At 37.5% G+C, this 72,089-nt stretch overlaps 1 protein-coding gene across 1 annotated transcript; it reads left to right on the forward strand.

The window, feature by feature from the left end:
- Window positions 1–2,138: 2,138 nt before the first annotated feature.
- On the forward strand, window positions 2,139–33,584 carry CRISP1 (cysteine rich secretory protein 1). Its single transcript, XM_007538181.2, has 7 exons — window positions 2,139–2,213; window positions 7,854–7,982; window positions 12,896–12,986; window positions 21,083–21,231; window positions 25,783–25,880; window positions 29,158–29,246; window positions 33,457–33,584. The coding sequence occupies exons 1-7, from the start codon at window positions 2,148–2,150 to the stop codon at window positions 33,582–33,584; spliced, it is 750 nt and encodes a 249-aa protein (XP_007538243.1). The 5' UTR covers window positions 2,139–2,147.
- Window positions 33,585–72,089: the final 38,505 nt, after the last annotated feature.

Below are 72,089 nucleotides of genomic sequence, written 5' to 3' on the forward strand. Positions count from 1 at the left end.
ATAGGATTTGGAGTTTACTGACTGTCATTTTCCATTCCATCAACCCTACCTTCTGGCTGTATCTCAAAGGACTATTCTATATTTTACATACTTTTATTAAATATAGAACATTTTATAATAACTGTGGGTCAACATCTTCATAAGTGCTGATTTTTCAATCCTCACTGAAAACTACTTAGTAGACTGCTGTTATTCAAGTATTAACTTATTTTCCATGTCTAGACTCAGTTGCTATAAGTGAATATGTGACTCTTACACAAACTAATTTTATTGTCTTTGTAGCCTCTGTTCTCCAAAGAGTTTTAGGTCAAATGTCCACATTCTAAAAAATCAAGACATGAACTCAAAAATCTAAAGGTTTTATGTTTTATCAGTTAAGCTTCAGCTTATTTGTCCTTCATTTTGACCTATCCTACTTCTTTAGAGAAGCCAGTCTGCTAAAATATTATTCCAGCTGACATTAACTATTCCATATCATTTTCATAAGGTCATGATAAGTTTTGTTAAATTGCTTTGCAAGAGCAATAAATACTAGCACTAAATCATCATTCATAATACTGTATAAAATACTTTGTGTATTTTATAGATAGAAACAATGAGTTCTTATTCATTTATTACAAAAATTAACATACATTTATGTAAGATCAGGTATATTATTAATATATGTAAGCTAGACACTCAAACTGCTAACCTTGCCTGCTTTCCATTCAGCAATATGAATTCAGAAATAAATGTGGCAGATTGTAAAATTAATATTCCAATCAAATTTAATAACTTATACATATTAGTACTCAAGGATTAGCAACCAAATATAAATAGAGAGGTTAATAGCTCTGATTTGCTGACTGACAAAGACAACCAGTCCTAGAAGAGTGAAAAAATATTATAGAATATTTCTAAGTACTGCACATAGATTACTAGTACCAAGACCAGACACAGACACACACACACACACACAGACACACACACACACACAGACACACACACACACACACACACCTGTAGAAGACAGATAACTAAAATCTAATCTATTATGGCTTTATACTAGTTTCCTGTTGCTACTAAAATATACCATAAACTTAGTGTCTTAAAATAACATGAATTTATTTTGGAGAAGTCAAAATGAATCTCACTGTGCAAGAACCAAAATAACACAATAGAAACTGCGAAGAGAGACTTATTTTATTTCTTTACCTTAATTTTATTTAAATTTTTATTGGGGAGTTAATGGTTCACAATACACAATAAATACAGTTAGTGGTACATGTATAAAATTTCTCAATTTTCTGCAAAATACTCTAACTCCCCACTTAGGTCTTCCTCTTCTATCGTGCACCAGAACCGTAAAGCCCTTCCTCCCCACTCACCCCCACCACACCCCACCCACCAGAATCCTCTACTTTAGTACAACACACCAAACCCAGTCCCAGTTCTGCTTTGTGTTTCCACTTCTATCTTTATTTCTCTGTCTATGAGTGATATCATCCCATACTCATCCTTCTCTTTCTGGTTTTTCTCAACATGATTCTTTCAAACTCCATGCAATATAAAGTGAAGAGGGTGAAGTCATCATTTTATTTATTTACTTTGGTTGTATAATACATTTATTTATTTATTTATTTATTTGATAAAGACAGAGATAAATCAAGAGGAAAGGGGGAAACAGAGAGGGAGAGAGAGGGATACCTGAAGTACAGCTTCTCCACTCATGAAGCTCCATCCCAGCTGAGTAATATTTCATTGTGCACATATACCACAGTCTTTTCAGCCACTCATCTGTTGTTATACATCTGGGATGTTTTCAGGTTTTGACTATTACAGATTGTGCTGCTATGAACATAGGTATACACAGATCTTTTTGGATGGTTGTTTTTGGTTCCTTAGGATATTTCCCCAGGGGAAGAATTGCAGGGTCATAAGGTAGGTCCATTTCTATCCTTCTGAGGGTTCTCCAGACTGCTTTCCACAGAAGTTGGACCAATTTACATTTCCACCTATTGAAAATATTTTTTTTCAATCCTGCAGGTGTTATTCTGTAGAAAATACAAACACCTATGAAAGTGATTAAAAATGATTATTACAAAACCTTATCCTACAAGCTGAGAGTAGTCTAAAATAACCTTAATTTTCTACCTTCTCTTTCAGGAATGAACATGAAACGCTTGTTGATTTGGGCTGTAGCTGCTGTGTTTCTTCCTCTTTTAACTAGAAGTGTATGTAAGGCTTGCATGTTTCATAATCTTAGCATATAAATGACTGCTAACCATATAACAGAACTCACATTGTTATGGGCACTATTGTGCCTATTAGTCAGCTAGTTCCATCTGTCATTATACTAGGCAAATATTATTAAAAATAAATTCATATGAATAAGTCTAGAGTTTCAAATGGCTCTGTTAAATTATGTATGAATTTGGCAACATTGCAATTAGCCCATAGAATGGTTCTGCAAGGACTTATGTAAAATGGAAAACTTTTTAGTCAGAAAGAGGGACAAGGCAATTGCCAAAAGAAAGGAAAGATAATTTTAGGCAAAAGTATCTTTCTTCAAATAAAGGGTGAATGCTATTTCTTACCTTGTAGATTATCTGATTAGCACTAACAAGTAATTCAGATTAATTGGTTTAAATTCCAAGTCAGGGAGTTGGTCAGTAGCACAGCGGGTTAAGCGAGCATGGTACAAAGCTCATGGAACAGCATAGGGATTCGGTTGCATCCCCTGGTGCCCCACCTGCGGGGGCTGGGGGTGGTCGCTTAACCGGAGGTGAAGCAGGTCTGCAAGTGTCTTTCTCTTTTTTTTCTTATTTATTTAAGAAAGGATAAATTAACAAAACCATAGGGTAGGTGTCTTTCTTTCCCCCTCTCTGTCTTCCCCTCCTCTCTCCATTTCTCTCTGTCCTATCCAACAACAATGACATCAGTAACAACAACAATAAAACAAGGGCAACAAAATGGAATAAATAAATATTTAAAAATAAATAAATAAATTCCAAGTCAATGTAGAGCTCTCTAAGGTAAAAACAAAAGAAATAAAACAGGATAATTATTAAATCTTAGTATGACCCCAAAAAGGGACAAGTTGCTTCTCATTTAAATACTATGCTTAATTCCATTACATAAAGAAATAAATCAAACCAGGGGAATTTTAAGTCAAAAGGCTAAACTCTGTATCTAGGAAGCAGCAAAGCCATAGTGTAAACCTAAGCAGTCGGTTCCTTGAGACTGTGTCTACTTCATTATTGTCTCTTTGCATAATTGAAAAAAGCTGAATATGTAAGATAGAATATTCTAATTTACAAGACCTCCATTTTCTACAGCTAACAGAGAAAAAAATATTGTATACTTTTCACTAAAATTCAACTGTTAATAATTTAATTAATAAATCAGTCAAACTAAGTCTGGTTATTGATATCACAGTTGAACTATCTGAATTTGCCAATTATTTGGGGGGTTGTAGTTTGATTTCAGTTCAGGTCCTTTGTATATTCTTTATTTAGACTGTTTATTTTTGTTATTGGGTTGTATGAGCTTCTGTTTCACTGTGAATATAACTTTTTATTAGCTACATGCTCTGAAATATTTTCTCTCATTCTGTGACTACCCTTTTCATTTTGTTACATCTTCCTTTGCTATGGAGAAACATTGTAATATGATGTAATCTCACTTTCTTGTTTTTTTTTATTATTTATACTTGCTAAAACAAATATCAAGGACTTTCATTAAGATTTGTTTATTAACAAAAGAAAGAGGAGAGAAAGAACCAGAGCATTTCTTTGGCACATTTGGTGCTGTGGATTGAACTTGAGACCTTAGGTTTTAAGGTCCAACTATATATCCACTGTACCAGCTCCTGGGCCACTCAAGGAGTTTACATCTATGTTTCCTTTCATATTCTTTTGTTTATATTTTCAGATATTATATTTAAGTACTTAATCTTTCTTAGCTTATTTATTTGTTTTTGTGGTCTACTGTAAAGGTCCAACTTTCTGGCATTAAGATTACCCCCTTTTAAATTTCACTTAAGGCATATCTGATGTTAAATATAAGAGATATGATAGCAATATTATAATACTAGTTATAATAATACAGACAAGAAGGAACTTTGGTTACTGATGGAAATATTTATGGTTTTGTTGGTGTGATGGTTTCACAGATGTCTATTATGGACTCACTGAGCTTTGTGCTTTTGATATGCATATTTTTACATTTTATATGTATTTATTTATTTGTTTTGCAGCAATGAAGCTTGTGCATATGTGATTCCATTGCTCCTAGTTGACCTTTTCAGACTTGTTTTAGGCAGATAGGGTGGGAAGCACTAGAGCTTCCTTGGTGCAATGATGCTCCCACATAGTGTTAGGGTTCAAACCTCAGGCCTTCTTACATCAAGGTACATGACCTATTATGTTAATTACCTCTTAGCTAATACTTTTTTATCATTTTGTTTTATAACAAAACAGTTATAAAAAAATTACTGTTTTACTATACTAAAAAATAAAGTGGAGGTTATATACAGGTACACTGGTAACCTAGAAAAGTGAAGTTAAAACAATTACCAGCTCTGGTAGAAGATGGGCAGAGTTATCTAGAAGAACAAGAATACTTATAATCATAAATTGTAAGGGAATTTTTTATTTCTCTTTTACTTTTTTATTTTAATGTATTTATAAAATGGAAACACTGAGAAGACCACAGGATAAGAGTACAATTCCCACCACTAGAGCTCCATATCCCATCCCCTCCCCTGATACTTTTCCTATTCTTTAACCCTCTGGGAGTATGGACCCAGGATCATTATGGGGTACAGAAGGTGGAAGGTCTGGCTTCTATATTTGTTTCCCCACTGAGCATGGGCATTGGCAGGTCAATACATACTCCCAGCCTGCCTCTCTTTCCCTAGTGGGGCAGGGCTCTGAGGAATCTGAAATCTAGGACACATTGATGGGGTCATCTGTCCAAGGAAGTCCAGTTTGCATCATGGTAGCATCTGGAATCTGCTGGCTGAAACAGAGTTAACATATATAGCCATATAAATCGATGATTAACCATGAACCTAAAGGCTGGAATATTGCAGATGAAGATTTGGGGTCTCCTTTTTGGAAACAGTTAGAAGGTCTATTTTAGGTATATTCCAAAGGCCCCAATGACTTTATTAGTTTTTTTCCTGAGCCTGGCATCTGAAATGCAGGTGAATCCAAGTTATTATCTGTGGAGGTGGTGTCATGGCTAGAAAAAGGGCTAGAAAGCAGGATCAGGTAAGAGAGTAGATCCCAAATATGGGAAAAGTATATAAATATTGTTGACTGTATGGGAGTCAGGCTGTAGCGCAGCGGGTTAAGCGAGGGTGGCGCAAAGCACAAGGAACGGCATAAGGATCCCGGTTCGAACCCCGGCTCCCCACCTGCAGGGGAGTCGCTTCACAGGCGGTGAAGCAGGTCTGCAGGTGTCTATCTTTCTCTCCTCCTCTCTGTCTTCCCCTCCTCTCTCCATTTCTCTCTGTCCTATCCAACAACGACAACAACAATAATGACTACAACAATAAAACAACAAGGGCAACAAAAGGGAATAAGTAAATAAATAAAATTAAATTTAAAAATATATATTGTTGAATGTAATTCCCATTGATTTAATCAGGGGCCCATATTCAGCATAGGAGTCTATGTAACCTCTACATCCCTGTAGGTCTGAGCTTGCGTTCTGTGGTTATGAGTAGGAACATTCTGAGTTGCACCAATTTCAGGACCCATCTTCTTCAGGTGATAGAGTATATTGTTCAGCTTCCCTTTGGAGGCTGCAACATTCTCTACCATTGTTGATCCACATTGAGTGCAAGGTCCTATGGAGGTCCCCAAAGGGGTCCATTATGTTGTTCCTGATGGAGATGACCAGTGATAATGGAGAGAGGCATCTATTCGAGTTCTAGGCTCATTGTGTTTGTGTGGGAATCCCAGGACTCCCTGACTAGGGTCCCAGTTGATGGGGTTGCCTGAGAGTGACTAAACAGTCATCATTAAAGTATGCCAGTCTCTTGCCCTTACTCAGCTTTTGTAGTGTAAGGGAACTGTGTTTTTTTGGGGGGGGTGGGGGTGGGAGTCTTCAATCTCTTCTATAGCCTAGACTATAATTATATGCAGGAGGAAATGAAAATAGCACCACATGGATTTGTGTCTGAGAAAAATGGTGTTTGCAGAAAATATCTTTAGAAGGACCTTGTGAATTTCAAATTCCTACTCCATACCCTGAGACTCTAAAAAAATAAATGACAAAACATATTTGTACATTTGACTGAAGTACTTGGCTTCATTATTTCAGAAGCTTTAGTCCTGAAGTAGTTAAGAACTAAACAGATATTATTAAAATTATGCTTCATTAGTTTCACAACAAGTTAAATATCTGTAATACATGTGACATAACCCCCAAACAAAAAGAAGTTACTCTTTGTAGTAACACTGACCTAAAATGTTAAGGTCATTTATTTTCCTTCTTAGTAAGCTGAAGAATAAATGTTATTAAAAGAAACAGGTCAAAAGCTGAATAATTCTTAAAGGTCTATTCCAAGAACTAAAACCTAACTTAACTGAAGTTTCAATCTCTTCTAAAAAAAAGGAATTCTAAATAAGTAAATCAATCTGGAAGATATTCCTTATGATATACCATAAATACTCTTAACCACCACTTCTTCTCCCAATAAAGGTGATTTTGTCTGAAGTAATGTTTCTTTTCTATTTACTAATAATCTTGACCACTTTTCTTACTACAAAGTCCTTCCAAATTTTGCACATTCTCTTAAAGAGACTTTATACTTGCTAGATGAGATGCTTTCTAATTCTGAACATTTTAAAAATTCAGTTGATTCCTGAATTTATTCATATAGTTGCTTTTGGAAAGAATAAGCTTAATTTTAGACTGTAGAGCTTGTTAAATGAATTAATCACATTTCTGGTGTGAATTAAAACATTGTGTAAAAGAAAATTCGTTAGAGTTTATTCAGAACTAAGCTGAGGCACCTAGACCTGAGGAACATTTAACAGATTTCTCTTAATGACTGATCTACCATCATAAATCTCATCTCAGTTTGTATAGATAAGAATATAGATAGGTACAATGTATAGTGGTTCATTAGAAGACAATTTGTAGCTTCTAAAATGTTCAATTAAAAAGTGAAGGATGGGAAGATGACATAGTAGTTGTGCCCAAGAACTTCATGCCTGAGATTCAAATGACCCAGGTTCAATCACCAGCAGTACCATAAACCAGAATTGAGTAGTATTTGAATCTCTCTTATTAAAATAAAATAAATCTTTTTATTTTTTAAAAATAATTTTACTTAGGCTATAATGGTTTCTACTACACATGGGTACAATTTCTCATCTCTACATGATAGATGCCTGCAAACCATCTTCACACACCCCCAACTTGGGTCTTTTCTTCTTATACCAGGATCCCAGCACCCTCTCTGTTCCCTTATCTCCTCCTCCCCCAGAGTCCTGAACTTTGTGTGCAATATATCACCCCTTGTAAATAAAGCTTCTAAAAGAACCAGTTGTATTTCTAGTATACTTAGCTAAGTGCCAAAGATGAAGTACTACACATAATTTCAAATCAATCCTTGATGTTGCAGAATTAGTTTAATCCTTGGCAGAAAAAAAAAAGAAGAATTCTGTAGGCTGACATTTAGATGTCTTCAAAACCAATAGTAGAAGGATAAAAAATTTTAAAATATTGAGATTGAAATTTTAAGATGTTTTATTTAATATAAAGTCATACTGTGTATTGGCCTGCAACTTTATATGATATTATATTGATAAATTCTACTTAAGCAAATATTGATTAATACTTTTTCTAATTAATAGACAAAACCAGCTAGAGTTGCATATGATACACTCCTCACAGAGTTGCTGACTGTCCAAGAAGAAATTGTTACTGTACATAACAAATTCAGGAGAGAAGTCCATCCAACTGCCAGCAACATGCTGAAGATGGTAAGGGTAAACAAACCATAGCATCAAAAAACAAGGGAGCTTGTGAATAGAAAACTAACACTGAAATTTATTTCCTTGACCTTTTTTAATCTGATGTGTTTAATAAAACAATTAAGATCAATGACACTTACATGCATTCTTGCATTGTGAATGTATTTAATATACATATTGACATACCATACTATGCTTATTACTGGCAGCTACTCTTCTAGAATCTAATCATATTAACTCACAGTTCTTACAATATTTCTGTGAGGAAGATACTACTCCCACTTTTCAGATAGTTATATGAACCTCAGAGACATTACCTTCTCTTACAACACTTAACCTCATTAGGACAAATGTGTTCCAAATTCTGGATCTTCCTAAAGAGAATAGATAGGAAGCAAAAAAAAAAGGGGGGGGATGGGATATAACCAATGTTTTCAGACATTTTATTATGTATAGTTAACATGAAAACATTAGGATATAATGAAATAATCAACATATTCATGTGCTGAACACCAAAGATATGAGAGACTATCATGCTGATTAATTAAATGCATTAGTAAAATTAAGTACCACTTTAAAAGAAATATGAGAGTTGTATGTTTCATAAGCAATGCATAGGGCATGCATAGAAAGGAACTGATAAAATTAAAGAATTAAACTCAATTAACTTTAGACAAAGTTTTTTCAAAATAGGAAAAAATATACAGACTTAGAACCTGGTTAAGTAGAACCACATATTAAAGAGAAAATTCACAAGTTTTGGGGAAATTATCATAAGGAGCATTTATGGTTTGTTTTTTTTAATAAAAAGAAAACATTGACAAAACCATAGGATAAGAGGGATACAACACACAATTCCCACCATCCCCTCCCCTGATAGCTTTCCTATTCTTTAACCCTCTGGGAATATGAACCCAAGGTCACTGTGTGATGCAGAAGGTTGAAGGTCTGGCTTCTGTAATTGCTTCCCCGTGAACATGAGTGTTGACAGGTAGATCCATACTCTGAGCCTGACTGTCTCTTTCCCTAGTAGGATGGGGCTCTGGGGAAGTGGAGCTCCAGGACACATTGGTGGGGTCGTCTGTCCAGGGAAGTCTGGTCTGCATCATGCTAGTAACTGAACCTGGTGGCTGAAAAGAGAGTTAAAATACAAAGCCAAACAAATTGTTGAACAATCATGAACCTAAAGGGTGGAATAGTGAAGATGAACAGTTGGGGGTACTCCATTTTTTAGATAGCTAATAAGCATATTTTAGTTATAATCCAAAGGGCCTGTGGCTATACTCATTTTTTTTTCCCTGAGCCTGAACTTTGATATGCAGGTGGATCCAAGTTATTGTCTGGGGGAGGTGATGTCATGGCTGGAAAAGGAACAGAAAGCTGAATCAGGGAAAAGAGTAGGTCCCTAATATTGGAAAGGTTTATAAATATTGTTGACTATAAACCCATTGATGTGATCTGATCTGGGGCCCATACTCAGCTTAGGAGCCTATGTGACCTCTGCATCCCTGTAGATCCAACCTCACATTCTGTGGTCATCAGTAGGAATATTCCAAGCTGACCCAATATCAGGACCCATCTTCCTCAGGTGTAGCATAGAATATGTTGTCCAGCCTCCCTTCAGAGGATGGAACATTCTCTACCATTGTTGATCCAAGCTAAAGGCAAGGTCCTATGGGGGGGAGGGGGTCCACAAAGGGGTCTGTTTTGTTGTTCCTGATAGAGATGACCAGTAACAATGGAGAGAGGGATTTATTTTTTTTTAATTTTTTTTATTTAAGAAAGGATTAATTAACAAAGCCATAGGGTAGGAGGGGTACAACTCCACACAATTCCCACCACCCAATCTCCATATCCCACCCCCTCCCCTGATAGCTTTCCCATTCTCTATCCCTCTGGAAGGGAGAGAGGGATTTATTCGAGGTCTAGGCCCATCATGTCTGTTTGGGAATCTCAGAACTCCCCGAATAGGGTCCCAGATAATGAGGTGGCCTGATAGTGACGAAAGAGTCATGTTAAAGTATGCCAGTTTCTTGCCCTTATTCAGCTATTGCAGTCCTTGCTTTAATAAAGTTGTCTTTGGAGTGAGTGAGAGAACTGAAATAGGAAGTAGGTGAGGGTATCTAAGTCTAAATAGATACTATTTCATTAGGAACTTTATACTGACTCACTGAAGACTATTATGTACTTTTGCTTTCAGGTATATATTTTGCCCTAATTTATGGATACTTGTGAACATATGCTCTATCTCATAGGACCTGGTCTATATCTAGGTTTTGGGACTTCATTAGGAAGGCAACCACCTGGAATGGAATTAGAGAATCCTATGAAAGGAAAGGTCTCACCCGAGTAATGAGGGTCAAGGGTTGGCATTCGACACCTGACGTCTCTGGACATAGTCAGAAGTGAAGCATACCGAGGTGGTACTTGTTGCATTGATTAGGTTGGGATCAGTGGATGCAATCTCATTTGGTATGAATTAAGAGAAACATGCAGGAATGTGAACCCCACCCTAGAGGTTCCAGGACTGGGGGAAATATAGGCTCTGTTGAGAAAGTGGGAGGTTCCTGCTGTCTTAGGGTTAAGTAGACAATAGATAGTTATTGCTATAATCACATTATTTAGCAATTGGGCTAACTTTGAAAAATTAAGATTTGCTGTATCATACACAACATCACCATAATTTATGTCATTTGACTATATTTGTGTATAACTGTGCTACCAGTTGCTTCTGTTCTCCCTGGTCTGGCTTTTAAGAGAGTCAACATATCAAAGACTCAGCCTATGTATTAAAAAGACTCAGTCTGTGCTTTAAAGAGTTTGAGACATACAAACAAATTTCCCCTCTCATATTAATTAGTGATTTATATGACTAAAAATTAATAGGAGTGTACATAAACACCATTCCCACCACCAAAAGACTGTGTTGCATTTACAGCTTTAAACATGGATGTATCGCATGCACACGCAAACACAACACACAGGTGTATCTAATGTTAAGAGTTAAGCAACATTAAGCAAAGATTATATCCTAGAATTCTTTTAAAAATGACTATGGATTATATATAATGAATGTTGCTAGAAGTGTATGTATATAGAAAAAGCAAACTCTCAGATGAATATTATTATGAAGGTTGTTTATTGGGGAAACAAAAAAGTCTGACCGTAATATAGTCACAAGAAAAGATTCAGCTCACTCCAGAGGAAGTGGTGTGAAATTAAAATAGAGTGGCTTCTTTTTAAAATTTTTTTATATTTGTTTATTCCCTTTTGTTGCCCTTGTTTTATTGTTGTAGTTATTATTGCTGTTATTTATGTCGTTGTTGGATAGGACAGAGTGAAATTGAGAGAGAAGGGGAAGACAGAGAGGGAGAGAGAAGAGACCCGTAGACCTGCAGGTGGGGAAACGGGGCTCAAACAGGGATCCTTCCAGTCCTTACGCTTTGCATGGCGACATGCACTTAACCCGCTGTACTACCACCGGATTCCCTAGAATGGCTTCTGAATGGTCCTGAGTTGGAGGAGACAACCCACATCTATGCCTATTAGTTTTGGAATATACTGTCTGCCCCAAGACGGGGTTTATATTCAAGGATGAGGACAATTTTTAGAAAAAGCAGACAATATTGACCTCTGGGTAAAATCCAGCTTGTTTGGAACTAAGGCCCATGTAGTACCTAAAAGTTGTTTTTTTGTTTGTTTGTTTTGTTTTTTAATCAGAGCACTGTTCTGCTCTGGTTTATACTGGTGCAGGGGATTGAACCTGGGACTATGGAGCCTCAGGCATGAATCCACTCGCATAATCATTCTGCTATCTGCCCTCATCCAAAGGTAACCATGCTTCCACCCCTAGAAGTTTGTGCAGTAAGTTATCCTCTGTGAAATAGTGGACAAACTCCAGTCTTTCAGTAGCAGAGTCATAATAATAGGATACTTTATTATTAAGTTCAACAAGAGCATTATCACTGCCAGAGACTTTATGTCCCAGTGGGATGAGTTATGTCATCTACATTCAGTTAGACATATTCATTACTAAAATGAACATTTTCTTGCATGGAAAATATATGATATTTTAAAAAATTGTGATTTTTTTTTTACTTTAAGCCTCAATTGATGAGTTATGTAATACATATAATTATCCAGTAAAGTTATCAACTTGAATCGTAATTCTAGGAAATTAAAAAGACAGCAATGTGTGTGAGTTTCTTTGATACCAAGAAAGATATTACAAATCTAAGTTCAAATAAACTTAACTCCCTGCCTTCCAAAAAAAAACTAAGTTCAAGTATTGACTATGTAAAATTCCGTAGTAACAAACAAACAAACAAAAAAAACCTACTTGACTTTTGTTGATAATTTCTTATATGCAAAATGTGGGGCATAGTTTTAAGTATATGTACATAATGTGAATGTTAAAGAGTGTTAAGGAAGGGAGGTCAGGCAGTAGTACAGCAGCGCAGGTTAAGCCCACATGGTACAAAGCACAAGGACCGGCATAAGGATCCAGGTTCCAGCCCCAGGTTCGAGTCCCAGCTCCCCACCTGCAAGGTATAAGCAGTGAAGCAGGTCTGCAGACGTCCATCTTTCTCTTCCCCTCCTCCCTCCAGTTCTCTCTGTCCTATCCAACAACAAAGGCAACAAAATGGGGAAAATGGCCTCCAGCAGTGGTGGCTTCGTGGTGCAGGAATTGAACCCCAGTGATAACCCTGGAGGCAAAAAAAAAAAAAAAAAAAGAATCTAGTAGAGTGAATTGGACGTTCTGCTTTCCTCTTCCAATATGAATATTTACAGTAGTATTGGAATTTAAATTAATGGTTTATGTAATTGAGGATATTGCTAATCTTGTATTTTTAGAAACAATAAACTGGAATCTATCATTGAAGTGTTGATAATATACTTGTATTTTTTTTCTTTTGTTATAGAATTGGAGTGAAGAAGCTGCACAAAATGCCAGAGCTTTGTCAAAAGATTGTGAATTGGTAAAGAGCAATTCACTTCACAGGAGAATTGAATGTAGGTATATGTGTATAAGATCTACCTTTAGGGAGTTGGGTGTTGGCACAGTGGGTTAAGCACACCTGGCGTGGCGCAAAGAGCAAGGACTGGAAGGATCCTTGTTCAAGCCCCTGGATCCCCACCTGGAGGGTAGTTGCTGCACAAGTGGTGAAGCCAGTCTGCAAGTGCCTATATGTTTCTCTTCTCCATCTCTGTCTTCCCCTCCTCTCTCCATTTCTCTCTATCCTATCCAACAACAGCTACAATAATAAAACAACAAGGGCAACAAAAGGGAATAAATAAATAAATAAATATTAAAAATTTACTTTTATGTTCAGAAATCCTCAGGAATTATTAAGTAAATTGGCACAGTATAATATGAGATTTGAGTCTAAACATAGTCACTTCCATATGAGTGGAGATGTTTCACTTATAACTTAAGCCAATGGCTAAATAGTTAAGACTCAGTGATTAGTTCCCATTCCCGAAACTCGGGTGATAAATTTGTCAGTGAATAAGGAGTTACTCCTTACTGGTATTTCAGTCATAATGTACTATACTGGTATATTCAAATAGTTTAATGTCACCTTTGTATTATCTATAAAATTTAGAATGTATAGTATTATCATTTAAAAACATTGTCTGGGATGTCCAATAAAGTGTAAATGCAAAAACAAAAAAATCACTAGTGTAATATAAACTGATTCTAGGAACAAGATTTATACTTGGAAAGGTGAAGTGAAAGGAGATTCTTGAAGACTAAACATGTCCTACATCACCATACTACCTACTTGTAAGAGAACTGAGCAAAACTTGGACAGTTGACAGATATGTAGGTCTCAAGGGGGAAGACTAGCATGATCCCACTGTTAAGGAAATTCACATTGCATGCCTTATGCAGTAAGGAAGAAGATAGAACTAAAAAAAAAAAAAAAAAAAAAAAAAAAAAAAGGTGAGGATACGGACACCAGCAAAAAAAAAAACTCTAGATTTAGGGTTGTGGCACTTCTCTTGCAGTGCTAGTTTTTGGAGACAGGAAGGCTATCCCTCTAGGCAGAGCAGCTGCCAAAATCTGAAGAAAGTTTCAGTAACCCAACTCTACATTTACATCTACCACATACATTTTTTAAAGTCATCACTGGGGTTTTACTGCTCCAAGGTGAATTTTTCAAATACACATTGAGGGGGAGAGAAGAGAGAGAGACAGAGAGAGAAAGGATATTAAAACTTCCCCCATGTGGTAGAGATCACACTTTAAATTAGTCTTGTTCATATTGTTGCAGGCACATTATCCAGGTGAGCTATTTTGCCAGCCCATAAATAGCAGTAAATTGTAAAATGCATCACGTAATTGCTAGGAATTTTGAATTTGATATTCCAAATTTAATATTCTAGACTCCTGTCGACAAAAGAATAAAAGTTTGCTATGTTTCAGAATATTTGGATAATACAACTATGACTAAATGAACAAATGGGTAACTAGAAGGTATCTATTCACTATGGCTTAGTTACCCATACAATCATCATGAGCACTAACTTTAACAATAAAGTACTAATAATACAAAGGACCGGGTAGTGGAGCACCTGATTGAGTTCACATGTTACAATGCACAAGGACCTGGTTCAAGCCTCTAGACCCCACCTGCAGGTGGAAAGCTTTGTGAGTGATAAAGGAGTGTTTCAGGTATCTCTCTGGCTCTCTTCCTATATGCCCATGCCTCACAACTTCTGGCTGTCTTAAATAAATAAATAATGATTATATTTTTAAAAATTAAGGAGAACTACTAATACAGTTGAAAATCTATCAATGCCCAAGTTCAGTGGGGAAGCAATTACAGAAGCCAGACCTTCCAAACCTCATAATGACCCTGAGCCCATACTCCCAGAGGGAAAAAGAATAGGAAAGCTATCAGGGAAGGAGATAGGATACAGAGTTCTAAGAGTGGGAATTGTGTGGAATTGTACCCATCTTATCCTATGGCCTTGTCAGTGTTTCCATTTTATAAATTAAAATTTTAAAAAATTTTGACTCTACTAAGCCACCCATTTTAACATTTTTAAATATTCAAAAATGAGCCCATCATATAATGTTTAAATTAAGTGGGTCACTCACTGCTAGCTTTCTGCAAAGAAATTAGTACTTTTATACAATTAAATATTAATAATATTTGTGAGATAATTGTTTATTACAAATTTTTAGATAAAAATTTCAATTTATTTATTTGTGAGAAAGAGGAGAAAAAAAGAAAACCATAGCATCACTCTGGCACATGCAATGCCAGGGTCCTGGCTTAAGAATCCAGTGTATTAGACACTATGTCAACTCCTGGGATGCAATAACTATTTTCTTTTTTTCTTTTTTTTTTTTTTTTGTCTTTCTCTCTTTTTTTTTTATTTAAGAAAGGAGACATTAACAAAACCATAGAATAAGAGGGGTACAATTCTGCAAAATTCCCGTAACCCGATCTCCATATCCCATCCCCTCCCCTGATAGCCTTCCCATTCTCTATCTCTCTGGGAGTATGGATCCAGAGTCATTGTGGGTTGCAGAAGGTGGAAGGTCTGGCTTCTGTAATTGCTTCCCCACTGAAGATGGGCATTGACTGGTCGATTCATACTCCCAGTCTCCTCTCTCTTTCCCTAGTAGGGTGGGGCTCTGAGGAAGCAGAGCTCCAATACAAATTGATGGGGTCATCTATTAGGGAAGTCTGGTCACCATCTTGCTGGCATCAGGAACCTGGTGGCTGAAAAGAGTGTTAACATACAAAGCCAAACAAATTGTTGAACAATCATGGACCTAAAAACTGGAATAGTGCAGATGAAGTGTTGGGGGGTATTCCCTGCATGCTCTTGTGTACTTCTGCTTTCAGGTATATATTTTTCCCCTAGTTTATGGGCACGGGTGAACCTATGCTCTATCTCAGGGGACCTGGACTATATCTAGGTTTGGAGACTTTATTGGGGAGTGGACCACAAGGAATGGAATGAGAGAATACTATGAAAGGAAAGGTCTCACCCTAGTAATGAAGCTGAAGGGTTGTCATTCCACACCTGAAGTCTCTGGTCACAGTCTGAAGTGAAGCATGTTGGGGTGGCACTCGTTGCGTTGATTAGGTTGCGATCCACGGATGCAATATCATTTGATTTGAATTGAGAGCAGCATGCAGAAAAGTGGGCCCCACCCTAAGGTTCCAGGACTGGGGGAAATACAGGCTCTATAGTGGAAATGTGAGATTCCTGTTGTCTTAGGGTTCAAGAAAACAATGGATAGTTATTGTTATCATCACATTACTTGGTGATAGGGTTAACTTTGGAAAGTCCCTTTGTTAGGGTTTGGGGTATAATACCCAGCATCTTGTATATCGCTGTTCTACTGGTTGCTTTTGTTCTCCCTGGTCTGGGCTTTTGGGAGAGACAACATATCAAAGACAGCCTATGTATTAAAAAGACTCAGTCTGTGTTTTAAGAAGTTCTAGACATATGATCAATTTTTACCCTCTCATATTAATTAAATAGTGGTTTATATGTTTACACTTACATAGGATTGTACATAAACACCACTCCCACCACCAAAAGACTGTGTCCCATCCCGCCGTGCCAGGAATCCCAATGGCCACCACAGGGTTATTACATTGGTACCCTGCTCTCGATTTAATAAGATCCTGCTTTTAGTTTCCCTTTCTGTTCTTCTTTCTCAACTTCTGTTGATGAATGGGAACATCCCATACTCATCTTTATCTTTCTGACTTAGCTGGCTTAACATAATTCCTTCTAGCTCTGTCCAAGATGGGTCAGATAAGGTGGGCTCATTGTTTTTAATAGCTGCATAGTATTACATTGTGTATATGTACGACAGCTTTCTCAGCCACTTATCTGCTGTTGGGCACCTGCGTTCCTTCCAGGATTTAGCTATTATAAATTGTGCTGCTATGAACATAGATGTACACACATCTTTTTGGTTGGGCATTATGGAATCCTTGGGGTATATCCCCAGGAGAGGAATTACTGGGTCATATGGAAGGTCCATGTCTAGCCTTCTGAGAGTTCTCCAGATTGCTCTCCAGAGAGGCTGGACCAGTTTACATTCCCACCAACAGTGTAGAAGGGTTCCTCTGTCCCCACAACCTCTCCAGTATTTGTTGCTGCTGTCCTTTTTGATGTATGCCATTCTTACAGGAGTGAGGTGGTATCTTAGTGTTGTCTTAATTTGCATTTCTCTGACAATCAGTGACCTAGAGCAGTTTTTCATATGTTTGTTAGCCTTTTGGATCTCCTCTGAGGTGAATGTTTTGTTCATATCCTCTGCCTATTTTTGGATGGGGTCATTTGCTTTTTTGGTGCTAAGTTTTCTGAGCTCTTTATATATTTTGGTGATTAGTTTCTTGTCTGATGTATGGCATGTGAAGATCTTCTCCCATTCTGTGAGGGGTCTCTCTGTTTGTTTAATAGTTTCTTTGGATGTACAGAAGCTTTTCAATTTGATGTACTCCCATTGGTTTGGTTCTGCTTTAGTCTTTCTTGCAATTGGGTTTATTTCATCAAATTTGTCCTTGAGGTGTAGGTGGTAAGTGTTTTACCAATGTTTTCCTCTAAGTATTTGATTGTTTCTGATCTAACATCCAGGTCTTTGATCCATTTGGAGTTGATTTTTGTTTCTGGGGAGATAAGGTGGTTCAATTTCATTCTTCTGCATGTTACAACCCAGTTTTTCCAGCACCATTTATTGAATAGAGCCTCCTTCTTCCATTTAATGCTGGACCCCTTATCAAAAATTAGATGTCCATAGGTGTGGGGATTTATTTCTGGGCTTTCAATTCTGTCCCACTGGTCTGTGTGCCTATTTTTGTTCCAGTACCAGGCTGTTTTGATGATGATGGCATTATAATATAGTTTGAGATCTGGGAGTGTGATGCCTCCGTTTCTGTTTCTTTTCCTCAAGACGCTTTCAGCAATTGTAGGTGTTTTCTGGTTCCAGATAAATGATTGTAGTGTTTCTTCTATTCTCTTAAAGAAGCTTAGTGGAACTTTGATGGGTATTTGATGGGGTATTAAAGTATTCCACTATTATTGTATTACTATTGATGTATTTTTGAAATTCTTTCAGTAGGTGCTTGATTTATTTAGATGGTCCCACATTGGGTGCATAGATGTTAATAATTATTAAGTCTTCTTGGCTGATTGATCCTCTAATCATTATGTAATGTCCTTGCCTATCTTTTATTACTTTATTTAATTTAAAATCTATTGTGTCAGAGATGAGAATGGCTGTTCCTGCCCTTTTTTGTGGTCCGTTAGCCTGTATGATAGTTTTCCATCCTTTCACTTTAAGTCTGTGTTTATCTTGTTGTGTCAGATGGGATTCTTGCAAGCAGCATACGGTTGGGTTATGTTTTCTGATCCATCCCCCCACCCTGTGCCTTTTGATGGGTGAGTTTAAGCCATTGACATTTATTGATATTATGGATTTAATGTATTGTAGTGCCATTGTTCAACAAATTTTTGTTTGCTCTGATATATTGCAAGTATTATAGTGATGTACTTGTTTATAAGAGGTCTTTTAGAACCTCTTTCAGGGCTGGTTTGGTGATGGTTGCCTCCTTTAACTGTTGTTTGTCTAAGAAGGTTTTGATCCCTCCATCTAGTTTAAATGAAAGTCTAGCAGAATATATTATCCTTGGCTGAAACCCTCTTTCATTCAGGGCTCTGTAGATATCTTGCTATTCTCTTCTGGCTTTTAGAGTTTGAGTGGAGAAGTCTGCAGATAATCTTATGGGTTTTCCCTTGTATGTGAATTTTTGTTTTTCTCTTTCAGCCTTTAGGATCCTTTCTTTATTCTTACTCCTTCTCATTGTGACTATGATGTTTCTTGATGTCTTCAGGTCTGGGTTGATTCTGTTTGGAACTCTCTGGGCCTCTTGAATCTTGATGTCCTTTCTGTTATTCAGCTCTGGGAAGTTTCCTTCTATTATTTCCTCTAGAATGTTTCCTTCCCCTTCCTCTCTTTCTTCCTCTGGCAGACCAATTATATGAATGTTACTTCTTTTGAGATTATCCCATATGCTTCTGTTGTTGTTTTCAGTGTCTCTCAATCTCTTTTTGAGCTCTTTCACCTCTTTCTTAGTTTTCTCTAATTTATACTCTGTCTGACTAATTCTGTTTTCTGCTTCTGTTAGTCTTCTTTCCCTTCTCTCAGCTTCTTTCCTCAGTTCAGTTATTCCAGCTTTCAGTTCTCTAATTGCCTCAAGATAATCAGTATTTTCCTTGGTGGTCTCAACTATTGTTTCCCTAATACTGCTATTCCTTTCCTACAATGTTGTTTTCATTTCTGTGATTAATAAGTTTATTATTGCTTGCATACTTTTCTTATCTGTGCTTACTTCTGGCTCATTTGAATTTTCTTCTGGGCTCTTGTCTTCATTCATTGTAGTAGCAGTTTTATTGGTTTTTGATCCACCCATTTTTTTTTTATTTATGTGTTTCTTATTTTTATGTTCTGTTGTTCCTCAGTTGTTGTGTTTTGAGTGCAAGCAACAATGTACTAAATACCTTTATGACAAATGCGATCACCAACCTCAGGAATTATAATAGCAACTGAAGCAAGAATTGTAGCAGTTTAATCACTACCAGTTAGCCAAACAATGTCTCCACTCTGTGAAAAAAATAGTAACCAAGTCCAAGAGTAGAAGAAAGAGAAAGGAAAGAAAGGATAGCAAGAATAGGCAATTATGCAAATATACTATCCACTGTATATTCTATAGGTAGCAGGAGGAGACCGGAAAGTAGATCAGAGATACACACATAGAGAGTCCACTCTGAGTCAGATTTCTTCCCCAAAATAATTCACAAATGAATATCATTTTTGTCTTCAGAAAGACAAAAAGAAGGAAGGAAGAAATGGAAGACAAGATAAAAAAAGAGAAACAAGAGAGAGAAAAGAAAAAAGATTTGAAAAAGAGCTATAATAAAAGAGCAGTGAAAGTAAAGTTTTTTAATTGATTAATTTATTTTTTATTTTATTTTATTTTTTATATATATATTTTTTATTTATTCCCTTTTTTGTTGCCCTTGTTGTTGTTTTTTTATTGTTGTAGTTATTATTGTTGTTGTTGTTGTTGGATAGGACAGAGAGAGATAGAAAGAGGAGGGGAAGACAGAGGGGGGAGAGAAAGATAGATACCTGCAGACCTTCTTCACCGCTTGTGAAGCGACTCCCCTGCAGGTGGGAAGCCAGGGACTCAAACCAGGGTCCTTGTTTGGGTCCTTGCACTTTGTACTATGTGCACTTAACTTGCTGTGCTACTACTTGACCACCAGCAATGAATCTCAGATAACTTCTGAATACATTTGACCATTATAAGGCGATGGCCAAGATAGCATTTATTTATATTAAGATCACTGCATGATAAATATGTCTTAGACTTTTTTTTTCAGTTTTCCTTTCCTTTCCTTTGTTTTCTTTTCTCCATTATTTTTCTACCAGGGCTTTTCTAAGGGCTTGTACCTGAGAGATTACATGCTTTTCAAGAATTCTTTCTTTCTTCCTCTCTCTCTCTCTCTCTCTCTCTCTCTCCCCTCTCCCCTTCTTTCTCATTTTCTTCCTTTTGGTAGAGGATGAGATATAAAGGGAGAGAATGAGAGACATCATAGCCCTCCACTCTTGAAACTTCCCCTTTTCATGGTACTCCCGTGTGATCAAAGGCTCACACTTGGGTGCTTGTACATGGTAAAGTGTGTGCCTTAATGAGTGAGATATCTGCTAGTCCCAAGACTGTTTTCAAATCATGGGGTCTGTGAAACTAATAGGCTGTTTTCATTGGAGAGACAACCAGCAGAGATACTGTTGAGTTCTATAAAGACATTGCTTGTGAGACCAATGAAATATTTATAAAATAAAATTGAAGGAAATATCTTATACAATATAATCTAGTCTGTTTTATTTATGATTTATTTATTTACATATCAGAGCAATGCTCAACTTCGATTTATAGTGATATCAGGGACTGAATTTGGGACCTTAAAGACTCAGGCATGAAAATGTGTTGACTAAAATACTGTGACGTTCAAGCTATTTTTTGTTTAGATTGTATAATTATTTTCCTTTTTCTTCCTTTGAGACACATTTTGTGGAGAAAATATGCATTTGACACCATATCCTATCTCATGGTCAAATGTAATTGAAGCATGGCAAAAAGAATCTCAACATTTCAAGTATGGGCAATGGATATCAACAGAAGATAGCACACAAATAGAGCATTATACTCAGGTAATCTGTATAATAGCAGCTATGGACATTGTCTCATTGACTAGAAATGTGTGGGAAATAAATGACTAGTACCATGGAAAACTATCCTTTCTTTGCTTTGTTTGCAAATTTGTACTCAACCTACTGAGTTTCTCATATTAATTATAATAGAAGGAAACGGTATTCCCTCAATAGATGACAAAGAAAGATTATATAACCTCATAGTCTGCCTTTCAATGTTTATTATTCTGGTAAGTGACAAAATTCTAAAATGTCAACCTTACTTATAAACCACATGTGTAATATATTTTAAAAACAATAATTATGCCTCATAATGTAGGAAATCTTTTCATTTTTTTCTCTTGCTTTATTTTTTAATGATTAATTTATTTATTTATGAGAGTGAAAGAGGAGAGATGGAACCATGCCATTACTCTGGCAGATGCAATGCCAGGGATTGAAATTGAGACATCATGCTTGAGAATACTGCAAGCCTTATCACTTCCTAGGTTGCTTTTAATTTTTATTAGGGTAAAACATATGCATAAATCTGTGGCATAAATATGCACATATGAGTGAATTGCTAGTATATTTTATTTAGAAATAAAATTAAAATATCATTTCTTTCACTCAGTGTTTATGAAGTTATCATTATTGTCAATTTCTAGAACTTTTCTTATTAATGAACTAAAAGTCTGTACCTATTAAATGATAATACTCATTTCTCCCTTTTCCTGATATCTGATTATTATTGTTATATTTTCTATTTATAAAGTTAGCTACTCTAGATACCTTATGTAATTGGAATCATGCCATAATCGTCTTCCTATCAATATACAATATACACCTGAATATCATTCCTTTTTTTAGACCAAATAGCTTTGGTATGTGTGTGTGTGTGTGTGTGTGTGTGTATGTGTGTGTGTGTTGGTATGTTTGTGTGCATATTATTTTATGGTATATAATCAAATGATATATAAAGTTTGTCTTGTATCCTTAAGAATCACAATATTCATTTGTGATGGGCATATATGTTCTTTCTATACTTTCACTATTGAGAATAATGTTGATAAAAAAGTGTAATACATATTCCTCTGAAATCTACATGGAACATGCTCACAGAGACATCATATTCTAGGGAACAAAGAAAGCATCAATAAATTCAGGGATATTAAAATCATTCCAAGTATATTCTCAGACCAAATTGGAATTAAACTAACATTCAGCAGCTATGGCTTATACGTGAATGGAGAACGTTAGCCAGATGCCAAGACCCTGAGATCCAATGTGCCTCTGAGTTAAGAGAAAATGACTTTAGTCACCATGTAGCTAATCTGAAAAGTCTGGAGGGACAGCACCAAGACACCTCAAGATGAGAAGATGTCAGGTGTGTCAGTGATCAGAAATCCAGACAGAGCATTTTTTGGTAAAGTCATATCACATAAAAAAAAAGGAAGGTCAAATATGCTTTTAGGTAAGCACAATTGAGAGCAATTGTCAAAACACAACTACTTTCCTTTTATTTTTTATTTTATTTTTTATTTTTTCCCTTTTTTTTCAATATTTTTTCACACCACAAATTACTTTCAAAGTGTGGGAAACACCAAGAATGTGCCAAACCTTGATTAAAATAGTCTGTCTGAATGTCATTAGTCAGGTACAATTCTCTGATGCTTCAAGAAATATTCAGGGCATACTATGCTCAAACCCCAAACCCTTTAAAGAAGGAGCCAAATGTCAAAGTTATAGATAAATGCACTTTACATTATCTCAAGGCCTGTAGGCTACTAATTTTACCTCTTGACACTTCTCCAGATCTCAGCCTTAAGGTAGAAGGAGTTGTGGCAAAAGGAGTTGTGCCTGAAGCATTTCTTACGTACAGGCCTTGTGGTAATTTTAGACAAAGGAATGAACCTGTCAACAGTCTACCAGACATGTTTTGTAAACATGGAGGCCTTACATAAAATCAATAGAATTTGTTCTTCTTTTTCTAGCGTTTGCCCTCCTTCTGTAGCCAGTCAACAGCGTCAGGTTGAGCCTGATGTAAAGTTTCGAGACCTCCTTTGAATCTGGAGAGGTGGCAGTCGTTGACTATGTGGGTCATAGTCTGTCTGTAGCCACAGGGGCAGTTCGGGTCGTCTCTGGCTCCCCAGCGATGGAACATAGCAGCGCACCAGCCATGGCCTGTTCGATAGCGATTGAGGAGGGCCCAATCATAACATGCTAGGTCAAAGCCGGGTTGACGCTTACAGGGGTCTGTGATGAGGTGTTTGTTCTTGACCTCAGCTGACTGCCAACTCTGTTTCCAAGAGTCTGGAACAGAGAAGTTCAGTGTAGGCGTAGGGGACCAGATTGGGTGACGTCTAGACGTCAAGCGTTGGACAGGATGGGCGAATATATCCGCGTATATTGGCAGGTCCGGTCGAGCGTAGACATGGGAAATGAACTTAGATGATGCCGCATCCCGACGAATATCTGGCGGGGCGATGTTGCTAAGAACTGGCAGCCGTGGAACCGGGGTGGAACGGATGGTTCCAGAAATTATCCTCATGGAGGAATATAATTTGGAATCGACCAAGTGGACATGGGGGCTACGGAACCATACTGGGGCACAGTATTCTGCAGTGGAATAGCATAATGCCAGAGATGATGATCGTAGTGTGGAAGCGCTCGCGCCCCATGAGGAGCTGGCCAGTCTTGCAATGATGTTATTCCTCGCGCCCACCTTTGCTGCAGTTTTTATGAGATGTTCGTGAAATGACAGAGTGCGATCGAATTTGTACTAACAAATATCAACATGTCTGGCATCAGAAAACTTCTTCAGGAAGTTAAAGAAAACACCAAAATATGGAAACTCAATAGTATACTACTCAACAACTATTGAGTAAAGGGAGAAATTTAAATATTCCTGGAAACTAATAAAAATAAAGACACAGTTATCATATTATTCTGGATACAACTAAAGAAATACTAAAAGGAAAATTCATCACTACACAGCACACATTAGGAAATAAGAAAAAACTCAAATAAATGACCTGACTTCTCATCTGGAGGATCTAGGAAAGCAAGAACAAAGCAACCAGAAGGAGTGAAATGACAAAAATCAACAAAATTGAAAATTTTTTTTTAAATGAAAAAATATCAGTGAAGCTGGTAGCTGGTTCACTGAAAAAGGGAGAGGATCCAACTAAATCATATTATAAGCCAAGTGTGGAAATCACAACAGATACCACGGAAATATAAAATATCATGTGAGGTTTCTGTGAATAAGTACATGCCACCAAACTGGAGAACCCACAGGAAATGGATACAGTTTTAGAAATATACATATATATATATATATATTTGGAGAAGTTGCAAAACATAAATAGATATTTACAGCCAAAGGCTAGGGTTTTGCCGAATAGCTTAATATCTATTTCATCAGAATATTAGTCTATAGTTTTCTTTATTGTTGTTGTATCTCTGTGTGATTTGGGTGTCGGTGTGATGTCATCTTCATAGAAGGTGTTGTCAGTGTCTTTGAAACTCTGAAAAGAGTTTGAAGAGTATAGGTAGCAGGTGTTGCACAATTCATTTGTAAAAGCATCTGGACCTGGACTTCTGTGTTTGTGGAGGTTTTTTATTACTGTCTCAATTTCTTTGTATTTGGTGGAATCTTAATGTGTTTATAATCTGCCTTTCTCAAATTATGAGTAAATGGAGAATTTCCTCACATGTCTGTGAGCTATGCAAATCTCTTCCTTAGACAAGTATTTCATATCTTTTGCTCACCTTTTATTAGGTTATTCTTATATGCAACCATTTACAACAATGTGATAAGTTTCAAAAAAATCTATACTAAATTCAATTTAAAATTGAAGTTGAAAGTTGACAAAGAACATCTAAAGATCATAGAAGTAATCACTTGATGTCAAAATTCTAGATAAAAACTATCAAATAGTATAATTGTTAAAGATTGAGACATATCGGTATAGAAGATAGCTCACCTGATAAAACACATACTTTGCCGTGAATGAGAACATGGTATCAAAGTCCCTACATACTTCATGGGAACACCTGCGCAAAAGAAGTTTCACAAGCAGTGGATGAGTGCTATGAGGTTTCTCCTCTTTCTCCCTCTGTACATTTCACCTTCCATCGAAAAATAAAAAATAGAGAAAGAGAGAAACTTCAGAGAATAGTAGAAACATGCAGACTCGCTAAGCCTTACCAAAAAAAAAAAAGTCTAACAGAAAAAAGGAGGAGGAGGAGGAGGAGGAGAGGAAGAAAGAAGATGAATATGTAAAAAGTTCACTCCAGAATTTTAATATAGGCACCAAGCAGCTGTCATCCATATCAATTTGATAAAAAAGGAGAATAAAAGGTAAAAAAATGATCACTGAATGCTTTACATCTGTGCACTATCTAGACAAATAAGATTCTTTCTGTTGTCAAGATCTACTCATAAGCCATGATCAAAATATTCTAAAAGCAAGTATGTTTATTTTCATTTATGGTAACAATATTTATGTTATAATAATTTGGCAAAACCAGTGAATTACTAATAAAATAATCCCTTTGTCTTTACAGATTGTTTGGGCTACTTCTTACGAAATTGGCTGTGGCATATCTCAATGCGGCAAAAAAGCATCTCATAAATATCTCTATGTTTGCCACTATTGTCATGAGTATGTATTGCATTATTTTATTGAGAAACATATCCCCCTTACATAATCTAGGTTCTCAGGAATTTTATAAAAAAACTCAAATGAACACAGGTTTATTTAATATCTTTACAAATAAAATTTTATTTAACCAATAACTAAAATGTTGCACACCCACACATTTTTCTGTATGTTATACTTTTCAGAATAAATGTATATATCATTAGCAAAACATTCAAATTCAGAACTATAATCATTAACTATGTTATTGATTTGTAAAGCTGCTAATAGTTAAGAAGATAAACTAAACAAAGGAACAATGTTTCTTCAATAATATAAGAAAGCTCCAGAAGACAAATGCAGTGGGTTATCAAGAATGAATAGAAAAGTCATGTATACCTATTTTTTTTATCTAGTATGGACATTATTAAAAGTTTCTAGACATTAAATTTATAAACTACCAAAGGTGTTAGTAATATTTCATAAAGATATCTTATTGTTTTACATTTTTCCCAACATAATTACAATAATGAAATAATTATCAATTACAGACAAGGATTATTGAGTGATCGCATCTTGGTGTTGTTCAAGTGATAACTTTCATTATTATTGTTTTTAAAATACTTTGTTTTTTAATGAGATAGATACAGAGAGATCAGAACATTACTCAGTTCTGACTTATTGTGGTCATTATGGATTGAGCTTGAGATCTCAGATCCTCAGATATGAAAGTCTTTTTCATAACCATTATGTTGTCTCTCCAGAAATATTATTGTTAGTTCGTCACCAGGATTATTGATAGGGCTTCAGTATTACTGATCCCCCATATTTTTTTCAACTTTTTGTAACTTCTTCGGGAGCTAAAACCAATTTAACATAATGTAAAATGGGTCCAGGTTGTGGCACAAACAGTAGAACACACATCTAGCCATGTATAAGGACTGTGGTTTAACTCCCCAGTCCTCATCTGCCGGGAGGAAACTTCAAAATGGTGGAGCAGTGCTACAGGTGTCTCTCTTCCCCATTACCCTTCTCTCTATCCCCTCTATTCCTCCCGGCCTCTATTATAAAAAACATGACAAACATTTCCACTGAATTGGTGGAGTCATGTGCAGCAATAATTGTAGCAAATAAATAAAACTAATAAATAAATTTACTCTTTTATTTGCCTCCAGGGTTATCTCTAGGGTTCAGAGCCTGCACTATGACTCCACTGCTCCTATTTTTTCAATTTTTTTTTTGATAAGTAAGACAGAGAAATTGAGAGGAGAGGGGAAGATTGAAAGGGAGAGAGACAGAGAGACACCTACAGATATGCTTAACCTCTTGTGAAGCGACTCTTCAGCAATTGGGAATCTGGGACTGAAACCAGAATCCTTGTGCTGGTCCTTGTGCTTTGGACTGTATGTGCTTAACCCAGTGTGTCACCGTCCAGTCCCTAATATATTTATTCTTTAAGGAATGTTGATGATTAGTCTACCTGCCTCACAAAAATTTACTCCATAATTTAAGCTCTAAGCATGGAGCTCACTACCTTCTAGTGTGCGCGCACACACACACACACACACACACACACACACACACACAAAAGATGTTCAGCATGATCCAATGAAAATGTTGGGATTGGGGGTTGGCGCACCTGGGTGAGCAAACATGTTACAGTGCACAAGGACCTGGGTTCAAGCAACCAGTCCCCACCTACAGGTGGAAAGCTTTGAGAGTGGTGAAGCAGGGCTGCAGGTGTCTCTCTGTCTCTTTCTTTCTGTATCTCCCCCTTCCCTCACAATTCATGGCTATCTCTATCTAATAAAGATAACAAATTAAAAAAATTAAAAAGAGAGTGAAAATGTTTTCCTTGAAAATAAGCTGCCACAGTCCTGCTTTAAATTAGGCCACCAAAAATAACTGTGGATTTTATAAATATAACATGTTCATATACTAGAATGTATTGAATAATTTTCTGTTCTTATTTCTTGATTTTGTAGTTAACATTTAGTCTGATTATACAATGTATAGTACTGAATACAGTAATTTTCTTTTTTTAGTAAATTTTATTTATTCATAATGCAATAATTATACTAAATAACTGCAGAGGTTGGTTGTCTCTGATAAACTTCTGACAATACATAAAGGAAAACAGAACACATAAATCTGTGATGGGCAGTATGATTTCCTGCCACAGATTACACCAAACATCTGATGAAAATCCCTTATTGACTCATTTAATAAGTTTTGTGTGAAAATTTAACAATTTAGACACAAAAAGAGAAAACTGTAAGATAGAATTGTGAATTGTGTTCCTCCTAAATATTTTCTTTCTTTTTAATTAATATTAGCCAAAAATAAGCTATAGTTTACCATATTTTCTTAATATCTACAGGTAAGAGTGTCTACTCTAAAATTTCAAATTAGCTCGGAATTGGAAAGCTTTATCCTCTCCCCAAGCCCAAATTCTAACTTTAGACTTGGAAATGCTAATAGTCTTTCAACTTTTATATACTGTTTGTGTTTCTATAAAAGACTCTGGTATGTACAGTTTCCAATGATAAAATCAGTTATGGAATTAGAAGATCTCCAAAGTTGACTCATGAACTTTTCTTTCTTTTTCTTTTTCATTTTCATCTGAGCTTCACCACTCTGGGCCAATTTTTTCAGTTAGGAAAAGTGCTGGGGGGAGTTGGGCGGTAGCACAGCGGGTTAAGCGCATTGGGTGCAAAGCGCAAGGACTGTCGTAAGAAAAAGTACCGGGAAAAGTTACTACAGCACAACAGCTTCCTCCACTATGATGAGAACTGGGTGATTCAACTGCTGAGAATTATGCTTTTTACATGACCACTTATCAAATCATTATAGGAACAAGAAAACAGTATAAATTTTTTTAAAATATTTCTAGGAACTGAGAGTTGCCAGTTCTATACCCCGTAAGTTATCATCATTTTAAGTCTAGAAATCCTGGACACTAAATTTTCATGACCTTATACAATTTTTTGTTAATTTTAGAAGTTGATTGTAAAAAACAAAAATTGGGTAAAACTAGGCATTGGCTTCAATAGCTCACTTGGAAATTTGCCTACTTTTCCATACTAGTGACCCTGATTCAAATTCAACCTCTGCCACACTATAGGAGGCATCACTGTTGTAATGTCTTATCTTTTCTTCCACTACCTCTCTCCTTCTGAAAAAAAAAAATAATAAATTGATCCAGAGCAGTGAATCTCTGGAGATGACCAAAAAAGTGAGTAATGTATGTATCCTCCAAGCATAGTTTTATTGTGTTATTTTATTTTTATTCTATTTTAAGGGGAAATGATCCCGACAAAATGAGCCAGCCTTATAATAAAGGAACTCCATGTCAAGAGTGTCCAAATCACTGTGAAGATAAACTATGTAGTAAGTATAACATTTTAATTTGCTTAATATCAACTGATCCAAAAGTACGATGTCCCTTCAATCAAACATTTAGCAATATTGCACTTTTCTATAACTATGATTTCAATATCATTAGAGGAAAGAGCAGTATTTCTAATTAGTCCTCCTCTGTCTCCAGATTTATCAACAATTATATAAAGAAATTGGTTGCTATTCCAAAATGCCTTGACCTTCCTGATCATGTAAATTCACATGTATGTTTTAATATATGTATATGTGTGTGTGTGTGTGTGTGTGTGTGTGTGTGTATTAAGCAAGTAACGATTTCAAAGGCAGTTGCTAAATGGCTTCATTTTTTTTCATCTTCCTGCGATAGGTCTCTGCACCCTACTCTCACCAACAAATCCAGGTCTTCCATGACCATTATGCATTGGATTCCCAATCTCCTCTCAAGCCCTTCCTTTGACTTTACTATAATAGACCATGTCTAATTTAAATTTCACCCTTTGTTATGCCTTTTTCTTCCTTCCTTCCTTCTTCCCTTCCTTCCTTCTTCCTTCCTTCCTTTCTCTCTTTTTTTCCTCTTTCTTGAAATTTTATTTGCTAGGACAGAAAGAAATTGAGAGGAAAGGGATAGATAGTGAGGGAGGAAGAAGTACAGACACCTGCAGACCTGCTTCACCAATTGTGAAGATCCCTCCACAGATGGGGAACTAGGGCTTGAACTCAGGTCCTTATGCATGGCAATGTGTGTTTTCAACCTGGTGTGCCATCAGCTCCCATCCCCCACATACACACACCTTATTTCTTTTTTTTAATATTTATTTATTTTATTCCCTTTTTTTTACCCTTGTTGTTTTTCACCTTATTTCTTGAGTTGCACCTAAAAGTGAGGATCAGTGTAACAGGTGTTAGTGAGAATTTAAAGAAAGATGAACTCTAGTGGGCTTCATAATGGTGCAGCCATTATAAAAGACACTACGTTTTCTTTATATATATATATAGTTGTTATAGTTATTATTGGTGTTGTTGATGATGTCATCATTGTTGGATAGAACTGAGAGAAATGGAGAGAGGAGGGGAAGACAGAGAGAGGGGAAGAGAAAGTTGCCTGTGAAGCAACTCCCTGGGGGCTGGTCCTTGCGCTTTGCGCCCCAAGCGCTCAACCCACCTGCTACCGCCCGACGCGCCTACATTTTCTTTTAAAAATGTAAAATAAAACTATTGCAACTGGTATGATGATTCTTCAGGAAGAACATCTGTTCCTGATGTATAAGGCCCTGTACTTACTCCTTGGCATTACATATGACCAAAGCATTGTTGATTCTCTTAAAATAAATAAAGCAGCTTAAAATAGGACAGACTATCACACTATTGAGCAATTCAGCCTTTATTGTTTATTTGTTTTTGTTGTCTTCACTGGTCTTCACTGGTATTTCATAGCTCTGAGCTGAGTTTTTTCAGGTAGAAGGAAACAAGCGGGGGGGGGGTGGGAGAGAGAGAGAGAGAGTAGGATATGGCAGCATTAATACTTCCTTCAGTGGGGTAGGGGCTATGCTCAAAACTGGGTCATGGGTATGACAAAGCAGGTGAGTTGCTTTCTGGCCCCTGTGTTACTTAAGGAAACAAAACTGTAACACAAATAGAAATGTTCACCTGTGTGTTCATGACAGAATTATTTAAATAGTTAAGATATGAAAATAAACTAAGTGACTAAGGAATAGATAAAGAAAATGCTATCAACATAAATAAAACTCACATAGTACAGAATACTTTTCAGCTGTATAAAAAAAAGAAAAATTTGTCATTTGAAGCAAGATACATGAAGGTTGAGGGCATAATGTCATTTGAAATGTCAAATGGAGATTAGTAAGCACTCATGTGCATGTACGAAAATTTTTAAAGAACCTTAAATATGCAGAGAAACAATTGGAAATTTTCACACTTTCTACCCAAGTGGGTGGAGACCAGAATGGTGAAAATGATAAAAATTTACAATTTTATCATTGCAAATTCTGTTAGTATGTACAGCTTAGTAACTACAGTGCCACCTCCTGGACCACTTGATAAATTATTGTATCATAAAGGTTCTCATCAGAAATAAAAAAAAGTGTAAATATGTGAGGTTCTGGATGTTTACAATTCAACAGCACATACGTATATCAAATTATTATGTTGTACACTCTAATAAAATGTTATACATCAACTATACTTCAATAGACTTGTAGAAAAGAGTAATGACAAAAAATACAAAGAAGTCAAAAAAAATCATTTTACAAATAAAAGAAAAAATATGGATACAGGAAATAGTATAATGGTAATGTAGAGCCTTATATTTGAGGCTTCTATATCCTAAGTTCAGTCCCCTACACCACAGGTCATAGCTGCACCATAGTCTGTTTAAAAAAAAAATACATCATAGTTAATATTTCTTCATGATGCTGCATAGAATGATGAGATAATTATAGAAAACTGATTTATAAAATAATGGCATGTGCTTGTGCTGTTTCATAGAGTAGAATTAAATGAGAAAAGTTGTAATACAAAAGAGAAAGACAGAAAGAGAGAAAGGAAGAAAGAAAGAAAAGAAGGAAGGAAGGAAGGAAGGAAGGAAGGAGAGAGAAAGAAAGAAAGAAAGAAAGAAAGAGAAAGAAAGAAAGAAAGAAAGGAAGGAAGGAAGGAAGGAAGAAAGAAAGAAAGAAAGAAAGAAAGAAAGAAAGAAAGAAAGAAAGAAAGAAAGAAAAAGAAGGAAGAAATGTCATAGTACTGGGGGCCAGGCTTACCAAGTCTAAGGACTCAGGTTTAAAACCTCAGTCTACATCTTCAGGGAGAAAGCTTCACAAACTGTGAAGCAGTGCTGCAGATTCTCTCTGTCTTTCCCTCTCTATCTTATCTCTCTTTCAATTTTTCTCTGTTCTATGAAATAAAATAAATACAAACAAGAGAAACCACGTTATTGTTATTCAGTATAATTATTGTATTAAGAGATTATACTTTAGGTCTGAGTGGTGGCACATTCAGTAGAATGCACATGTTACTATGCACAAAGACCAAAGTTCAAGTTTAAAGTCCTGGCCCCCATATGTGAGAAGGAGAGTTAAGGAACAATGGAGCAGAGCTACACAGGTATCTCTGCTTCTCTCTTTCCTTCTCTACCGTTCTTCCTCTCTACCACTTACCCTCTTTCAAAGGAAAAGGAAAAAAAATGATAACCAGGAACAGTGTGTGCTTTATAGTCACTGAAACCCAGTGATAACTTTGGTATTAAAAAATTAAAATTAGGCTGTATATTATCCTATGTAGATTTTACATATATGTATATTGTCTGTATAACAGAGCTTTATTAAAAACTAGAAAAAATTTAGAGAATTCACCCTTTGTAATTTCAAAAATTTATCATAAAATTACAGTAATCAAAATAATGTAGTATTTATAACAAGAGAAGTACAAAGAAGTGCAGAAATAAATCTTCCAGTTGCATGTTACTTTATTTATTTAAATGAATTTATTGACAATTCAATTAGAAAGTATTAGATAAGTGACCACAATTGGTAAATGAAACTGTTATCTGTTTATTAAATATAATGACTCACATTTCTGACTACAAGATGAGCAAAAATTGATTTCTTTTTTAATATTTATATGTAATCCTACCAAAAGTGTAGTAAAAGAAGGTTTGAGTGCACATGAACACTCATAAAAAAGTTTATGGCATAAGCTGTGATATATCCCTGGTCCAGAAAAATTGTTGTTACTTTTTAAATTTTTTTATTTTCTTTTATTTTATATTTTTAATTTTTTATTTATTATTGGGTAAATACAGAGAGAAATTGAGAAGGGAAGGGAAGATAGAGAGGGAGAGAGAGAGAGAAAAAACTGCAGCCCTGCTTCACCACTTGTGAAGCTTCCCCCCCGTAGGTGGGGACCAGGGGCTTGAACCTGGGTCCTTGCACACTGTAATGCAAGTGCTTAACCAGGTGTGCCACCACCTGGCCCCTCACCTTTTATTTTTGGACAATCATAATGCAGACATTATTTTTACATCAGATAAAATTTTAATTATCTCTTTAGTAACCACATTTAACTCATGTGCTTTCCAGATGATTTTACTAGTTCATGGTAATTATTAATCATTAATGATGCATTGTTTGTATTTTTAAGATGATCTCTTTCCTCAGTAACTGTGATTTTTGAGATAGTATTGTGTAATCATATTTTATATTTTTTCCAGCTAATCCCTGCATCTACTATGATGAGCACGATAAATGTAAATCACATAAACAAAATATTGGGTGCAACCACCTGTCAGTTAAATTAATGTGTAAAGCTAGTTGTCTGTGTGAAACTGAGATAAAATAATCCTTGTTATGTGCAATAAAGGTTTGCTACTGAGGAAATGTCTGATGGGTTTAATTCTTTATCTTACTTTGCTAGAGAAACTTTTGATCAATCTGATATCCTTTTAATAATAGTTCCTTGCACAGATGACACACACTAATAATTCTTAACTTCTTAGTTATAGTTTTGTCAGTCATTAAAACAATGCACAAAACAAAGATTGTGGTCTCTGCTTCCAGGTAAATATCACTTAGTTGAAAGTGGTTTTTTATTTATTTTTTAACTTATTTATTCCCTTTTGTTGCCCTTGTTTTATTGTTGTAGTTATTGTTGTTGGATAAGACAAAGAGAAATGGAGAGAGGAGGGGAAGACAGAGAGGGGAAGAGAAAGATATAGACATTTGCAGACCTTCTTCACCACTTGTGAAGCGACTCTCCTGCAGGTGGGGAGCCAGGGGCTCTAACCCGGACCTTTCTGCTGGTCCTTGCGCTTTGCACCACCTGCACTTAACCCACTGCACTACCACCCAACTCCCTGAAAGTGGTTTAAATGTCTCTGTTTCATTGTTGAGTCTATGTATACTTACAGAGTGGGGAGAAATTGTATATGTGTCCTTAATTTAATTAAATATGTATTATTAATTATATATATGATCCAATCCATATTTAGAAGTGTATTCCCTTTATTCCAAATAGAGATGTAAGTATTGGGGCCACTTGGTAGTGCACCTGGTTGAGTGGACATGTTACAGTGTGCAAGGACCCAGGTTCAAGCCCCTGGTCTCCACTTGCAGGGGGAAAACTTTGTGAGTGGTGAAGCAGTGTTGCAGGTGCCTCTCTCTCTCTCTCTCTTGCTCTCGCTCTCGTTCTCGCTCTAACTCTCTTTCTCTCTCCCTCTCTATTACCCCCTTCCCTCTTGATTTCTGGCTGTCTCTATTCAATAAATAAAGATAATAAGAGTTAAAAAATAAATGAAGATGTATTTGTGACTCAGACCATTTAAAGATCCTGTAAAGAACCACACAGGAAACACAATAGTTGGCACCTGGTTTATATTCCTTTGTAAAAGTTTATATAAAATAAACCCCCTGGCATTTATTTCATTTTGTCATATGTTCTATGGAAAGAATAGCAGAAAAACAAGTTTTATGTCAATAATAAGAACTGTGCACTGGAGAAATAACCTTCTTTGATAATGACCAGCTTTGCCATAGCCCAGCCTCATTACACTGAAAGAAGTTTTGGTGTAATTATCTTCTTCTTCCTCTTTCTCCTTCTTCTCCTTGTCCTTGTCCTTCTCCTTCTTCTTTTTCTCTGCCTCTCTCTCTCTCTCCATATATATGGAAAGAAAAAGAAAGAAAGGAAGGAAGGAAGAAGAGAGAAAGGAAAGAAAGAGAGAGAGAAAGGCAAAGAAAAAGATAAGGAAAACTTTGTATTACCACCACCCCCAATAAACGTAGTATGTTAAATAGCTCCGAGGAACTGTGACAAATAGTAGTATTTTTTAATGCTTTAATGCTTTTCAATGCTACAACCATCAGGAATATTTGTGGACACCATAACACACTTACTTATACATAGCTTTATATGTTCCCAGTAGCAGCTATATATATATATATAATATTATAATATATATATAATATTATATAATATTATAATAATATATATATAATATTATAATCTCAAAACTGTGTGTACTTTAACTAAAGTTGCATTGCCCCCTGAGAAGCATAGAAATTGCTTCACTTCTGCAAATGGCAGCTGCATTTACATTTGTAATCTGTGACTAAGGATCATAAAAATCATTATATCAGGACTGGGCAGTGATGCACCTAGTTGAACACACATGTTCCCATGTCCAAAACCCTAGGCTCAAGCTTACAGTCCCCACCTAGAGGGAGGTAAGAAGCTTTACTAGTGGTGTAGCTGTGCTTCTAATGTCTTTATCTATCTCTCTTTCTCTGTCTTTCACTTCCCTCTCAATTTGCCTGTTATTTATTTTTAAAAAATAAATAACTATCTCAATAATAACTGTCTAAAGGTGTTTAGAAATTTGCAGAAAGTTCAGCAAGCATTAATTTATGTATATATTAAAACAACTTTCTGAGGTAGTGATTATCATGATTCTATGATAAGTAAACTGAAATCCCCAAAATTTCCTTGAATTCCTCATGGTTACACAACCAGAAAGTAAACAGAGATTTTTTTCTCTCTAAACATTTTTTTATTTTATTTTTGAGAGAGATGCAGAGAGAGACACAGAGAGAAATACCAGATCAATGCTCAGCTCTGGCTTATGGTGGTGCAGTGGATTGAACTTCAGAGTCTTAGGCATGAGAGTCCGTTTGCATAACCATTATGCTATCTCCCCTGCCCACAGAGATCTTTTAATCAAGATATTTTTCAGATCTCAGAATAAAGTAATATACCACTAGATGGAGCAAAATGACTGTGATTCTGAAATCCACTTCTCCATTACCTAATAAAATATCTATTGGGTTCTTCTTCTTCTAGCGTTTGCCCTTCTTCCGTAGCCAGTCAACAGCATCAGGTTGAGCCTGATGTAAAGTTTCGAGACCTCCTTTGAATCTGGAGAGGTGGCAGTCGTTGACTATGTGGGTCATAGTCTGTCTATAGCCGCAGGGGCAGTTCGGGTCATCTCTGCAAGCGTCAACCCAGCTTTGACCTAGCACGTTATGATGGGCCCTCCTCAATCGCTATCGAACAGGCCATGGCCGGTGCGCCGCTATGTTCCATCACTGGGGAGCCAAAGATCTATTGGGTGATAAGCACTATTACATTAAGTTTACAGATTGCTTGAGATTTTATTTCTTTCACTGCCGTGTCATACTGTTGAGGGGCAGGAAGTATCTGGAGGGGACACAAACACTGCTGCACCACACAGGAACACATATATCCTAGGCACACTTGTGTGCCTGGAGGAAGGTAAACGGCAGCAGCCAGTTTTTCATGTTTGTTAGCCTTTTGGATCTCCTCTGAAGTGAATGTCTTGTTCATATCCTCTGTCCATTTTTGGATGGGGTCATTTGCTTTTTTGGTGCTATTTTTTCTGAGTTCTGTGTATATTTTGGTGATTAGTCTCTTGTCTGATGTTTGGCATGTGAAGATCTTCTCCCATTCTGTGAGAGGTCTGTTTGTGTGATGTCTGGGTCTCTGGCGGGGTGATCTCCGGGAGAAAGGTAACAGACCAGGTAACAGACCAGTTCTTTCTCACTCGCGCAAGGGACAACACGAAGTAAAGACACCGGGGAGACTGCCATGTGCTCAGATCTCATTTATTAGCAGGTGGACATGAGTTACATAGAAAACCAAACAAAGGGAATTATTGAAATATGTCAGAAATTACAGGTTTTTTAAAGGTCAGCTTGCCCCTATGGTAGGGCAATTGAGATATAAGACAGTTATTCTCCATGACACAAGCAACTTAATTATCCAAAGGTATTTGAGAGAAGCATAGGGGTTTAACCAGTAGGGTGAGACACAGAGACTATGAATATCAAAAGGTCATATAGTTTGGAATTTCTTTTGTCTGGGGTCTAAGGTGTATGATGTAGTGTGTGATAAGATGTGTTCTCCTCTGTGATCAGAAGGTAAGGTGAACTTTGAGTAAGTGAATCTTAAAATAAGTGAATCTTAAAGTTGGTGGCCATGTGGCCTGCAGTTAATGGGGAGAGGAATTGAGGTTTCTGTGAGCTTGAGGGTCAAGAAGGAAAGAACTAAGTCTGGGAGACAGTTTCTCCTCTTTGCTCACCTCAGTTGAGAGAGACTCACAAGAAGGCATCTTCTCAGACCTCCATCCAAGGATGGGGGGAGTTCTCCCTAAATTCTATCAAGCTTACACATAGCCCCAAAGGTGTGATAGTTTCTTTGGCTGTGCAGATGCTTTTCAATTTGATGTAGTCCCATTGGTTTGTTTCTGCTTTAGTCTTCCTTGCAATTGGGTTTGTTTCATCTGTGGTACATATACACAATGGAATACTATGCAGCTATAAAGAACAATGAGCCCACCTTATCTGACCCATCTTGGACAGAGACAGAAGGAATTATGTTAAGTGAGCTAAGTCAGAAAGATAAAGATGAGTATGGGATGTCCCCACTCATCAACAGAAGTTGAGAAAGAAGAACAGAAAGGGAAACTAAAAGCAGGATCTGATTAAATCAAGAGCAGGGCACCAATGTAAAAACCTTGTGGAGAAGGGGAGGGTGCCATTGGGCTTCCCAGCGCAGTGGGGGGGATGGTGGGAATGGTGTTTATGTATATTTCATGTACATTCCTATTACAGTGTAAACATATAAACCACTATTTAATTAATATGAGAGGGTAAAAATTGATCATATGTCTAGAACTCCCTAAAACACAGACTGAGTCTTTTTAATACAGAGGCTGTCTTTGATATGTGGACTCTCTCAAAAGCCCAGACCAGGGAGAACAGAAGCAACCGTTAGCACAGCGATATACAAGATGCTGGGTATTATACCCAAACCCTAACAAAGGGACTTTCCAAAGTTAACCCAATCACCAAATAAAGTGATGATAACAATAACTATCCATTGTCTTCTTGAACCCTAAGACAACAGGAACCTCACATTTCCACTATAGAGCCTATATTTCCCCCAGTCCTGGAGCCTTAGGTGGGGCCCACTTTTCTGCATGCTGCTCTCAATTCAAATCAAATAATACTGCATCCACGGATCGCAACCTAATCAACGCAATGAGTGCCACCCCAACATGCTTCACTTCAGACTGTGACCAGAGACTTCAGGTGTGGAATGGCAACCCTTCAGCTTCATCACTCAGGTGAGACCTTTCCTTTCATAGTATTCTCTAATTCCATTCCAGGTGTTCCATTCCTCAATAAAGTCTCCAAACCTAGATATAATCCGGGTCCTCTGAGATAGAGCATAGGCTCACACGTGCCCATAAACTAGGGAAAAATATATACCTGAAAACAAAAATACACAAGAGCATGCAGGGAATACCCCCCCCCAACACTTCATCTGCACTATTCCAGTCTTTAGGTCGATGATTGTTCAACAATTTGTTTGGCTTTGTATGTTAACTCTCTTTTCAGCCACCAGGTTCCTGATGCCAGCAAGATGCTGACCAGACTTCCCTGGACAGATGACCCCATCAATGTGTACTGGAGCTCCACCCTACTAGGGAAAGAGAGAGGCAGACTGGGAGTATGGATCGACCAGTCAATGCCCATCTTCAGTGGGGAAGCAATTACAGAAGCCAGACCTTCCACCCTCTGCAACCCACAATGACCCTGGATCCATACTCCCAGAGAAATAGAGAATGGGAAGGCTATCAGGGGATGGGACGGGATATGGTGATCAGGTTATGGGAATTGTGCAGAACTGTGCCCCTCTTATTCTATGGTTTTGTTAATGTCTCCTTTCTTAAATAAAAAAATAAAATAAGTGGGAGTGGTGAAAGATGAGGCTTGTACGGTGAAGACGGTCAGGGCTTGGTGTTATAAACTAGACCTGTGGGTGTGGTCTCTCCTCTCTCATGCTCTCTCTCTCTCTCTCCTAACTCTCTCTCTCCTAGGTGAGCTCCCATTAAATGTAAGAGCTTTGAGGCGTTTTCCTCTCTCTTTCTCTATCTTTCTCTGTTTTTCTATCTCTTGGCCTAACGTGAATATTTTCAATTTTCTTGAGTAAAGCTTAAAATTCCTGAAAATAATGCTCTCTCCTCAGTTCTTTATTGAGATTATGAGCGACAGAATTTTAAATGTTGGGGGAACAAACTTGGCTGGTCAATTCTCCACAACACAATACCTCTTATTCTCTCTCTTGTTAAATAAGTAAATACATTTTAGTCTATGGCCAAATATGGCATAGTAAAATCATTTTAAGCTATATAGCAGAGTTTTTAAGTCATTTCTCATTATTGCAACTGATTCAATTGCAACTGATTTGCATAATTCTCATAATTGCAAACTTCAACTAATTTTTCAGATTTTCCTATTTTAGTTAACTATTACAGACACATAAATTCTTATATTTCTTGTTTCAATAATATATTTCAGAATTAATCCTTTCAGTTAAAATTTTAACAAAACAGTGACTGAGCTATGAGTTTTTAAAATTAATAATAATGGGGGTGCCCGGAAGATGGCAGACTGAGAAGCTGCTAGTGGCCTGAGCTCTGACCACATCTTCTGGAAACAGTAGGATTTTCTGCCTTTAGTAGGCCGGTCAATAAGGGGTCCTAGTGCTGACACCAAGGAGGTGACTATAACTTAATTTGGGTTAAGAAATAGAGTAGAAAAAAAAGGGGGGAAATTCTTTCCTTTTAATTATTAAGCACACCCCCTTCCCATCCCCCCCCCATAACCAATCCCTGGGGACCAGCTCCTCCAGGCTCCCCTGCTGAGCTTCTGTCTTTACCAAATTCCTGTCCTGTCCCACCAGGGAGTATCATTCATTCTAAGTCTATACCCTTCTGAAACCTCTGGCCTTTTTTCTTTCTAAGTAGCCAACCCCCCCACCTCACCCCGCATAGCTAATTAAATAACTAAAAATAAATAAATAATTTTTAAAAACTCTTTCCTTTCACCGCTCTTTTATGACTGTTCTTTTTCTTATCTTTTTCTTTTTTCTCTCTTTTTTTTTCATTTTCTCATTCTTGTCACCCTTTCTTCCTTAATCCTACAGCTTCCAAAGCCACAGGCCCCAGCCCCCACACCACCAAAGAGAGTGCTTTTTTGAATTCACTGATACACATTTGGGACTTATTTTGGGGAAGAATTCTGACTCAGTGTGGACTCTCACTGTGAGTGTCTCTGCTCAACTTCCCTTCCTCCTTTAGTCACCCCTAGAATATACAGTGAATAGTAGATTTGCATAACTTTCTATTTCAGCTATCCTTGTCTAGTTCTGAGGGGTTTTTTTTCTCTCTCTCATTCTTAACAATCAGCTGCCTCTGATCACGAGGTATGAGGTAATCTGGGACAGGGTTTTGTTTTTTTTTACACTGCTCTATTTTATTATTAATATTATATAAAGGCATATATCTTCCCCCCTTTAGGTTGATCAGAATTAACTCTTAGGGTATCTTTCATTGCTAGGGTAGTGGGCATCTTATCTATTGTGGGAGGAACTTGTCTCATTACTCCTACCTCCTCTACAGACTCTCCCCTCCCTTCTCCTAGCTACTTAAAAAAATCAAATTAAATTAAATTAAAAATAAAGTAATCAAAAAAAAACAAACCTTTCCTTTCACTGCTCTTTAATTACAGCTCTTTTTCTTATCTTTTCCCTTTTCACTTGTCTCTTTTTTCTCTTTTCTTTTTCTTTTTTTTTTTTATCTTGTCATACACTTCTTCCTTCTTCTTTGCCTTTCTGAATTTGTGAATTATTTTGGGGAAGAAATCTGACTAGGAGTGGACTCTCTATGTGTGTATCTCTGCTCTAGTTCCCTTTCCCCTCTTGTTACCCCTAGAATATACAGTGGATAGTAGATTTGCATAACTGTCTATTCTTGCTATCCCTTCTTTATTTTCTCTTTCTTATTCAATGGGATTTCTTTACTATTTTTTCACGGACTGGAGAAATTGTTTCGCTAACTGGTAGTGATTAAACTGCTTCAATACTTGCTTCACTTGCTACTGTAATGCCTGACGTTGGTGACTGCAATTGTCATAAAGGTATTTAGTACAGTGTTGCTTGTACTCAAGACACAACTGAGGAACAACAGAGCATAAAAAAAGAAACACATAAATCAAAAAATGGGTAGATCAAAAACAAATAAAACTGCTACTCCAATGAATGAAGACAAGATCCCAGAAGAAACTACAAATCAGCCGGAAGTAACCATAGATAAGAAAAGTATGCAAGCAATAATAAACTTTTTAATCACAGAAATGAAAACAACATTGGAGGAAAGGAATGGCAGTATTAGGGAAACAACAGTTGAGAACCTGAAGGAAAATACTGATTATCTTGAGGCAATTAGAGAACTGAAAGCTGAAATAGCTGTAATGAAGAAAGAAGCTGAGGCAAGGGAAAGCAGACTAACAGAAGCAGAAAACAGAATTAGTCAGACAGAGGATGAGTTAAAGAAAACTAAGAAAGAGGTGAAAGAACTTAAAAAGAGATTGAGAGATACTGAAAACAACAACACAGACATATGGGATGATCTCAAAAGAAGTAACATTCACATAATTGGCCTTCCAGAGGAAGAAAGAGAGGAAGGGGAAGCAAATATTCTAGAGGAGATAATAGAAGAAAACTTCCCAGACCTGAATAACAGAAAGGACATCAAGATTCAAGAGGCCCAGAGAGTACCAAACAGAATCAACCCAGACCTGAAGACACCAAGACACATCATAGTCACAATGAGAAGAAGTAAGGAGAAAGAAAGGATCCTAAAGGCTGCAAGAGAGAAACAAAAAGTCACATACAAGGGAAAACCCATAAGATTATCTGCAGACTTCTCCACTCAAACTCTAAAAGCCAGAAGAGAATGGCAAGATGTCTATCGAGCCCTGAATGAAAAAGGGTTTCAACCAAGGATAATATATCCTGCTAGAATTTCATTCAAACTAGATGGAGGGATCAAAACCTTCTTAGACAAACAACACTTAAAGGAGGTAACCATCACCAAACCGGCCCTGAAAGAGGTTCTAAAAGACCTCTTATAAATAAGAACATCACTATAATACTGGCAATATATCAGAGCAAACAAAAAAAATTTTTTTTTGAACAATGGCACTACAATACATTAAATCCATAGTATCAATAAATGTCAATGGCTTAAACTCACCCATCAAAAGGCACAGAGTTGGGGGACGGATCAGAAAACATAATCCAACCATATGCTGCTTGCAAGAATATCATCTGTCACAACCTCCAGTCAGGGAAACTCCACCTCCAGTTAGAGCGACCACGCCTCCAGTCAGAGCAACCCCGCTTTCAGTCAGGGAGCCAGAGGTCACGTACTGTTTGTCCAAGATGTCGTAAAGGGTTTTACTGGAAGAGAGAATGTTGGTCCAAATTTCATAAAGATGGCACGCCCCTGAATGGTACAAATTTGGGGCCTGAGATTTTGTGGAACACTCCTGTTTTAGAACGAGGTCACCCTTCTATGACAGTAAAGATTGGTAATATTCCTTTTAAATTTTTTATTGACAAGGGGGCAGCAAAGACAATTTTAAGGCAAGGAGAGGTTCCCCAAGATTGGGAACTCATCCCTGGACCCAGTTTACATGGCGTAGGTGGGGTGACCCAATCATTTCGCACACGAGATTCGCTCCTGTGGGAAGACCCAGAATATCCCTGCCCAATAGGTTGGTGCTAATATTAGCTACCAAAGGGCGGAAGTGTCCGGTAGAACCTTCTGGGTCCAGTAGGAGGAGCTCCAAGACTCCTCACTGAGATAGACGCATTAGCATTCATGGTTCGCCAAGGGAGAAATAGGTCTGTGCAGGTCTTAGGGAAAGAACCAGATTTAATTATTCTGCCCTTTTCTCTCACAGATACAGAGTGGCTCATACACCATCATTCCCGCTTTGCCATAAGCTTCTTGGGGTTTCCAGGACAAATAGATAACCATTTTCCTTCTAATAAATTGATAAGTTCTTTACCTCTTTTGCCTCTACTAGCACCTAAACTTTTCTCTCGAGATCCCATTCCTTCTGATCCTACAGTCTTCACTAATGGTGGAAAAAAGGGAGCTGCTGCCCTTATATATTACCCAGACAAACAATCTCCTAAACCTCTCTTTACTGAGCTTCCTGAGAATTCCCCTCAGTACAAAGAACTTTATGCTGTTTTCCTTGCATTAAAAGCTGTACCAGAATCCTTCAACCTTTTTTCTGACAGTGTGTATATTGTTGACTTACTTCCATGGCTTGCACATTCTTATGTGAAAATTGATGAAAACCCACTTTCCCCTCTCTTGATTCAAATTGCGTCTATGCTCTGTTCTTGAACCCAACCACTATATATTCAGCACCTTCATTCCCACAGCCCTCTTCCTGGTTCCCTGTCTGAAGGGAATGCTGCAGCTGACCACCTTTCCTCCACAGGAGCTCTCCTAGTCTCTGTCTCTGATCCTGCTGACTTTCATTCCCTAACCCATGTTAATCTTAAAGGCCTTCGAGCTCGATTTCCTGATGTTCCGTTACCACAATTAAAACATATCCTAGCTACATGCTTTTCCTGTGCAAGTCTCATAAAAACACCTGCTATTCAGACTCTTGGTGTTAACCCCCGAGGCTTAAAAGCTAATGCTATTTGGCAAATTGATGTCACCCACATACCAAACTTTGGCAAACAAAAATATGTGTTTGTCTCAATTGATACCTTTTATAAATTTATGTGGGCAACAGGTCAGACAGGAGAAAGCTCTAAAAAGCTTATAAACCATATGCTCTCCTGTTTTGCTGTGATGGGCTAGTATATTTATAAGGACAAGGTTGTTTGTAGTAGTTTTTAGTTTAGCTTAGCTAGGCTTAGATTGTGCTGCGTCCTGCATGAATAAAGAGATACTGCCTACAGCTCAACCATGAGTCCCTGGTCGTCTGTTACCCGCCCATGAAGCCAGCCCGGCGAAAACAACATAGCCTGGTGAAAACAATATATGGCACTACAACATGGGACTGGACCTGCGCAACTCCCAGATAAGTGAAGACTTTGCCTACCTATGCACTATGGTCTTCTCTTCTACTTATGAAGAGGTTTGCCAAAGCCTCTACTGTTTCATCATGAGACAGTTACTCTGTCTCTGGAACATTTTGCTCTGGGCCACACTTTGTTTCCCTGACCGGGAACTTTGGTTTCTTATGACCGGGATCATAGAGCTTGGGAGATGCACTGAGATTTCTCCTTGGACTTTCTGGATTCCTTTGCTCATGTTTCCCAAGGAGAAGGACTGCATTTTGCTCTGGGCCACAATTTGGTTCTTTATGACCGTGATCATAGACCTTGGGATATGCATGGGGATTTCCACTGGGACTTTCTGGACTTCCTCTCACATGTTTCCCATGAAGAAGGACTACTCTAATTTGAGGAGTGTTCTCCAGTACCCTGGCAGTCCCCAAGAATGGAGACACGTGATTAGTTCTACTCTCCTGATTGGATTCTTTCTTCGATGGGAAGACGCTTTTAAAAGTAGACGCCTGAAGCAATCCAGCAGGAACAGTCAGAAGCACCCTAAATGGAATTTCGAGGAGCTTTTTGGACTAGGATGCCCTCCAGGGACTCATGATACTACATAGTGAGATCTGGATAATCTGGTTCAAGTTGCGTTTCATAAGAGAGTGATTTGAATGACTGAATTTTTGCTTGACATTGACTTAAAAAAAAAATGCTGAACGCAGCCATGATTTCTAGAGACATCCAGAAACAATCCAAAAAATTGTTTTTTCCCTCCTTTCATTTCTTTTTTATGTCTTGGCATAAATCTGAAACGTTTAATCCTGAAAACTGTATGAGTTATGGGTGGGGCAGATAGTGCAATGATTATGTTAATTATTCTCATCCCTGAGGCTTTTAACCATGGTTCTTCTGTTTACCTTTCCACATCTTATTGAGTTTAAACTGTTTAAACAATCTTAAAATCATACTAGAAAAAACTTCCAATTATAATAGAATTATCAATTATAGTAAACTTCTAATCTGCTACAAGTTTTGTTTGACAAGTAAGTGAATTTCAGCTGTCAAGTCTTCACATGAAAAAGCATCTACTCAAATAGAATTCCTGGAAATCCATTTGGATCCTGTTCTCTGACATCGCCCACAAGATGGAATGACTACAACACACCCCCGGAAACCAATAATGTGACATGGCACGACCTGAAAAAACAGATTCACAAACTCCAAAGATCATTCTCTACAGAAAAGCAGAATTCTGGTGGCCGACATTCCCCATCGAGACAGACATGCAGCGTTTCACCCTTGGCATTTTCTTCTGTGGTCAGCTACTTTGGACTGACACCTCCATCTGACTTACTGGTACACGCTGCTGTGTTTCTCAAAGACTAACTTCAGCCAATTGCCTTGAGACTTTATAGACCATGTACACTCGCCTGCAGGCTCTGTCCCCAGAGTCAGAAAACTCTCCCTCTTTATTAGGTTATGCCCACAGAGGCAGGAAACGCCCTTTGAGGCAAGAGATGCCCCCAGAGGCATGATGCACTCCCAGAGGCAAGAAATGCCCTTTCGCCTGCTAGGCCTTGCCCTTTGATGCAAGAAATGTATCCCTTGGCATCACACTGGTTATTGCTGCTCGCCTATTTTGTTTTCCATGTCTTATGCCAGTTCTTTTGAAAATGCCTGTACGATATAGGTTTCTGTTCACCCCACACTCCTAATACTATGGCCATTAGTTAAAAAGAAAGGGAGAATTGTTGGTATGCTTGAGACCCCTTCTGTTTCATTGGTTTCATACCCCGTGCTTAACACTGTATTCTATTTACATAACCATTGTATTCTATTTACATAACCACTGTATTCTATTTGCATAACCACTGTATTCTATTTACATAACCACTGCAGGGCATTGGTTCAATCCCCACTGGTTCATGATATGTTTTTGCCCCGCCCCCTCTACTTGTCACATTCTGATTATCACAAGTCACTTTTCTCTCCACCCTCTCTATGTCACATCCTGTTTCCACCCTACTTGACAAGTATCTATAAAGACAGCATTGTGAGTTTTAGGGGACTTTAGTTTAGTTTAGCTTAGCTGGGCTTAGATTGTGCTGCGTTCTGCATGAATAAAGAGATACTGCCTACAGCTCAACCATGAGTCCCTGGCCGTCTGTTACCCGCCCGTGAAGCCAGCCCGGCGAAAACAACATAGCCCGGTAAAAACAACAAACAACAAACAGACAATTATTAAAAGTCACAGAATTTGGAAACTAAACAACATACTCCTTAAGAACCACTGGGTCAGAGATTCACTCAAGCAGGAAATTCAAAAGTTCCTGGAAACAAATGAAAATGAAGACACAACCTATCAAAATATTTGGGACACAGCTAAAACAGTACTGAGAGGGAAACTTAAAGCCATACAATCACATATTAAACACCAAGAAGAAGCTCAAATGAACGACCTTACTGCACACCTCAAGGACTTAGAGTAAGAGGAACAAAGGAACCCTAAAGCATCCAGAAGGACAGAAATCACTAAAATTAGAGCAGAAATCAACAACATCGAAAATAAAAGAACCATACAAAAGATCAATGAAGCCAAATGTTGTTTCTTTGAAAGATTAAACAAAATTGACAAACACCTAGCCAGACTCACCAAACAAAACAGAGAGAAGACTCAAACTAATAGAATTGTAAACGATGGAGGAGATATCACAACTGATGTCACAGAAACCCAGAGAATCCTATGAAACTTCTATAAAGAACTATACGCCACCAAGCTAGAGAATCTGGAAGAAATGGAACAATTCCTAGAAGCATATGCCCTTCCAAAACTGAACAAAGAAGAACTACAAAATCTAAATGTACCAATCACAGACAAAGAAATTGAAACCGTTATCAAGAACCTTCCCAACAACAAAAGTCCGGGACCAGATGGCTTCACAAACGAATTCTACAAAACTTTCAGGAAACAGTTAGTACCCATACTTCCTAAGCTATTCCATAAGATTGAAGAAACAGGAATACTCCCTTCCACCTTCTATGAAGCCAACATCACCCTGATTCCAAAAGCTGATAAGGACAGAACAAAAAAGGAAAATTTACAGACCAATACCTCTGATGAACATAGATGCCAAAATATTAAACAAGATCTTGGCCAACCGGATACAGCAACATATCAAAAAGATTGTTCATCACGACCAAGTGGGATTCACCCCAGGAATGCAAGGCTGGTTCAACATCCGTTAGTCAATCAATGTAATTCACCACATCAATAAAGTAAAGCCAAAAATCATGTGATTATTTCAATAGATGCAGAGAAAGCCTTTGACAAAATCCAACACCCATTCATGCTCAAAACTCTACAAAAAATGGGAATAGATGGGAAATTCCTCAAGATAGTGGAGTCTATATATAGCAAACCTACAGCCAACATCATACTCAATGGACAGAAGCTGAAAGCATTCCCCCTCAGATCGGGGACTAGACAGGGCTGTCCACTGTCACCGTTACACTTCAACATAGTATTGGAAGTTCTTGCCATAGCAATCAGGCAAGAGAAAGGAATCAAAGGAATACAGATTGCAAGGGAAGAAGTCAAGCTCTCGCTATTTGTAGATGATATGATAGTATACATAGAAAAACCTAAAGAATCCAGCAGAAAACTACTGGAAGTTATTAGGCAATATAGCAAGGTATCAGGCTACAAAATCAATGTACAAAAATCAGTGGCATTTCTTTATGCAAACACTAAATCTGAAGAAGAAAACATCCAGAAATCACTCCCCTTTACTGTTTCAGCAAAATCAATCAAATACCTAGGAATAAAGTTGACCAAAGAAGTGAAGGGCTTGTAAACTGAAAACTATGAGTCGCTCCTCAAGGAAATAGAAACTGATGACACCAAGAAATGGAAAGATATCCCATGCTCATGGATTGAAAGAATAAATATCATCAAAATGAATATTCTCCCCAGAGCCATATACAAATTTAATGCAATATCCATCAAAGTTCCAGCAAGCTTCTATAAGAGAATAGAACAAACACTACAATCATTTATCTGGAACCTGAAAACACCTAGAATTGCTAAAACCATCTTAAGGAAAAGAAACAGAAATGGAGGCATCACACTCCCAGACCTTAAACTATATTCTAAAGCCATCATGATCAAAACAGCATGGTACTGGAACAAAAATAGGCACACAGACCAGTGGAACAGAATTGAAAGCCCAAAAATAAATCCCCACACCTATGGACATCTGATCTTTGATAAGGGGGCCCAAAGGATTAAGTGAAGTAAGAAGTCTCTCTTCAATAAATGGTGCTGGGAAAACTGGGTTATAACATGCAGAAGAATGAAATTGAACCATTTTATCTCACCAGAAACAAAAATCAACTCCAAATGGATCAAAGACCTAGATGTCAGATCAGAAACAATTAAATACTTAGAGGAAAACACTGGTAAAACAGTTTCCCACCTACACCTCAAGGACATCTTTGATGAATGAAACCCAATTGCAAGGAAGACTAAAGCAGAAACAAACCAATGGGACTACATCAAATTTCAAAGCTTCTGCACATCCAAAGAAACTATTAAACAAACAAAGAGACCCCTCACAGAATGGGAGAAGATCTTCACATGCCATACATCAGACAAGAAACTAATCACCAAAATATATAAAGAGCTCAGCAAACTTAGCACCAAAAAAGCAAATGACCCCATCCAAAAATGGGCAGAGGATATGAACGAAACATTCACTACAGAGGAGATCCAAAAGGCTAACAAACATATGTAAAACTGCTCTAGGTCACTGATTGTCAGAGAAATGCAAATTAAGACAACACTAAGATACCACCTCACTCCTGTAAGAATGGCATACATCAAAAAGGACAGCAGCAACAAATGCTGGAGAGGTTGTGGGGACAGAGGAACCCTTTTATATTGCTGGTGGGAATGTAAATTGGTACAGCCTCTGTGGAGAGCAGTCTGGAAAACTCTCAGAAGGCTAGACATGGACCTTCCATATGATCAAGTAATTCCTCTCCTGGGGTTATACCCCAAGAACTCCATAACACCCAACCGAAAAGAGGTGTGTACTCCTATGTTCATAGCAGCACAATTCATAATAGCTACAACCTGGAAGCAGCCCAGGTGCCCAACAACAGATGAGTGGCTGAGAAAGCTGTGGTATATATACATAATGAAATACTATGCAGCTATCAAGAACAATGAACCCACCTTCTCTGACCCATCTTGGACAGAGCTTGAAGGAATTATATTAAGTGAGCTATATCAGAAAGATAAAGATGAGTATGGGATGATCCCACTCATCAACAGAAGTTGATTAAGAAGATCTGAAAGGGAAACTAAAAGCAGGACCTGGCCAAATTGTAAGTAGGGCACCAAAGTAAAAACCCTATGGTGAGGGGTAGACATGCAGCTTCCTGGGCCAGTGGGGGGTGGGAGTGGGTGGGAGGGATGGGTTACAGTCTTTTGGTGGTGGGAATGGTTTTTATGTACACTCCTAGTAAAGTGTAGTCATATAAATCACTAGTTAATTAATACGAGAGGGGCAAAATTAATTATATGTCTCAAAGTTTTTCAAAACACAAACTGAATCTTTTCAATATATAGGCTGTGTAATTGATATGCAGACTCTCTCAAAAGCCTAGACCAAGAAGATCAGAAGCAACCAATAGCACATCTATATGCAAGATACTGGGTACTGTACAGCAAACCCTAACAAAAGGACTTTTCAAAGTTAAACCAATTACCAAATAATGTGATGATAACATTAACTGTTGATTGTCTTTTTGAACCCTAAGACAGCAGGAACCTCACATCTCCACTATAGAGCCTCTACTTCCCCCAGTCCTGGAACCATTGGATAGGGCCCACTTTCCCGTATGCCTCTCCCAATCCATATCAAATAATATTGCATCTGCCGATCACGGCCTAACCAACACAACGATTGCCACCTCAACATGCTTCACTTCAGACTGTGTCCAGAGACTTCACCCGTGAAATGACAACCCTTCAGCTTCATTACTCGGGTGAGACCTTTTCTTTCATGGTGTACTCTAATTCCATCCCAGGTGGTTCACTTTCTAACAAAGTCCCAAAACCTAGATATACACCAGTTTCTATGAGAGCATATGTTCACACGTATCCATAAACTACTGCAAAATATATACCTGAAAGCAGAAGTACACTAGAGTTTGCAGTGAGTACCCCCCTAACACTTCCTCTCCACTATTCTAAGCTTTGGGTCCATGATTGCTCAACAATTTGTTTGGCTTCGTATGTTAACTCTCTTTTCAGTCACCAGGTTCCAGATGTCATCAGGATGCCAGCCAGGCTTCCCTGGACTGAAGACCCCACCAATGTGTCCTGGAGCTCCGCTTCCCCAGAGACCCACCCTACTAGGGAAAGAGAGAGGCAGACTGTGATATGTACCGACCAGTCAATGCCCATGTTCAGCGGGGAAGCAATTACAGAAGCCAGACCTTCTACCTTCTGCAACCCACAATGACCCTGGGTCCATGCTCCCAGAGGGATAGAGAATGGGAAAGCTATCAGGGGAGGGGGTGGGAAATGGAGATTGGGTGGTGGGAATTGTGTGGAATTGTACCCCTCCTACCCTATGGTTTTGTTAATTAATCCTTTCTTAAATAAAAAAATTTTAAAATGTTGTGCTTAAATTACTAAGATTTACTAAGATTTTCTAAATTTAACTTTTTGTATGTCTTATATTGCAATATTAATAAGATAATAACTTGGTCAGTCAAAATATGAAATAATCCCTTTTCTTACATGATTTTTTTATTATCAAAATCTACAGCTTCCAGTAAGAATGAGAAAAAATGTTGATCTACCACCAACTTCCATAAAGCGTCTTCAGTTCATGATTATAATTATGCCTTATACTTTAGAGTTTTTCATAGTAGAGAACATATTTTCTCATTAAATAATCATATCTAGTCCACTACTTATCAAAATATCAAAATATTTCCTCTGTGATATTAATGTGAATTTAATTTTAATATTTTAAATATAGCACTTGCATATAAGAGGGCTAAAGATGAGGAGGACAAAGTTCATTTAATATGTAGAAAGTCTTAGTGGTCCAGGAGGTGGCGCAGTGGATAAAACATCTAACTCTCAAGCATGAAGTCCTGAGTTCAATCCCAGGCAGCACATGTACCAGAGAGATGTCTTGTTCTTTCTCTCTCCTCCTATGTTTCTCATTAATAAATAAATAAATAAAATCTTTAAAAAAAAGAAAATCTTAATAAAAGAGAATGGAAATGTTCACATTGTATCTCCAGATTTAAGTTGAGAAATGGAAGAGAGTTACTAGACAAATTCAATTAATGGGACAGAGTAATTGATTTTGATAATTTTAACAAAAATATTCCTTATATATCTATATACCTTAAATGTAAGTATAAAAATTTGAAAACTATATAATATGTGACTATAGGGCTTGGGAGGTAGCACAGCAAATATTGCATTGAACTCTGTAACATAATGTCCCCAGTTCAATTCCTGGCACTGCATACTCCAGATAGGTTCTCTGGTTCTCTCTCTTGTTAAATAAATAAATAAATTTCAAGAACAATTCATGAATACATTTCTTGACTTATTTTAATTTAATTGCATTTAAAATACTGATCTGATTTATTATGCAGATTTTACTAAAGCTTAAACATTAAAGAATATAGCTAAAGGAAAGCAACCTTGCTTTGCCAGAAATTTTCTCACTGAAATGTCTCTGAGGATGTAGAGGAAAGAAAAGCTATTTTAGAGATTAGGATGAATTTTCTAGTGTCTGCTTTTCAAGTTCTTGTATAGGATATCAATCTAGAATTATATAACAATGTACAGCAATATTACTTAATTTCTTATGCATATTTTATCCTAAAATAATGTTTTTCAAATATATACGGCAAATGAAAAGTTTTTGCTTATTTATGTGTGACTTCCATATCTAAAGATTCTTGTTGATATTATAGAAAATATTACATTTTTCTAAAAGAATTTCTAATGAAACAGTCTACCTATGAATTAAGGTACACATTAAATTGTCTGTAGATTCTGAAGCCCACTATGAAGATTGCAACTTTCTAAAAAAAAAAAAAATAGCATAATTAACTATTTTTCTAGATAGTAAGGGATTACTTCTTTTTTATAGTAAATTTATCTGACATCCAGATAAATATTCCCAATGAAAATATTGACAATTTTGTAACCTGAGAATGAAAATGATATAAGCAACTGCAAAAGACTAAAACTGATTATTCCATTTTATGAATTGTTATAGAGACCCCATTATTTCTTGATGTTGTATCGCCTGAATGATAATACCTACTACTGACTGATACAGTGGTGATTTCTCTGCTAAACTATTTTCCTACTTACTGAGAAGCTATGCATAGAACAAAAGGAATGCTGACCACCTGCAGTCACTCATGTTCTCCCTCTAACCATAAACTCTGCTTTCTGATAGGCATCTAATAAATATCTTAACTTAATGAGCTGTTTGGGTCAATAGACTCCAGGACAAAATGCCTAAAACTTCATACTGTGACAGACACCACTGCCATTTACAGACCATGGACTGCATGATGTAGACTTAATGAATAACTACTGTGTAGCCAGAAGATTGCATGACACTGCCATGGTGGTCCAGCACCAATAGTCATAATTTGTGTACCTCTGCAAAGACGCTTTTAATATTTCTCATTATATGCTCTGATATAACACCAACCTGTATAAGTAAATACTTAATTGGAGTCCTGGATGGGGTTACACATATTTAACCTAGCCCACTGCAGGATATGTGTGTGTGTGTCTGTGTGTGTGTGTGTGTGTGTGTATATACATCTCCAGACCTTTTCATTTTACAGGCAAAGGTGTCTGAAACAGAAAAGATTATTAAAAACCATATTTGTTTTCTATCTTAAAAAATAAACTTTATTTTTCAATGCTTGTTCTTATTTAATCTATAAATTGCTACAACTTCTCCTGAGAGAATGCACAAATTAATATTAATAAAATTAGAGTTTCAGGACCAACCATGTAACTTGCCTATATAGTGTGCCTACTTTGCCATGTACATGACCTATATTCAAGTCTGGCTTCTGCTGAACCAAGGGAAGTTTCAGCACTGTGGTGTTCTCTCTCTCTCTCTCTTTCTCTCTCTCTCTCCACTCTCCCTCCTTCCCTCTCTCTCTCTCTCCCTCCCTCACTCCATCACTTCCTCACTCCCTCCCTCCCTCTTTCCCTCTCTCCCTCTCTCTCTACTGCTCTCATATTTTTTCTCTGTTTATCCAGCTCTCTCTATATATATAGATCTCTTTATCTGAAAAAGTTATCTTGGAGCAGTGAACTTCTAGCAACAACAAAACAATGGTAGGAAATTAAAATCTCTGTTATTTCTCTAAAATATTACTTCATATGTAATAGCTAAGTTACATTTTGTCCATTTATACCAAAAACTACTTTTTCTTCTTGTTTGTACTTACCAAGTATAGGTATGTAAGACATATGAGTGTAGTAATTTTTAATTTTTAGTTGTCAAATGCCCACTAGCAATATATGAGTGTTTCAGCTGTTCCACACCTTCACCATCATGTAATATGATCTAGCAATTTTTTGCCATTTTAATGTTTGCATAAATGTTTCTTCATGCAGTCCTAATTTGCATTTCATGATATCTAATTATATTAAACAGGCCTTGTTTGCTTAATTGCCATACATATGCCTTCTTTTGTGGAGTATAATTTTTAAATATGGTTTTATTTTGGCTTTTTTCTTATTGAAGTTTTAAGAACTTACTATATAGTTCAGAAACATATATTTGTTATATATGATATCATACATATATTTTGCAAGAATGTCTTACTTATGTTTATTTTTAATGTGACACAGAGGATATAATGCATGTGTAATATTTCCAATCCAATTTTCTGTTCATTTGGGGACAAGAATGGAGAGAGTTGAAGGTACAAACTGACACAGCGAGAAGAAAAACATCATAGCATCATTCTACCATGGGATTCCATCCATGAAACTCTCAAGATGCCATCAATGCTGCTTTAGTGCAGTGTGATAGTTTGAACCAGGGTCTTGTACACTGTAAGGGTATAGCTTACTAGGGTAACCTCTTACACAAATATGGACATACTATTTAATTGTTAATATTTTTACAACCTTCTTTTTTTTTTCCTTACTTTTGTTTGAGGGGAAGCTTTATGGTTTGTTTATAATATAGTTGTTGACACACAGGTACAGACTCTCAATTCCGTGCAATAGGTGTCTGTGTGACACTCTTACCATCAATCTAGGTAATTTTCCATCACCATGCACCAGCCACCAGCTTCCCTCCATTTCACCCCTTTCCTCTTTCCCCAGCTTCCTTTGCTTTGGTACAATATACCATATCATGTCCAAGTTTAATCACCTTACATTTATCTTTACTGTAATTGTAAATATTTTCACATTTTTTACAATGTCAAAAAAGAAAACTTTAAAAAAATTTTTATAAAAAGGAAACATTGACAAAACCATAGGATAAGAGGGGTACAAGTCCATACAGTTCCAACCCCCAGAACTTCATATCCCATCCCTTCCCCTGATAGCTTTCCTATTCTTTATCCCTCTGGGAGTGTGGACCCAAGGTCATTATGGGTTGCAGAAAGTGGAAGTTCTGACTTCTGTAATTGCTTCCCTGATGAATATGGGCGTTGGTAGGTCGATCCATACTCCTATCCTGTCGCTCTCTGTGTCCCTACTGGGGCAGGCCTCTGGGGAAGTAAGGCTCCAGGACACATTGGTGGGGTCGTCTGCCCAGGGAGGTCTGGTTGGCATCCTAGTAGCATCTGAAACCTGGTGACTGAAAGAAGAGTTAACATATAAAGCCAAACAAATTGTTTTTTAATTTATTTATAAAATGGAAATATTGGCAAGAGTATAAGATAAAAGGGGTACAATTCCACACAACTCCCACCACCAGAGTTCCATATTCCATCCCTCTATTGAAGGCTTTTCTAGTCTTTATTCCTCTAGGCGTATGTACCCAGGATCATTACGGTGTGCAGAAGGCGGAAGGTCTGGCTTCTGTAATTGCTTCTCCACTGAACATGGACATTGGCAAGTTAATTCATACTCCAAGCCTGTCTCTCTCTTTCCTTAGTAGAACAGGGCTCTGGGGAGGCAGGGCTCTAGGACACACAGGTGAGGTAGCCTGCCCAGGGAATTCATGTTGGTGTCATGGTAGCATCTGCAACTTGGTGGCTGAAAAAGCATTAAGATATAAAGAAGAACAAATTGTTAATAATCAGGAACCTAAAGTAAAGAATATAGCAGCTGAGATTTGGGGTCTCCATTTTTGAGAGAAAACATTTTTTTTTACTTATTTTATTTTTTTAATTTCTTTATTGGGGAATTAATGTTTTACATTCGACATTAAATACAATAGTTTGTACATGCATAACATTTTCCAGTTTCCCATATAACAATACAACCCCCACTAGGTCCTCTGTCATCCTTCTTGGATATGTATTCTCCCCACCCACCCACCCCAGAGTCTTTTATTTTGGTGCAGTACGCCAATTCCAGTTCAAGTTCTACTTGTGTTTGGGAGAAAACATTTTTGAAGCTTTGGATGGCACAGTTAACAGAAATTAAAACGTATTGGAGGAAAAAAAATGACATCATTTGAAACAGAAAATTATATGCACTTAAGTGTGTTATATATAAAAGTACATATATTATTTATACATAAACATAGACATAAATACATCTAAAAGTCTTTTTATAAATGTTTATTTATTTTTCCCTTTTGTTGCCTTTATTGTTTTTCATTGTTGTTGTAGTTGTTGTTGCTATTGAGGTCATCATTGTTAGGTAGGACAGAGAGAAATGGAGAGAGGAGGGGAAAACAGAAAGAGGAAGAGAAAGACAGACACCTGCAGACCTGCTTCACTGCCTGTGAAGCAACTCCCATGCAGTTGGAGAGCCAGGGACTGGAACTGGGATCCTTAAGCCAGCCCTTGAGCTTTGTGCCATGTGCACTTAACCCGCTATGCTACCGTCCGACTCCTTAAAAGAGTCTTTTTTAAAATTGTGCCTTACTATTCTATCTATTTCTTTCTCCCTTTTTATGCTTTAAATTTCTATGGCCTGTGTTTCTGAGTCTGTTCTACTGTGTATCACCTCACTGAGAGTTATATAGCCTGTGGCCAGTTGATGGCACGCCTATAAGTGCATACATTACAGTGTACAAGGACCCAGGTTCAAGCCCCTGGTACCCACCTGCAGGGGGGGGAGTTTCACAAGTAGTTAAACATGTCTGCAGGTGTCTCTCTGTCTCACTCCCTATCAATTTCTCTGTCTCTATTAAATAAATAAATTTTTTGAATTTATTTATTTATAAAATGGAAATATTGACAAGACTATAGGATAAGAGCAGTGCAATTCTGGGAGTTAGGCGGTAGGTAGCACAGTAGCTTAAGGGCACATGGTGTGAAACGCAAGGACCGGCCTAAGGATCGGGGTTTGATCCCCTGGCTCCCCACCTGCAGGGGAGTCCCTTCACAGGCAATGAAGCAGGTCTACAGGTGTCTATTTTTCTCTCCTCCTCTCTATCTTCCTGTCCTCTTTCCATTTCTCTCTGTCCTATCTAATAATGATGACATCAATAACAACAACAATAACTATAGCAACAATTAAAATGGCAACAAAAGGGAAAATAAATTTAAAAAAAATTTAAAATAGGAGTACAATTCCACACAATTCCCACCACCAGAACTCAATATCCAATCCCCTCCCTTGATAGCTTTCCTATTCTTTATCCCGCGGGAGCATGGACCCAGGATCATTATGGGTGTACAGAAAGTGGAAGGTCTGGCTTCTGTGATTAAGAAAAGAGAGTTATATGGTTCTTATTTCTTTCTCTATGGCACTCCTTTCATAACTCTTGCAAGGCAGTTCTGATAATGGCAAACATTTTTAGGGTATTTTATTATTTTTTAGTGCCTTAATATTGATTTACAAAATTTGAAGATAATAGGGGTATGTTTCCACAACCACAGTTTTCCATCCTCCATTGGAAACTGCAGTTCTCCCAAAGTCACGGGTATAGGTTGACTTATATTTATAACTATTTATCTATCTCTTTATTTCTCCTATTTTCAAGTCAAAGGTGTTGGAATTTCATCTTCTATTTCTGATGTTCTCTACATGGATAATCCTACTCCCTTGGCTTGCTATATGACACTGAACAATCCATTGAACAACCCATTCAAAGTGTCCTTCACACTCTGTAATTGTTTTCAAGCTCTCCATTTTCCTATCAAGTGACTCTTTGAAGTTATGGATTTCTTTCATAACCATTTGGTTTATAACAAGGAAATGAGTTGTGTTAGGGGGTGTAGGTTCCTGTGACGCTTGGGAGATTGACAAGGGGAAACTGAGTCAGGAAAGTTTTTCCCACCATGCTCGACCCCTGAAAGAGGGAGACTGACAAGTGAAGTATCTTTTCACCTCCATCTTTATGATGGGAGTTCCTCTATGCTCTTACCACGCTTTCACAATTAATCCCACAGACACTCTTCTGTAATCAAGTTACATTAGCTCACTTAATTTCTCCAATAATCCTATGAGAAAGACAGTCTTATTTCCACTTTTTATAAATTATAAATTTGAACCTCAGAAAAATTAAATTTATCCACAGTCATAAGAGCAGTTTCCCAGAGACAAATAGGAGCGCCCTAGAAATCCTGCCCTTTTTCACCAACCTTACTAACCTTACTTGCAGCAAGGTTAAACTTCTTTGCTTCTAAATGATAAGATAAATGAGTCCAGGAAATGCTAAACAGATAAATGGAAAAGTGAGTCAACGTGGTATTAAATAGAATCTTTCAGAAGTTCTAATATTAGAGATTAAATTTGAGGAAACCATTAGAAAAGTGTAATGAAATTAGTTTAAGTGATAAGGTTTGGGAAAGTATGAGGCAAACAATAAGATGACAGACTGTGTGTCAGTAGAAATGGGCAACTTCAAAGGAAATATGGAGATACAGTGGTGTGATTTGGTGATAGACAGACTGTCTTGCAAGAAAGAAACCCTGGACATATAAGAAATAGCAATACATGTAAGAAGAGCAATGACAGGGGCCTGGTGTAGGCATATCCAGTTGAGTGTACACATTGCCGTGTTCAAGGACCTGAGTTCAAGCACCCAGTCCCCACCTACTGGAGAGAGGCATTATAAGTAGTGGAGCAGTGGGGGTTTCCCAGAAGATGGTGACTGAGAAGCTGCTAGTGGGTTGAGCTCTGACCACATCTTCAGGAAACCGTAGGATTTTCTGCCTTTAGTAGGCCAGTCAATAAGGGGTCCTAGCGGTAACACCAAGGGGGTGACTATAATTTAATTTGGGTTAAAAATTAGAGTAAAAAAAAAAAAGGAAAAGTTTTTTTTCTTTCTTTTAAATTATTAAGCACACCTCCTCCCCCTTCCCCCCATAAACAATCCCTGGGGACCAGCTCCTAGCAGGCTCCCCTGGTGGCCTCTTTCTTTCTTTACCAAGATTCCTGTCCCACCAGGGACTATCATTCATTCTAAGTCTATACCCTTCTGAAACCTCTGGCCTTTTTTCTTTCTAAGTAGCCAACCCCCCCCACCTCACCCCACATATCTAATTAAATAATTAAAAATAAATAAATAAATAAAAACTCTTTCCTTTCACTGCTCTTTTATGACTGTTCTTTTTCTTATCTTTTTCTTTTATCTCTCTTTTTTTTTCTTTTTTCTCATTCTTGTCACCCTTTCTTCCTTAATCCTACAGCTTCCAAAGCCACAGGCCCCATCCCCCACACGACCAAACAGTGTGCTTTTTTGAATTCACTGATACACATTTGGGAATTATTTTGGGGAAAAATTCTGACTCAGAGCTGCAATCTCACTGTGAGTATCTCTGCTAGATTTCCCTTCCTCCTTTAGCTATCCCTAGAATATACAGTGGATAGTAGATTTGCATAACTGTCTATTTCAGCTATCCTTGTCTAGTCTTGAGGATTTTTGTTTTTGTTTTTCTCTTTTTTTAAAATCAGCTGCCTCTGATCATGAGGTTTGAGGGAATCTGGGACAAGGTTTTTTTTTTTTTACACTGCTCTATTTTATTATTAATATTATATAAAGACATATATCTTCCCCCCCTTTAGGTTGATCAGAATTAACTCTTAGGGTATCTTTCATTGCTAGGGTAGTGGGCATCTTATCTATTGTGGGAGGAACTTGTCTCATTACTCCTACCTCCTCTACAGACTCTCCCCTCCCTCCACCTCCTAGCTAATTAAAAAAAATTAAATTAAACTAAATTAAAAATAAAGCAATAAAAAAAACTTTCCTTTCACTGCAATTACAGCTCTTTTTCTTATCTTTTCTATTTTTGCTCTCTTGTCTCTTCTTTTTTTCTTCCTTTTTTTTTTATCTTGTCATACACTTCTTCCTTCCTTATTCTTTGCCTATCTGAATTTGTGAATTATTTGGGGGAAGAAATCTGACTCAGAGTGGACTCTCTATGTGTGTATCTCTGCTCTAGTTCCCTTTCCCCTCTTGTTACCCCTAGAATTTACAGTGGATAGTAGATTCACATAACTGTCTATTCTTGCTATCCCTTCTTTCTTTTCTCTTTCTTCCTCACTGGGATATGGTTAATATTTTTTCACGGACTGGAGAAATTGTTTGGCTAACTGATAGTGATTAAACTGCTTCAATACTTGCTTCACTTGCTACTGTAATGCCTGACGTTGGTGACTGCAATTGTCATAAAGGTATTTAGTACAGTGTTGCTTGTACTCAAGACACAACAACTGAGGAACAACAGAGCATAAAAAAAGAAAAACATAAATCAAAAAAATGGGTAGATCAAAAACAAATAAAACTGCTACTTCAATGAATGAAGACAAGCGCTCAGAAGAAACTACAAATCAGCCAGAAGTAACCATAGATAAGAAAAGTATGCAAGCAATAATAAACTTGTTAATCACAGAAATGAAAACAACACTGGAGTAAAGGAATGGCAGTATTAGGGAAACAACAGTTGAGACACCCAAGGAAAATACTGATTATCTTGAGGCAATTAGAGAACTGAAAGCTGAAATAGCTGTAATGAAGAAAGAAGCTGAGGCAAGGGAAAGCAGACTAACAGAAGCAGAAAACAGAATTAGTCAGAGAGGATGAGTTAAAGAAAACTAAGAAAGAGGTGAAAGAACTTAAAAAGAGATTGAGAGACACTGAAAACAACAACACAGACATATGGGATGATCTCAAAAGAAGTACATTCGCATAATTGGCCTGCCAGAGGAAGAAAGAGAGGAAGGGGAAGCAAACATTCTAGAGGAAATAATACAAGAAAACTTCCCAGACCTGAATAACAGAAAGGACATCAAGATTCAAGAGGCCCAGAGAGTACCAAACAGAATCAACCCAGACCTGAAGACACCAAGACACATCATAGTCACAATGAGAAGAAGTAAGGAGAAAGAAAGGATCCTAAAGGCTGCAAGAGAGAAACAAAAAGTCACATACAAGGGAAAACCCATAAGATTATCTGCAGACTTCTCCACTCAAACTCTAAAAGCCAGAAGAGAATGGCAAGATATCTATCGAGCCCTGAATGAAAAAGGGTTTCAACCAAGGATAATATATCCTGCTAGACTTTCATTCAAACTAGATGGAGGGATCAAAACCTTCTTAGATAAACAACAGTTAAAGGAGGCAACCATCACCAAGCCGGCACTGAAAGAGGTTTTAAAAGACCTCTTATAAACAAGAACATCACTATAATACTTGCAATATATCAGAGCAAACAAATTTTTTTTTGAACAATGGCACTACAATACATTAAATCCATAGTATCAATAAATGTCAATGGCTTAAACTCACCCATCAAAAGGCACAGGGTGGGGGGATGGATCAGAAAACATAACCCAACCATATGCTGCTTGCAAGAATCCCATCTGTCACAACAAGATAAACACAGACTTAAAGTGAAAGGATGGAAAACTATCATACAGGCTAACTGACAACAAAAAAGGGCAGGAACAGCCATTCTCATCTCAGACACAATAGATTTTAAATTAAATAAAGTAATAAAAGACAGGCAAGGACATTACATAATGATTAGAGGATCAATCAGCCAAGAAGACTTAACAATTATTAACATCTATGCACCCAATGAGGGACCATCTAAATACATTAAGCACCTACTGAAAGAATTTCAAAAATACATCAATAGTAATACAATAATAGTGGGAGACTTCAATACCCCACTCTCACACATAGACAGATCAACAAAGCAGAGAATCAATAAAGATAAAAGAGAATTGAATGAAGAGATTGACAGACTAGACCTCTTGGATATTTTCAGACTCCTCCACCCCCAAAATGGAATACCCCTTCTTTTCAAATCCACATAACACATACTCAAGGATAGACCACATGTTAGGCCACAAAGACAGCATCAATAAATTCAAGACATTGAAATAATCCCAAGTATCTTCTCAGACCACAGTGGAGTAAAACTAACATTTAACAACAAACAGAAAATTATTAAAAGACACTGAATTTGGAAACTAAACAACATGCTCCTTAAGAAGCACTGGGTCAGAGACTCACTCAAGCAAGAAATTCAAATGTTCCTGGAAACTAATGAAAATGAAGACACAACCTATGAAAACATTTGGGACACAGCTAAAACAGTACTGAGAGGGAAACTTATAGCCATACAATCACATATTAAACACCAAGAAGAAGCTCAAATGAACGACCTTACTGCACACCTCAAGGACTTAGAGGAAGAGGAAAAAAGGAACCCTAAAGCAAACAGAAGGACAGAAATCACTAAAGTTAGAGCAGAAATCAACAACATCGAAAATAAAAGAACCATACAAAAGATCAATGAAGCCAAATGTTGGTTCTTTGAAAGATTAAACAAAATTGGCAAACAGTAGCCAGACTCACCAAACAAAAAGAGAGAAGACTCAAATTAACAGAATTGTAAACGATGGAGGAGATATCACAACTGCACACCACAGAAATCCAGAGAATCCTGTGAAACTTCTATAAAGAACTATATGCCACCAAGCTAGAGAATCTGGAAGAAATGGAACAATTCCTAGAAACATATGCCCTTCCAAAACTGAAACAAGAAGAACTACGAAATCTAAATGCACCAATCACAGACAAAGAAATTGAAACCATTATTAAGAATCTCCCCAACAACAAAAGTCCTGGACCAGATGGCTTCACAAACAAATTCTACAAAACTTTCAGGAAACAGTTAATACCCATACTTCTTAAGCTATTCCATAAGATTGAAGAAACAGGACTCAGGAGGAAGATGGCGGCCTGAGAAGTTGCTGACAGCGAGCGCTCTGACCGCATCGTCGGCAACGGTAGGATTTTCTGCCTTTAGCAGGCCAGTTAATAAGGGGTGACACCAAAGAGTGGGTACAATTTAATTTGGGTTAAGAATTAGAGTAAAGGTGACACGGACTAGCGGGGCTCCAGAATTCCCAGGGCGCCGGGCAAGGAGAGTGCGCCGGGCATTGTCCTCCGCCCCGCCTGGGAAGGCGGCTCCTCCGCCGGTTGCAGAGCGCGGCGGGCAGAGGACCCGGAGAGAGCACTTTAGCTCGGGGGCTTCCTCTTGGGAGAATCCAGGGTCCACCGCAATCCTGAGAGCAGATCCAAAGACTTCTTGAGTATAGCTCTCATTGGATCAAAGGACTTGGAGCAAGTTTTCATTTTTGAGAAATCCTTTAAAAAAGTCTGGAGGGGGGGGTTTCCCGGAAGATGGCGGACTACGGAGAAGCAGCTAGCCTTTGAGCTCCGGACGCATCTCATGTAAACAATAGGAGTTTCTGCCTTTAGCAGGCCAGCCATAAGGGGCCACAGCAGTCATACCAAGGTGTCTATAACTTAATTTGGGTTAAGAATTAGAGTAGGGGAAAAAAATTCTTTTTTCTTCCTTTTAATTTTCAAGCATACATCCTTCCCGCCGCTCCCCCCGCCCCACCATAAACAGTGCCTGGGACCAGCTACTAGCAGGATACCCCATACCACCAAACAGGGTTTTTTTTGTTTTTTTTTTTTTTTTTTACTCACTGATACACATTTGGGAAGTTCCTCGCACTGCTCTTTAATTACCACCCTTCTTCTTATATTCTCCCTTTTCTCTCTCTTATCTCTCTCTATCTCTTTTTTTATTTTTTATTATTACTATTTTTTTTTATCCTGTCATACACTTCTTTCTTCTTTGCCTTTCTGAATTTGTGAATTACTTTGGGGAAGAAATCTGACCCAGAGTGGACTTTCTATGTGTGTATCTCTGCTCTAGTTCCCTTTACACTCTTGTTACCCCTAGAATATACACTGGATAGTAGATTTGCATAACTGTCTATTCTTGCTATCCTCTCTTTCTTTTCTCTTTCTTCACTGGGATTTGGTTACTATTTTTTCACGGACTGGAGAAATTTTTTGGCTAACTGGTAATGATTAAACTCCTTCAATACTTACTTCAGTTGCTACTGTAATTCCGGAGGTTGGTGAGTGCAATTGTCATAAAGGTATTTAGTACAGTGCTACTTGTGCTCACAACACAACAACTGAGGAACAACAGAGCATTAAAAAAAAGAGAGAGAGAGAGAAACACATAAATAAAAAAAATATGGGTAGATTAAAAACAAATAAAACTGCTACCACAATGAATGAAGACAAGAGCCCAGAAGAAACCATAAATCAATCAGAAGTAACCATAGATAAGAAAAGTATGCAAGCAATAATAAACTTATTAATCACAGAAATGAAAACAACATTGGAGGAAAGGAATGGCAGTATTAGGGAAACAACAGTTGAGACACCCAAGGAAAATACTGATTATCTTGAGACAATTAGAGAACTGAAAGCTGAAATAGCTGTAATGAAGAAAGAAGCTGAGGCAAGGGAAAGCAGACTAACAGAAGCAGAAAACAGAATTAGTCAGACAGAGGATGAGTTAGAGAAAACTAAGAAAGAGGTGAAAGAGCTTAAAAAGAGATTGAGAGACACTGAAAACAACAACAGAGACATATGGGATGATCTCAAAAGAAGTAACATTCGTATAATTGGCCTGCCAGAGGAAGAAAGAGAGGAAGGGGAAGCAAACATTCTAGAGGAAATAATACAAGAAAACTTCCCAGACCTGAATAACAGAAAGGATATCAAGGTGCAAGAGGCCCAGAGAGTACCAAACAGAATCAACCCAGACCTGAAAACACCAAGACACATCATAGTCACAATGAGAAGAAGTAAGGATAAAGAAAGGATCCTAAAGGCTGCAGGAGAGAAACAAAAAGTCACATACAGGGGAAAACCCATAAGACTTTCTGCAGATTTCTCCACTCAAACTCTAAAAGCCAGAAGGGAGTGGCAAGATATCTATCAAGTCCTGAATGAAAAAGGGTTTCAACCAAGGATAATATATCCTGCTAGACTTTCATTCAAGCTAGATGGAGGGATCAAAACCTTCTTAGACAAACAACAGTTAAAGGAGGCAACTATCACCAAGCCGGCACTGAAAGAGGTACTAAAAGACCTCTTATAAACAAGAACATCACTATAATATTTGTAATATATCAGAGTAAACAAATCGTTTTTTAGAACAATGGCACTACAATACATTAAATCCATAATATCAATAAATGTCAATGGCTTAAACTCACCCATCAAAAGGCACAGGGTGGGGGGATGGATCAGAAAACATAACCCAACCATATGCTGCTTGCAAGAATCCCATCTGTCACAACAAGATAAACACAGACTTAAAGTGAAAGGATGGAAAACTATCATACAGGCTAACGGTCCACAAAAAGGGCAGGAACAGCCATTCTCATCTCAGACACGATAGATTTTAAATTAAATAAAGTAATAAAAGATAGGCAAGGACATTACATAATGATTAGAGGATCAATCAGCCAAGAAGACTTAACAATTATTAACATCTATGCACCCAACGAGGGACCATCTAAATACATTAAACACCTACTGAAAGAATTTCAAAAATACATCAATAGTAATACAATAATAGTTGGAGACTTCAATACCCCACTCTCACACTTAGACAGATCAACAAAGCAGAGAACCAATAAAGATACAAGAGAATTGAATGAAGAGATTGACAGACTAGACCTCTTGGACATTTTCAGACTCCTCCACCCCAAAAAACTGGAATACACCTTCTTTTCAAATCCACATAACACATACTCAAGGATAGACCACATGTTAGGCCACAAAGACAGCATCAATAAATTCAAGAGCATTGAAATCATTCCAAGTATCTTCTCAGACCACAGTGGAGTAAAACTAACTTTTAACAACAAACGGAAAATTATTAAAAGACATAGAATTTGGAAACTAAACAACATGCTCCTTAAGAACCACTGGGTCAGAGACTCACTCAAACAGGAAATTCAAATGTTCCTGGAAACTAATGAAAATGAAGACACAACCTATCAAAACATTTGGGACACAGCGAAAGCAGTACTGAGAGGGAAACTTATAGCCATACAATCACATATTAAACACCAAGAAGAAGCCCAAATGAACGACCTGACTAGACACCTCAAGGACTTAGAGGAAGAGGAACAAAGGAACCCTAAAGCAAACAGAAGGACAGAAATCACTAAAGTTAGAGCAGAAATAAACAACATCGAAAATAAAAGAACCATACAAAAGATCAATGAAGCCAAATGTTGGTTCTTTGAAAGATTAAACAAAATTGACAAACCCCTAGCCAGACTCACCAAACAAAAAAGAGAGAAGACTCAAATTAATAGAATTGTAAACGATGCAGGAGATATCACAACTGACACCACAGAAATCCAGAGAATTCTGTGAAACTTCTATAAAGAACTATATGCCACCAAGCTAGAGAATCTGGAAGAAATGGAACAATTCCTAGAAACCTATGCACTTCCAAAACTGAACCAAGAAGAACTACAAAATCTAAATGCACCAATCACAGACAAAGAAATTGAAACCGTTATTAAGAATCTCCCCAACAACAAAAGTCCTGGACCAGATGGCTTCACAAATGAATTCTACAAAACTTTCAGGAAACAGTTAATACCCATACTTCTTAAGCTATTCCATAAGATTGAAGAAACAGGAATACTCCCTTCCACCTTTTATGAAGCCAACATCACCCTGATACCAAAGGCTGATAGGGACAGAACAAAAAAGGAAAACTACAGACCAATATCTCTGATGAACATAGAGGCCAAAATATTAAACAAGATCTTGGCCAACCGGATACAGCAACACATCAAAAAGATTGTTCATCATGACCAAGTGGGATTCATCCCAGGAATGCAAGGCTGGTTCAACATCCGTAAATCAATCAATGTCATTCATCACATCAATAAAAGCAAAGCCAAAAACCACATGATTATCTCAATAGATGCAGAGAAAGCCTTTGACAAAATCCAACACCCATTCATGCTCAAAACTCTACAAAAAATGGGAATAGATGGGAAATTCCTCAAGATAGTGGAGTCTATATATAGCAAACCTACAGCCAACATCATACTCAATGGAGAGAAGCTGAAAGCATTCCCCCTCAAATCGGGGACTAGACAGGGCTGTCCACTGTCACCGTTAATCTTCAACATAGTATTGGAAGTTCTTGCCATAGCAATCAGGCAAGAGAAAGAAATCAAAGGGATACAGATTGGAAGGGAAGAAGTCAAGCTCTCACTATTTGCAGATGATATGATAGTATACATAGAAAGACCTAAAGAATCCAGTAGAAAATTACTGGAAGTTGTTAGGCAATATAGCAAGGTATCAGGCTACAAAATCAATGTACAAAAATCAGTGGCATTTCTTTATGCAAACACTAAATCTGAAGAAGAAGACATCCACAAATCACTCCCATTTACTGTTTCAGCAAAATCAATCAAATACCTAGGAATAAAGTTGACCAAAGAAGTGAAAGACTTGTATACTGAAAACTATGAGTCGCTACTCAAGGAGATAGAAACTGATACCAAGAAATGGAAAGATATCCCATGCTCATGGATTGGAAGAATAAATATCATCAAAATGAATATTCTCCCCAGAGCCATATACAAATTTAATGCAATACCCATCAAAGTTCCACCAGGCTTCTTTAAGAGAATAGAACAAACGCTACAATCATTTATCTGGAACCTGAAAACACCTAGAATTGCCAAAACCATCTTAAGGAAAAGAAACAGAAATGGAGGCATCACACTCCCAGACCTTAAACTATATTATAAAGCCATCATCATCAAAACAGCATGGTACTGGAACAAAAATAGGCATACAGACCAGTGGAACAGAATTGAAAGCCCAGAAGTAAATCCCAACACCTATGGGCATCTAATCTTTGATAAGGGGGCCCAAAGGATTAAATGGAAAAAGGAGGCTCTCTTCAATAAATGGTGCTGGAAAAACTGGGTTGAAACATGCAGAAGAATGAAATTGAACCACTTTATCTCACCAGAAACAAAAATCAACTCCAAATGGATCAAAGACCTAGAGGTCAGACCAGAAACAATCAAATACTTAGAGGAAAACATTGGTAAAACACTTTCCTACCTATACCTCAAGGACATCTTTGATGAATCAAACCCAATTGCAAGGAAGACCAAAGCAGATACAAACCAATGGGACTACATCAAATTGAAAAGCTTCTGCACATCCAAAAAAAAAATTAAACAAACAAAGATACCCCTCACAGAATGGGAGAAGATCTTCACATGCCATATATCAGACAAGAAACTAATCACCAAAATATATAAAGAGCTCAGCAAACTTAGCACCAAAAAAGCAAATGACCCCATCCAAAAATGGGCAGAGGATATGAACAAAATATTCATTACAGAGGAGATCTAAAAGGCTAACAAACATATGAAAAACTGCTCTAGGTCACTGATTGTCAGAGAAATGCAAATTAAGACAACACTAAGATACCGCCTCACTCCTGTAAGAATGGCATACATCATAAAGGACAGCAGCAACAAATGCTGGAGAGGTTGTGGGGATAGAGGAACCCTGTTACATTGCTGGTGGGAATGTAAATTGGTACAGCCTCTGTGGAGAGCAGTCTGGAAAACTCTCAGAAGGCTAGACATGGACCTTCCATATGATCCAGTAATTCCTCTCTGGGATTATATGCCAAGGACTCCATAACACCCAACCAAAAAGAGGTGTGTACTCCTATGTTCATAGCAGCACAATTCATAATAGCTACAACCTGGAAGCAACCCAGGTGCCCAACAACAGATGAGTGGCTGAGAAAGCTGTGGTATATATACACAATGGGATACTATGCAGCTATCAAGAACAATGAACCCACCTTCTCTGACCCATCTTGGACAGAGCTAGAAGGAATTATGTTAAATGAGCTAAGTCAGAAAGATAAAGATGAGTATGGGATGATCCCACTCATCAACAGAAGTTGAGTAAGAAGATCTGAAAGGGAAACTAAAAGCAAGACTTGACCAAATTGTAAGTAGGGCACCAAAGTAAAAGCCCTGTGGTGAGGGGTAGACAAGCAGCTTCTTGGGCCAGTGGGGGATGGGAGTGGGTGGGAGGGATGGGTCACAGTCTTTTGGTGGTGGGAATGGTGTTTATGTACACTCCTAATAAAATGTAGTCATATAAATCACTAGTTAATTAATACGAGAGGGGGAAAATTAATTGTATGTCTCAAACTTTTTCAAAACACAAACTGAATCTTTTTAATATATAGGCTGTGTAATTGATATGCAGACTCTCTCAAAAGCCTAGACCAAGTAGATCAGAAGCAACCAATAACACAGCTATATACAAGATACTGGGTACTGTACAGTAAACCTTAACAAAAGGACTTTTCAAAGTTAAACCAATTACCAAATAATCTGATGATAACATTAACTATCCATTGTCTTTTTGAACCCTAAGACAGCAGGAACCTCACATCTCCACTATAGAGCCTCTACTTCCCCCAGTCCTGGAACCATTGGATAGGGCCCACTTTCCCGTTTGCCTCTCCCAATCCATATCAAATAATATTGCATCTGCCGATCACAACCAAACCAACACAATGATTGCCACCTCAACATGCTTCACTTCAGCCTGTGTCCAGAGACTTCACCTGTGAAATGACAACCCTTCAGCTTCATTACTCTGGTGAGACCTTTCCTTTCATAGTATACTCTAATTCCATCTCAGGTGGTTCACTTTCTAACAAAGTCCCAAAACCTAGATATACACCAGTTTCTGTGAGAGAGAGCATATGTTCACACGTATCCATACTACTGCAAAATATATACCTGAAAGCAGAAGTACACTAGAGTTTGCAGTGAGTACACCCTAACACTTCCTCTCCACTATTCCAAGCTTTGGGTCCATGATTGCTCAACAATTTGTTTGGCTTCGTATGTTAACTCTCTTTTCAGCCACCAGGTTCCAGATGCCATCACGCTGCCGGCCAGGCTTCCCTGGACTGAAGACCCCACCAATGTGTCCTGGAGCTCTGCCTCCCCTGAGACCCATCCTACTAGGGAAAGAGAGAGGCAGACTGGGAGTATGGACCGACCAGTCAACGCCCATGTTCAGCGGGGAAGCAATTACAGAAGCCAGACTTTCTACCTTCTGCAACCCACAATGACCCTGGGTCCATGCTCCCAGAGGGATAGAGAATGGGAAAGCTATTAGGGGAGGGGGTGCGATATGGAGATTGGGTGGTGGGAATTGTGTGGAGTTGTACCCCTCCTACCCTATGGCTTTGTTAATTAATCCTTTCTTAAATAAAAAATAAAAAAAAGAAAGATAGACACCTGTAGGCCTGCTGCACAGCTTGTGAAGCGTCTCTGCTGCAGGTGGGGAGTAGGGGCTCGAACCTGGGTCTTGGTACAGGTCCTTGCATGTATTACTTCCTATATTTGCTACACTGGGTGCACCCAGCTCCATCCATTTTATTTTTAATCTTCAGCATTGTTTTCTCTGTATGTCTAAAAACTCTACCTATAACTTTCAAAGATCTCTGTTTATAGCACAAAGTAATAAAAATCTTGATAATAAAAAAAAAGTAGTGGAGCAGTGGGGCAGGTATCTTTTCTCTCCCTGTATTCTCTCAATTTTTCTATCTCTACCCAGAAAAAAATAGACAAATGAGGAAAATAATGGCCACTTGGAGTGACAGATCCATTGTGCAGGCACAATCCTGGTGGTAATAAAAATGATAAAAATAAAATATTAACGGGCCAGATGGTGGTGCACCTGTTTGAGTGCACTTGTTACAATGCACAAGGACCCAGGTTCAAACCCCTGGTCCCCACCTGAAGGAATAAGACTTAGCAAGTGATGAAGCAGCACTACAAGCATCTCTCTATCTCTCTTCCTCTGACTCCCCCTTCGCTCTTGATTTCTGACTGTCTATATCCAATAAACAAAGATAAGGTAAGAAAAATGTAAAATATAAATAAATAAAATATTTAAAAAGAATTACATAAACAAAATAATAAATAAATAAATCTTGTGGTTGAATGCATAGATTACCACGCTCAAAGACCTGGGTTACAGCCCATGGCAACCACCTGCAGGAAGGATGCTCCATGAGTAGTCAACCAAAGCTGCAGAAGTATCTGTCTCCCTATATATCTTCCACTTCCTTTTCAATTTCTCTGTCTCTATCCAAAATAAATAAATATTTTTAAAAAGAGATCTGAACCTCAAATATAGTAAGTGCAGTATTTTGCCTAAGGAGATACAACAGTCTCTCAGATGAAGATTTATATACTGACTGCCTGTTAGGGAATGGTCTCCAAATTTATACTTTGTGATAGATGTAGGAAGAAGAGTCTGATCCAATACTTAAGAGAAGCCAAGCTATTATGGTTCACACAACTGAAGTGTAACAAAATCCACAGGAGACTATAAAACTATGTAAATGTTCTGTCATGTAAATGTCTGACATATATCAATTCTTTGATATGAGCTGACTAAGGAATTAATTGCTATCAGAAAGAAGGATGGTTTCTGGAGAGGGTAGACAGAGCTGTTTGTGGAGAGGATTCTAGATTTTGAGGGTATATAAATTCTTTAGAGCAGAAAGGTATCTGGATGGTGCCACCACAGATTGCATAAATGCAATAATCTTTTAATTAGATAAATTTCACACTTAAAAATTTGATAATATGGTCAAAATGTTCAAAAAATGCATTTGCTTATTTAATTTATTCATGAATATGTTAGTATTCCCATCACAAGTAGAATCAATGTCCAGAAAGACTGTGTCCCACTATAATCTCTATTTTTCATTTATAAATAAATATATATTTTATTTTGTGTGAAAATATATATATATATATAAGTATGGAACCAAACTATTGCTCTAAACCAGGCTGTTGAGTTTATTTAGAATACCAAAAATATCAAAGTTAATTCTAAAATGAACCACAAGATGGCAGCATACACACATCCTAGTTTGACCTCCTGCAGGGGAGTCGCTTCACAAGTGGTGAAGCAGGTCTGCAGGTTTCTGTCTTTCTCCCTCCGTCTTCCTCTCCTCTCTCCATTTCTCTCTGTCCTATCCAATAATGACAGCATCAATAACAACAATAATAATAAATACAGCAATAAAACAATCAGGGCAACAAAAGATAAAATAAATGTTTTTAAAAATATCCTAGTTTGATTTCAACATTACCATGGAAAATAGGTAATAAGTAAATAAATAAAGAGATGAAAGACAACCAGCAGAAGGTTTCACTCATATGTGGAATCTAGATATCTGATTTACATGAGCATGCCAAAAGAAATTCCAAACAAAGGGGGCTGAGCA

Source organism: Erinaceus europaeus, chromosome 4 (genome assembly GCF_950295315.1).
Source record: "Erinaceus europaeus chromosome 4, mEriEur2.1, whole genome shotgun sequence".
Lineage (NCBI taxonomy): Eukaryota > Metazoa > Chordata > Mammalia > Eulipotyphla > Erinaceidae > Erinaceus > Erinaceus europaeus.

Bases quoted from the DNA above. Each gene is read 5' to 3' on its own strand.
- CRISP1 (XM_007538181.2), top strand. From the start codon at position 2,148: ATGAACATGAAACGCTTGTTGATTTGGGCTGTAGCTGCTGTGTTTCTT. The intron at 2,214-7,853 runs GTATGTAAGGCT...TCTAATTAATAG, and splicing joins TTCCTCTTTTAACTAGAAGT to ACAAAACCAGCTAGAGTTGC. The intron at 21,232-25,782 runs GTAATCTGTATA...TTGTCTTTACAG, and splicing joins AAATAGAGCATTATACTCAG to ATTGTTTGGGCTACTTCTTA.